Consider the following 72089-nt stretch of genomic DNA (forward strand, 5'->3'; position numbering starts at 1 on the left):
ATGGCGACCACCTTCGGCGACCTGCGAGATCAACTTGCCGTCTTCCAGTCTGAGTTCTATGATATAGGGGGCATGATGAGACAACACTTCCAGGGCGGTCCTAGTACCATCCCAAGGTATGGTTTACCCCCCACCCCTCCTCATCAGTAGTTTGTCTTTCCCTTCACCTTGTTTATTTTCCTTGATTTATGCATACATTGAGGACAATGTATGGTTTAGCTTGGGGGAGGATTTGCTTTTCACCATGTATATATTAGTTTTATTTCAGTTTTTGGGTAGTTTATTTCTTTCTAGTGTCGAATAATATGCCATTGCATGACTATGCTTCTATGATTATAATCACATATGTGTGCTTTTTGAAAAAAAAAAAAAAAGTTTTCGAAAACCCATTCATTGATGTGCTTGGAATTGAGCTAGGTAGTGGCCAGGATGGTCTCCCCGCTCTACTTATGTGAATAGTTTGTGTACCCGGTGAGAGTCTTGAGCCTTATTTGACTGATTTCACTCTACCTCAGTCATGTTTCTTCTTGTGTGATTAGATTGTCCTTCATATAATCGAATTCTTGGTCTTGCTTTTTGACTATTTGAGACTTTATGATGCATGTCGCGAAAAGATGATTGAAATTTCCTTGTAGAAATTAGAGCCTCCACATTCTAGGCCTTCATGTTTTTTCTTTTTCTTTTTATTTATTTTTATTTTACATTCACCCGTAGGTTGAACCAATTTGAGCCATATTAACCCCTTCTTCATACCCTACATTTAAAGCTTTAGAGCTATTTTTCTAGGTTTATTTTGAAGGTGTTTTACATTTGTTAAGCCCTATGAGTGTGAATGATGTTTAAAAAAAAATTGAAAAAAAGGAAAGAAAACAAGAGAAAGAGGGGATATTAGAAAAGGGAAGAAAGGAAAGAAAAGAAAAGTGGCCTTAAAGGCCTTTGAAAAAAATTGAGAGTTCTTCCATTTGTTTTTATTTATTAATTCCCTCCTCTTTGTGAAAAAAAAAGAAGAAAAAATGAGGCAAGGAAAGAATAAAAGGGCTATGTTTATATTGTATGAAGTTGGAGGAAATAAGGTTGGATTGAACCCGACATTTGAATGTGTAGTGGGATTAGGATTTGTTTTATTTTGAGCACCACATTCCCAAATTACGTCGTCCAACCCTTATTTACCGAGCTTACCTAATATGGATTTCATGATTTTCGTGTTTGCATCATTCACTAAGAGTGGAGAAAGTTGCATTGCAAGCCTAAAGAGGTCGGTTGTGTGAAGTTGATATGCATGCTATGCTTAGGTTGAGTGGCTTCATATTTCACCCCGAAAACACATGAGCGTTATTGTTTTTATTTTTCACAACCAAAGTGAGAACTATTCATATTTGTGTGAGTAGGTATGGGGAGATGTGTGGTAAGATTGGTTGTCAAGTCCAAGTATATGAGATGAATGGTGGTTTTTGTGCATGTTGACTCTTGATTTCGTTTTTTTATCGTGGTTTTGAACTTGATGGCACATTGTTATTGTTTGAGGAGTTGTCATTCTCCTCCCTTGTGATTCATGGTTAAATGCTTGAGGACAAGCATTAGTTTAGCTTGGGGGAGTTTGATAAGTCGTGTTTTGTGTATATTATTTGGTTGGTTTTTAGTTAGTTTTGTTAGTTTAGTTGAGTATTTGAGTCCGTTTTGGCGTATTTTGCTCTAGTTTGGATAATCCGATGCTTTTATGGGTAGTTTTGTTGTTTTTGATGATTTTCAGGAATAATGGAGCTAATTTGGATGAATTATAGATCCACGAAGTAAGTCAAAGCCCATGGAGTTTGGAGATTGAAGAAAAGTCAAGAAAATGGCATTTTAGAGGTAGGCACGGCCGTGCCTCCCCACTAGGCACGTCCGTGCCTATGGAGAGGCACGTCCGTGCCTCCTGAGATTCTTGTGCGCCAAGGCTTAACCGTTTTTCTTATCTTTTTAGGCTCATATAAATACTTTTTAGCCTTGTTTTTCTTGATTATTCATTAAGCCTTATTTTATTTTATTATTCTCTCCTTAAGAACTAGTTCTCCATTATTTTTCTAAGTTTTTGTAATTCAAGATTCAAGATTCAAGCTTTCTACTTTCAATTTTATTCAAGATTTGGTATTTATTTTTCATCCTTTGTTATTTAATTATGTTTTCATTATTTATTATTGTTTTTGTTTCTTTAATCATGTGTGAGTAGATTCCTTAATTCAAGATCTAGTGTAGCCCTATTATTATTGATGCATGAATTAAATCTTTAAATTCTTTAATAACTTTAACAATTGAATTGCTAAATTGATTGTGATTATGCCAATGCTAGGTTAGACGTAACTATAGTATTGCGATTATTCCATTGTTTTTATCACAGCGAGAGTTGGGTATAAACGGATTTGAGTAAATCAATTTAGGGTTTGATTCATAACACGAGAGTAGTTGGGTTTGATAATTGGGAAGTGAGAGTAATGTGTTTAATGTCTTTAATATGCATGATACCATGAGAATAGGATTGATTGTATGTTAGGGAAGCCATTGATACTCGAGAGAGATCCTTGGTAATTATTAGGGTTTACTTTTCCCAATTCATATGTTAAGGGTAGAATTACAATTGCATCAATAATAGTTGTGGTGAAACTAGATCTTGGATGTTTTTAATTGCTTGATTTAATCATCTTAATTAGTTTATTTTCGAATTTTTCCTATATTTTAGACCCTTAGTTATTGATTATAATTGATTCTTGCTTAGTAGAAATTCGAGTCTATTTAATTATTTTTGAACCTTAGTCTCTTGGGATCCGACCCTTACTTGCCAGTCTACATTAGTATTGGTCTGTTAGGTTATTTTTGATAGGTACGCGACACGCCTACCAACTTGGATAGCAAACTAACCAAACAAATGGCACCAAAAAATAGGAGGTGATTAAAAAAAAAAAACAAGAAGGAAATAGGCGGAATTATAATTCTTTTGAAGGGAAAAAAAGTATCGCTTTAGTAAGTATATAGATTTTAGTTCGGGAGATTTCAAGTATCGGGTTTGTTCGGGTCAAACACTTCGGGTCAACTTCATTTTCGGGTCAGGTCGGGTAGATTTCAAGCTTTGGGTCAATTTCAGATCGATGTTTTTTGGGTCGATTTCAGGTCATGGGTCGGCTCATTTGGGTCGGTCATCGGGTTTGGGTCAAAATTGTTAGGTTAGATTAATAGTGCAAAAAGTCAAAACGTTTAACTTATTTTAATACGAAGGGAGTGTTCAATATTATATTGGTATTATATAGCAGTGTATGCTTGTAATACGGTGGTACTAAATACAATCTCAATAGTACTTAAAAAAATTCCAATGGTATTTGTTGAAGCTTAAGAGTTTTGATGATGATGAATAAAAACAAACTTCAACTAATGTGATTTCTCTAAGTGTTGTAACTAGAAAAGGTAAAGTTGATTTTGGAAGTAAAAGAGTAACCTGACTATGAAGACCCAAGGAGACTCCACGGAAAGTTAAAGAAAGTAAAAGAAGAGTTCCTTAATGGAACTACTGAGTCCCCTAACAGGAACACCAAGAGAAGTTTTCTAACAGGAACTTGACAGCAAGTTGAGAAGATTGACTTGGTTTGCGTGAAGACACCAAGTTCCATAAGAACTTGGCCTATGAAGTTCCATCAAGGAGGTGGAGAGTGAAGGACAATAAGATCTTAATCCTGGTCTGCGTAAAGCCCAAGTATCCTTAACTTACAACAATTGACGAGACAATCCAGCTAATATATATAAGTTTATTTTAAGTTTATTTTTCTAAGGATTGTTGTAAATATGTTAGGAAAGTTTTTATGCATGAAATTTATTAAAGGCGTGACAAAGCTTGGCAAGCTTCATAAATGGAAAATTTATAAAGGATAAGTTTTATCTTATGAAAAGATTTTCTAAAGACTTTATTGTGTGAAAACCGGTTTTATAAAATATCATTCATTTCATAAATTATATCTTTGATAAGTTTTCTAAAAAGATTTTCTTTACAAATGATTTACTTAAAAACGTGTTTTATGAAAATGGTAGTTTTATAATTTCTATCTTTTTGAAAACCCTACTTTGATACGAATACTTCTTGTATATAAAGTAGAATTCATAATTTACACAACTTGTGAGTTTATGCGTGAAGATATGAAGAGAGCTCTAAAGTGTAAGTTTACCAAGTCTAAACTTTGTCATATTAGTTTCGGATCCCATGTGTAGCTTTCCTATCACATATTAGAGTCAAAGAGTTTGTATTGTTTTAGTTTGGGTGAGTGTTTAGCTTATTCCAAACAGATTATAGGCTTCTAGATTGAAGCTGAGAGAATGGACATTCAGGGAATGTCAAGTAGATTCTAAGTCCGGGACTTATATTTGGTAGGATAGGGTCCTATCGAGTAGCAAGTTCAGTCAGGAACTTGTGAGTAAAAGTCTGATTATAATAGGTTGTAACTAAGAGAGTTTGTCCTATTATAGTGGATTGTTTTGGTGTTTGAAATCCCTGGGAGGGTCAATGTTTTATTTCCCGTTGGGCCCTGGAAGGTTTCCTCGTAAATCTTGTGTGCTTTGCTAAGTTCCTTTTATATTCTGTGTTAATTTCGCAAAAATAGTCACTAGGAACTCACATAAAATTCACCCCCCTCTTGTAGTGTCTGTCTCAACTAATAGTATTTTATAATAAACTTCAAATTATACAATTAGAGTACGGTCCTTATCACTTTTTCCTTTGTTTTCACCTGGGCGTCCATAATTTGGATAAAAACTGAAATCCAATCCAATCCAATCCAATCCAAACCAAATTATTAATTCGGATCGGATTCAAACTCTAAATCGGATTGGATCAGATTGAAATTTTTTGAAAATTCGAATTTTCAGATTGGATCGGATTGACCTTGTTTAGATTCAAAAAACCGAATTAACCAAAGTATGAAATCATGCTTTTACAACTAAGGATTGTTTAAAATAATCATGTAAAATTATGTTTCAATAATTGTACTAATCATGTACAACTATGTTTTCTAGACTAAAATTTTTATAGTTTCATTTTTATTTTTATAATCACTTTAGGCCCTAAAAATTTGCAATGTATTTTAATTTGGATTTTTGGATCGGATCCAAATAACCGTATTATAATTTGGATTGGATCGGATTGGATTGATAAGAAATTCGGATTGAATTGGATTTGAAAATTAAAAATCGAATTTTATTTCAGATCGGATTGAATTTGGCCTAAATCCAAACCGAAAACCGAATACGTACCCCTAATTTTCACGTGATGACAATATGACTGAAAGTACGTGAAATCCACATCACCTTATTTTTTTTTCTTTTCTCTTTAATGTACTTTTAATATTTTAATATCCCACTTTTTTCAGTTACAATTTTGCCATGTTTTGTACTAGTCAATATATGACAAACTTGCATGAGTACTTCCTCTCATAACATAAGCCACAATATACCAACCTAACCAACCTAGAGGGAGTTTAAAGGCATAATAATTATGCACAAACAAATACATATCAGTGACAATTTTGTAAATAGTAACAAATTAAAAGTACTACTAAGAGGTAATTGATAAAGTACTACCTAAACATTTTTAGTAGTACCTTTGATGCTCCAACTAGTAGTATTGAACACCTGTCAATAGTATTATTGAGCAGTAACATTAGTAATACTGAGAGGTGAAAAAGTTTTTATGTAAAATTAGTTTTACATAACTGTTATGCATTATAACTTCCTCAGCTACCTATATATACCTATAGTAATACACCAAAAATGTTCCTTCAACTTCTAGGAAGTTTTGTTTGCTAGTTCGGGCTAGTTATTGGGTTGAATAGTAGGAGATTTCAATTTTGATAGGACGTCCTCTCACAAATTCTTACGTATAGCTGACTATATTGTGTGAATAGCCCACATATAAGAATCATGAACATTTGTAACTGAAAAGCTGGCATGTCCTCTTTCTGTTTAACTCTGATCTCAACTACTTCTCTCTCTCTCTCTTCTTTTTTATATCATTTGTAACTTTAAATTTTGCTCTTTTTTTTCTTCTTACTTTCCTAATGTTTTTCTATCTCTTCTATAGTTGATATTCCTTAGTTCTTTCTCTTAAATATTGTTTTCCTACTCCTTTTCTCTACTCTTCATTATTGATGCGTATTGATTGTGGAAAATCTTACTTATTTTAGAACTTTCAATCGTTATTAGTTTTATTTTATTATTTTGATTTTTTTTTTGGTTAGTTAGGTGGCCGAAATTAATTAATTAAGATATAATTGTCAGTATAATTCGGTTACTAGATTATAGATTAGTATTAAAGATCATATTTGTAAAACTTTATCTTTACAAGCTAGGATTAGTTTTTCGGTTTGCGTTGTATTAGTTTTTATTTTTTATTATTATTTTTTTAAGGATATTTGTATTAGTTTGTTATATACGACTTTTAGGTTAAATTATTTAGCTTATAAATACATGATGATGTTTAATGAAAAAGTATGATTGATTGATTTGGAATTTAATAAAGTTTTATGTAAGCTCATGCTTGTATATTCTTGGCCGTGTTAAGGTTTAAAACTCGTGTTTCTCAGTGTTTCTTATCAGAGACAATAATCAACTAAAATGAAAAATGGACTTGGAATCGCAATAGAATTAACTCAAAGATTTGAAAGAGTATTGTAGGCATCAATTGAATTGTGCCTACTTAAGCATGTTGTGAATATGCTTGGCAATCATAGAAAGTGAGATTTGATATTATAGGATTATGGACAAAAAGTAGGGATCCGCCAACAAGTCTTTTAATGAACTTATAAGCCGTTCATGGATCATTAAAGGCAACCACGAAAAAGGGACAAACTGGAAGGCAACCACGATTTGATCCATAAAGGTTACACCCCATTCATAGTCCATGAGATTAATAAATCCATATGGTTACGAACCACGGATAAAGGATTGGGGATGATGGTACAAAGTTAAGTCATAGAAGTCAACTTTGCCTGTATTAGACTTTACTCGATTCATATTGTGAAAAGTTTTCTTTGCGATTTAAAAGGCATACAAACAAAGTTCAATTTGGTCCAAACTAATATTACTAAGTTGGTTGAATATTTAATACACATAAAATTCTAAATATTGTGATCACTTATTAAGTCCACAAGAATAAAAGGGAACCTAAACTGGTTGTCCAAATTATCTTATTAGGGGTGATTTTCAATTACATATTCGTAATTAAAAAAGGGTGATAAAAATAGTACGGCATAAATATTGGAATCAACGTCATAATATTAATTAGTCAAAGCATCCAAATCATAATAATAAACCTAAACATGATACTAGCAAAATAAATAAGTTAAGAAATTAAATAAATTAATTACTTACATTGCGCACGCTCCTTTAAGTTGCTACATCATTAATAAATTGTTAATAACTTCAATTAAAAAAATATAAATTGAATTGAAATAATTAAATTAAATAAAATAAAGTTTAGATTTATCCAAACTCTTATATATTCAACCTTTTACGCCTAGGTTGATGAGTAAAACTCCAAGTATTGCAAACAGATATTAAATTGCTTGAAAACGATGATTAGAATAGGTATAATGATGATCAAAGGCTCAAATTGTATGTTTCAGCTCGTATTGTGCTGTCCTTTCTTTGAAAACCTAGAATTAGGGTCGTATTTATAGGCTAAAAGGCGGAAAAAGAGGTGTCGTGCAAATAGTATGTGTACCACAGGAAAATTTAATGTACCGTGGCGCTAGACATTTGTTAGATTTTACTCGTTTTTAAAAACTTCCATAACTTTTTATTCGTAACTTTGAATAAAGCATATAATATATCATTGGAAAGATCTTGAAGTATACTTTCCAACTCCGTTAGAATTAGGTCAAAATCTTTTGTCGATTTTAAGATATGGCCGTTTGAGTGCAAGGGTGTCAATTTTGGTTCTGTTACATGGATATTTTATAGGGGTTGAGTAACTTCAAATAACTGAATCTTATATGTGGTTTACTTTATTAGTAATTTTGCATGGTGTACTTATTATCTCCTTATTTATATGTATTTAACACCTAAAATTAAATAAAATTTTGGTATCAACAATTACATTTCAAGATTGTAAATCATTTTGCATGTTTAGAGTAAATATTTATGTTAGTAACTAATATATCTATTTCTGATTGTTTAAACACTTTGTTTTCCACATTGTTCACAAGCTGCACATTGACTATCGCTTTTGTGATATGTAATAGGATGCAACGTGGGAAAAGAAAATAAAGACAAAAGGTTAATGAAGAGTAGCAATAGCTTGAAAAACTGAAAAATCAAGAATCGCTGGAAGTATAGGGAACCACAAGAAAATTCGCTTAAATCCCCAACAAGCAGTGTGTTATGCAATCCTGTATGAGATTTGAACAATTCCTCAAGAGTTAAAAAATGAAATGCTCAAATCAGATTGCTCTGAAGCAATTGAAGCCATCAGGAACCCACAAGATCTCTCTTCTAACATAACAAAGATCGTAGAGCTAATTAAGTCACAACTTGTTTGGCAACCAATTATAAACAATGTAATAAAATGAATTTGTATGTAAATTTCAAAAGAAAATCAATGTTTATTCCCATGATCACTCAAGATAACCCTTAAATTGTTTAATTTTCTTTGTACTTTCCATTTCCACCTAATGCCAAGGAAACAAAATCTTGGGATGAAATTGTGTTTTACAGAAATTATACGTTTTCAAACTACATTACACTTAAAATTCATTTTTGCTACAGCAATTTATTATCGGCTATCAAACGGTCTGATAGAGACAATGTAATATGGACTACACCACATGCTTTAAAGTTCGATGACAATCAAGCAAGCCCACCTCATGGGCTCATGAGTCATGGCTACAACCTCTAAAGGGTGCAAATTGTACCTTGAAATCTTGTTTATATCCATCGACCTCTTTTTGGTTCGATTTTGATTCCATATTTAATGGACCATGTTCGTTGATGTATAAAAAGGTCCATGAAACATAAAACTAATTTGGGCTAAACTTCACAGCCCTAACATCTTACAAACACACACCAAAAAAAAAAAAAAAAAAAAAAAAAAAAAAACTCTAAAAAAGTTAAAAATCAATTAATTAAAAATCAACCAATCTAGGGTTTTGTTCTACTACATATAAAACTCTACTCATAGGATCTCTCTCCTTCTTCCTCGAAAGCCGTAATTCAAAATCTAATCTTACCTCCATCTCACTTTCTCTCTCCTAAACTTTCTTCGCAAATCAGTCAAGAATGGGAGTATACACCTTCGTTTGCAAGAAATCCGGCGATGGTTGGTCCGCCAAGCAACACTCCGGCGACCTTGAAGCCGCCGCTGGTTCCACCTTCGATCTTCAGAGGAAGCTCGTTCAAACCGCCCTTAGTTCCGGTGATTCCGGCGCTGTTCAATCCTCTTTCAATTACATCACTCCTTCCTCTGCTGTTGCTCAGGTTTGTCGGATTCTCATAATTTCTTAGATTTTGTGATTTAATTTAGGGTTTTGAATAGTTGCTTAAGAGTTGATTGTTTATGGTTGGATTTTTTGTTTTCTGGATTTATGTTGTTGGTTGGAGAATTGGAATCTGAGTTTATGTAAATTCGTAAATTTATTTATTTTTTGTTTGATTTGTGAAATTGAATTAGATTTGAATTTGAATTTGGGTAATTGGATTGATTCGAACCTGATTTGAATCTGATCCGAAGTTTGATGAAGATGTGAACTCGTAGTGACTTGAATTGGGTTTGGTATGAAAAGAATCTGATCTGAATTTGAACCGACTGAAATTAAGTAGCAAACACTAATTGGAAATATAATTTAGGGAACGTATAAATCTAAACGATCATAAATTGATCTGATAATGACTTTTCCATGTCTTAATCATAAATTGATCTGATAATGACTTGATCATGTCTTAATCAACGGAGTTGCTATATGACCTGAATTTGATTGTCCTGAAGACCTGGTTTGATCCGAATGATCATGATTATAATGGTGAGGGTTACTCGTTTGCTACGGCTTACAATTAGTTAAGGAGTGTCTAGTTTGATCGCTAGTCTAATGATCAACCTGATCATTCATTGTGATGACTTAACCTAGCAGTTTGTTGGAAAGAGAAATAGTTGACATTCTCCTATAAGTTTATAGGAGCTGCCCTGTATCGTAATTGAAGCTGTACGCATATCGGCATATGCATTGGTATATGAATGTGTTTATAGTGAGAGGTGTTTTGCTCGTCCAATTTATGAAAATTTATTACATGTTTTTGGTCCATATTGAAATTAACCGTTCCATAGTTTGGTGTCAAACATGGATGATTGAAGTCTTAGTATCATAGCTAAATAATGTAATGTAATTTTGAGTTTTTAAACAAGGTTAGTAAATGAGATTACTGAACGACATGATGTGACCCCTAATATATCTTGTGTTACTCTTGTTTAGAGTTGTGATTCAGCTGGGGCTGTTGTCTGACACTGCTCGATTCTTTTTTTGATTTGGTCCAGGTGATCATTGGTGGAGCTGTTGCTGCCGCAGTTGTCGGTGGAGGGGCAGCTGCAGCAGCTCCCTCAGGTGGAGCAGCTGCTGCAGAGGCACCTAAGGAAGAGAAGAAGCCAGAGAAGGAGGAAAGTGAGGATGAGGATATGGGTTTCTCACTCTTTGACTAGAGTGTTAAACTGTTAATTACATGTAACATCTCTATTTTGGCATGTCAGAATGTTATGAGGTGTTCCTAAGTACTAGAATTTTGTTTAGATGTTCAGTAATCAGTATACTAGATGAACGTATTTGCTGAGAGTTTTGTTTGGAACTGGTAATACAGTTATTGCCATGTCTTTTGATTGTATTGTCTAATTCTTTTGATGATAATAATATGTCATATTTATGTCTTTTGACGTCTCCATAGTACTACTACTTAGTAACTAAGATTAAGTCATAATTCATTAATAATTTTTCGTTCTAGCCTTGTAGGGTTTCTTTTACCTTTGATTATTACGATAAAACGGTGATTGATTTCAGGAGCTAATTTTGAGAAACATGGGGATCTGGCAATTAGGAATATAGGATTATTTAGAGTCTGCTATGTTCTCACTACATTGCACTAATTTAGTGTAGGGTAAAGGCTACTCATAAACTTGGTTTATGTGGGTCAGACATAAATCAATTATATGGCATAATGTAATCGATGTTTGCTTTGTTTAAATTTCAAATGAAATTTTAAATCAAATATCTATTTTCAAGGCTAATTCACTACACCCAAATTCCCAACCACCCATTCTCTCCTCTCATTTTTTTTGACTGAAATTTTTTTGTTTGGTTTTTCTCTCTTCTCTCTTCCAATGTTCTTAGAGTTATTCATGTTCTTGAATTCTATTTTTTTTTCTTTGAATTTTTATTATAATTTAATTTTCTTATATAATGTTTCACAAATCAAACTTTATTATCTATCTAACTAGTGAATAATTTTCCTCTAATTTTTTCTGATGAAATTTTATATAGTTTGATTTTTTTTTTCTCTATTCTCTCTTTTAATGTTCTTCATGTTCTTAAATTTTTTTTTACTTCTGATTTTTTCTATAATTTTTTATTTTTTTATTTTTTATTTTAATATAATGTTTCACGAATCAAACATAGTTTATCGATCTAATTAGTGAAAAATTCCCATCTCACTCTTTTTGGGTGAAATTTTTTGTGTCCAATTTTTTCTCTCCTCTAATGTTCTTCATATTATTCTATATTTTTTGTAAAAATTAGTTCTTCATCTTTTGCTTAATTTTTTTTTGGTTTTTTTTTTTCAGAAATTGATATGAATATACAATGTTTTGTTGTACATTTTTTTAAATTATTTGTTCTTTATCCTTGTTGTTTCATATCTGTTTTGTGATTTTTTTTTTTTGGTATAAATCTTATGAACAAAACTAAAAAAGAAAAATGTTAATTTTTCTTTTTCTAGATTATTCATATATTAGCTTCATTTTATTGATTTTAGGATTATTAAATTGGTTTGAAGACAAATTATGTTGTATTTACATCCCAACAATATAGCTTTTCAATCGAAACGTATTGTACTATGTGAATGGAAATATCGTTATTTCCAATGTTCTTCAATTTTCCCAGATTTTAAACATCAAAGTAAAAAATTTGTTCAAGTTAGATTATTGATCAGTAACAGAATATGGACACTGGATGCTTCATAATGGCAACACAATAAACTCCGTGAATTATCTAGGTGACAGATTAATAAGAAATTAATATTCAGTTTTAATTAGAACCAAAGATCAAGCTTTCCAATCCATAAAACGTTTGGAGTCAATTAAATGATGATCAAAATTGTGAAAACAAAGAAAAAAAATGAGCCAAATCTTAAAAATAAAACGATTTGTAATGATTGTAAGTTTGTTATTTATTTAGTAACAACAGTTATTTAAATAGTTTTCAATAACTATATTACAGTAACAACAATTATTTAAATAGTATTCAAATTCTATATTATAGTTTGTAAATAATGGTGGTGTATACTATAAAAATATAATGTATCAAGATGTTAACATAGTGAATATCCCGCTATTTTGTTGTTGATATGTTTTAAAAAATTTAATTATTTGCATTTTTAAATCTCAAGTTTCGAATATATTCTTTCAAGAAGTAAACAAAGTTTCAAAAATTTTAAGTTTTATTATTAATATGTTTAAAAACTTTTACTTATTTTGCATTTTTATTTTAATTTTTGATAAAACGATATATTTATTAGTAACCGATAACTATTATTTGTATTCCAATTTCATTTTATTTAACCTTCCACTATTTTATTTTAAACCTTCACTATTTTGTTTTGGCCCATCAACTCAAGTGCTATCATTAGTATTGTGTGTTTCAAGCAAACATTAAGTATTTCAATAATTATTACTTAATTTGTAAATGATTATTTTTGCATAATCTCACTTTCTGGTATAACAATTGATCGAGTGTTAGTATTTGTATATTACAATATTAATAATTGTTATGCCTTTTAATAATCAATTATTATCTAATATTATTAGTAAGGAGTGTAGTTTCACTTTTTGGTAAGACAATTGATCGAGATTTAGTACGTAATTGTATTGTTATTATTAAGGAGCATCATTTCATTTTTAAAAATAACAATTGATCGAGAGTTAGTATATCTACAATGTACTATATATACATTACAAGTTTAATAATTTTTGTGCCTTGGAATAATCGATTACCTAATATATATTAGGGAATAAGATCATATTAGTATTGCAAACAATAATGAATGAATAATTTATTGATTATAGTTATCTCCTTACACGATGAGAAAAAGGATAATAAAACGAAGATTAGTTATAGATCTTCTTAAATATAGTAAAAAAAAATAGTTTATTATAAATATGTAATTTGAAACTTTTGTTTCACACAACGCTATATTTATTAGTAACCGATAACTACGTTTTGTATTCCAAATGTTAATTATTTTTAACTCCCTACTATTTGATTTTAACCCTTCTCTATTTAATTTAATCCCTCAATTTAAGTTTTATCATTTGTATTGGGTGGTTGAAGCAAAAATTGAATGTTTCAAGAGTTACTCCTTTGTAAATATTTATTTTAGCAAATATCAATTTTTTGTAAAATAATTGATCAAGATGTAGTATTTGTATAATACAAGATTAATAATTTTATTATTATCTTATAATTAACAATTATCTAATGTTAATACCGAGGAGCATAATTTGACTTTAAAAAAATAACAATTGATCATAAGTTATTATTATAAATCCTCCGATCCGTTTAAAAATAATTTTCTCACGTGGAATCTTTTGTGTAAATAAAGGTAAGAAATTGAAAGAATTATGAAATAAAGTACATTTGAAATACAATGGAACCATCTATAGCAACCACTTATTATTATGGAGTAAAGTACATTTGGGCCTTTTTTTTTGAATTAGTACCACTGAAATTAGGAAAATATGGGAAAATAATGAGGATAAGTGAAGAATTAAAAATAGAAAGTGGGAAGATAATTTTGAAACACAAAAAATGAAAAGCGAAAAGATCATTTTGAAACGGAGGGAGTAAATTACAAGATTAATAATTGTCGTGTCATATAATAATAAATTAGCTAATATTAATATTAAGGAATGAGACCATACTAATAATGCTAACGAAGATGTAGAAACAATTTTTTTAATAAAACGAAGAGTAGTTAGAAATTAAATCTCCTTACAAAAAATAAACAAAGATTGGACAATTTTAAGATTTATTATTAATATATTTTTTAATTAATTTTCATATTTATGTATTTTTTTTGTCAAAATGATGTATGTATTAGTAACTGCTAACTATTTTTGTATTTTAACTGATAATTTTTTTAACCCTCCACTATTTATTTGTTTATTTTTTTTTATTTTATTTTATTTTATTTATTTTTGGTTGTTGAGGAAATCCACTACTTGATTTTAACCCTTCAATACTTTATTTTAGCCCTTCAACTCAAGTCTTGTCGTTAGTATTAGATGTTTGAAACAACATTGAGCATTTGAAGAGAGTTATTCTTACTTTGTAAATATTTATTTTTGCATAATCTTAATATTGGTAAAATAACCAACCCTACACTATTTAATTTTAACCCTTTTCAACTAGAATTCAAATCTTTGCTACTTGAATTTAAGTTTTGTTATAAAATTTAAGCTTTTATAATAATTTTTTGATTTGTAATTTAAGAATTATTATCAAATGATATATTATTCAATTTTTGTGAAAACCTCTCTCTTTATTAATGACTCTGACTAGGACATTCTAATTTCCAGTAACAAATTCTGTTTATTAGTATTATAATATAATTGTTTAGTAACACGATAGTGGGATTAGTATGCATTAAATGCATGTTTGGCACCTAACTTATATCTCTCGCTGAACCTTGCTTTGTGGTGCCAAAACCCAAATAGTTTTCCCTCCTAATTTTCCCTTTCCTTTTTTTGGCTAGCAATGATGTGGCGGCATCTTATTGGAAGTTTATGTCTACCCCACATAAACCAGGTTTATGTGTAGCATCTTTCTTTAGTGTAGTAAGGAGAAATTTGCATGTGAATTACTTATGGTAGAGTTTAATGTTTACTTCTAGGTTCAAGTGTTGGAGTAATCTATGCATTTTGTACCCAACATTTAACGTAATTTGTATCATGCCATAACCACCATCGTTCCAGCCGTACCTATGGTTCTTGGTATTGTAACAGCAAAAAAAAAGTCAATTCAATATAATCGAAATACAAGTATTAAGAAAAATACTACGTTGCCACACGACCAACCACTACGACATATCCAATCGCATTTGGTCGAATCTGGCACAAAAATCTCTCTCTCTCTCTCTCTCTTTTTTAACCTCGTGTTCCCCTACCCCCCTTTTAAATTGATATTGTAGTGGTCAAATTAAACCATAGGAGTTTTAGATCCATAACTCGTGTCCAATTTTGACCGCCATAATTTTTTTAGGTGTTTAGAGAGATAAAATCGATCCCAGTATAATTTGAAACCAAGAAAAAAGCTCTAATCATTGAGCTATCCTTCACTCCCAGCCATAAATTAAATTTATGTAAATTTTGTTGGTGGTGGGTTTGGAGAGGGTTAATTTCTTAGGTTGGTGAGGGTGCTAGTTTGATGAAAGTAGGGTAGGTGGGTGTTGTTTCCACGAAAGGTGGTGAGGGTGAACAGTGGCTTCGGAGAAGGCAATGAGGGTGGTGGTGGTTTTGGGAGGAGCGACGAGTGTAGTGGTGCTGTGGTGGTGATATTAGTAGCATTGTAGTGGTAGTGGTAGTGGTGATGGTGGCGATTTGTGATAAAGCAAGTAGATATGATGGACATGGTGTGTGGGGGAGGGGGGTTTGAAAAGTCTGCCCTAGTTTATCAGAATCAGATATATATATATATTAAATAAAACAAACCCTTCTTCCACCATCACATATTCATAATCACCACCATCATCACAGCAACCTCAACCACCCGAAACCCATCATAACTACCACCATCTCCCCATCTTCTTGTTGGTCTATTCGTCTTCGGGTCTTCCTCTTCTTCTTCTTCTTCCCCCGTTGTCCTCCTCCTTTTCTTCCTTCCTCAACAATAATGGCCTTAAGCCCTCAACACCGCTTCGCGGTGGAACAAAGTGAAACCCTAATAACTAAGAGTGTCAAGTAGGGCAATATTAATCCCTCAGGGGAAGCATCTTCTTCACGACAGAATTTTTAACCACTTGGTGATCAATGACGCTGCTGTGAAGTTGCGCTTGTGTGGAGGAAGAAAATGGGATAGATGTAATGGAGGAGGAAGAAGGGAGGAAGAAAGGGACGAAATTACAAAGTTGCTCCAAAATAAATAAGTGAAATGACTTATATATCCCCTTATATACCAATATCAGGCTAATGAACCTGTATTTTCTCGGGTTTGAAGCATTGAGGGGTTAAGGAGGAGTGTGGTTGAAGTTATAATTATGGAATGGGGTCATAGTTGGTTTAATAATTAAGGGTAGTATGGTAATCTTGTAAGAAAAGGTTTTTATTTTGAGTTAACTTTTGTAATATTTCTATTTTAAGAGAGTGTTTTACATGAAAGAAAACAAATGAAATATATTATTTATCTTTTAAAGAAAAGTGAAGGAGGACTGGGGGAGCAAGAGCGAAAGATGGCAAACATTACAACCTCCTCCCCATTGAGGGAACAAGAGCGAATAGTTAAATGAGCAACTGTGTTCCCCACCCTCTTAACATTACTTATTAAATCATATTTAAACACTGAAAAATGGGTAATAGAAAGAAGAATAGTAAAGAATGTTGCACTTATGTAATTTATAGCTAACCAATTGAAAAATGAGTACTCTGTATTGTTTTTGTATACAAAATGTGTATCGGTTTTATTATATAATACAAATAAGCTTTCCCAAAACTCAGTGCAATGTCATGTATAGTAACACATACATTTGTTTTGAAACAAAGGGATAATTCTAATATTCTTTTCATTTTCTGTAGTTAGTCCACATCTTATTAGATTTGTATTAATGTGTATATTTTCAATTATGTAATTTATATAATTTTGTTCATTTCCAGATTAAAGAAATTACCTTATTTGTGTTATTTCGTATTTGCATTTACCATATTGAACTAATTATGTAATGACATATTTTTTCACGAAAAAAAAGCATAAAAGGTATCAATGACATATACTTTCTCTATTTTTATATTACTTGCAACACACCACTTTGACGCACATTTTAAGGGAGATATTAGATTAGGTAATTAAACATAAAAATTAATTGACAAAATATTACCACCGATAAGAAAAAAATGATAAGTAATTACGGTTTAAATTCTATTGCTTATTAATTTGTATGTTTACTTAGTCTAATCACTTCCTCAAATAGTATGCCAAAAAGATGTGTTGTTAGTATAAAAAAACCGAGAAAGTTTTTTTTCAAGGAAAAAGATGTGTATTAATTATTCATGTGTAATTAGAAAAAGACTTGAATGATAAGCATCGAATTCAAAGCATACAAAGATAAAATACAATCATTCCAAGGACCATGTTTTGTTAAAAAAATCATTCCAAGGATCATGGAGATTTTATTTAAATTAAATGTTGTGCTCTACCAAAATTTTAAGTTTATATCTAGTCTTAATTGCAAACATCCAAATCCAAACCTTTTTTTATTCTTAAAAATTCGCCAATTTATTAAGGCTAATGCAATATATACAATCACTACGAGAGTTGCATATAAACATTAATACATTTAATTTCTTAAATGTTACCCCGTGCAATATAAATTTGGCAACTAATGACAAAAAAACACACGTGTATTGGTGTAATTAATGCTAAGTTATCATTGTTTTTTTCCCAATCTTATATATATGCACTCCTTATTAGAGCAACTCCAATGACAAGCTAATTGTTATATTTTATTAGCTTGTCATGCCACATAAGTTTTAGGCTAATTATCTTTCTCGTTAGTTTGAGTCCCAATGACTAGCTATTATTAGCTAAGTGTTTAAATTACTAATTTATTATTTTTATCTTAATTACTAATTTACTTTTAGCATTTTCTTTTGACAAGTATTTTTCAGCAAATTAGTTGGCCAAGCTAATTGCATATCTAGCTCCAATGGTCAAGCTAGTAGTTAGGGACTAATTAAAAATGCAGACGAGTCCCTAGTTAGCTGCAACCATTGGAGTTGCTCTTAAGCTTATAACTATATTTTTCATTTTTCATTTTTTTTTAAATTATTGGGTTACTAGTGGAGTTATTAATATATAACTAGCTTTTGGACCCGTTCTACGCGCGGGTTGTGTTTAAATTATTAGTTTTATATAAAACTTTACAAATCACTTGAATAAATTCATTTCATCATCTTTTAACATGTTATAACATTTTATAAATTAGTAGTAATAATTGTAGGAAAAGTGGCTTAAAATTGTAATATCAATTCTCTATTTGCATGATAGTTAATCAACAATTTGTGTAAAAAAATAAATAAATACCAAACCCTTGTTATAGTTTTACAAACATCAAATTTGAAGTTATGAAATCCCTCTTTACCAATTTATTTTATAGTGCACTTAATATCTTGAAAATAAAGGGCCTATGACATGCAAGCAATATGATCCTACGGAATTTACATAATATTTTTGCACGAAAATCTTCATTTTTCGTGTCAAATTCAAGCCTTCCTTTTTTCCCACCTCAATTTTTTCCATGTTAATCATCATCTTCATTGTTGTAGAATTTTTACATAGAATTTTGAGTGATATTTCTCTAATTATTAACTTTTTTGGAACTTAAGTGATGTGAAAAAAGCTTTTGTGGAAATTTGTATTTATATTAGGAAAGAGATTAGGCAAAATAAGGGGTCACTAAATTGAATGACGAATGTGAATAAATTGAATTGAAAGATGGTGGGAGAAGAAGAGAAGGTTTAAAAAATTCAATTTGTTGAATTAAAATAGAGGTTGAAAATATAGAGTTATTGAAAAATAAAGGGGGAGATGAAGAGAAGTTCATTGAAAATATAAGAAAAGGGGTTAAGGAAGGAGAATGATGAAAGGTAAAAGGGAAAGAGGACATGTGATGGCACTTTTATAGATGGGTGGAGTTCAGTGTTTAAATTCTTATCCCCATGACCTTATTTTTCAATCTTTATCCACTCCAGCCTCGTAGTTATAATATAAAAACATCAATGTTTTATCTCCCACTTAGGTATCCATACCTACCAAATCCTCATCTAGACCTGCCTGATCCTCGCCTTAAACCTGCATAAATATACTTATATGAACATTCTTTATTAACGAGAATATGTAACAATTAAAATTTCATTCACTAATAAAAAATATATAATAAACCAGGGAAACACAAGTTATATAAAAGAGTTGTGTACTTTTGATTTACTACGTTCTTAGTTTTAATTTTATTGGTTATGGCCTTATGTATGAATTTTGATTTAAATGTATGTAACCTCCAGGTAATTAAGGCATTAAACCTTGAGAAGTTGAGAGCACCTACAATAGTGACTAGTAGAGTAGTAGGTGTTGTCAACTACAAGTTGACCTCTAGCAATCACGTTACTGATCCTCTTTACATATCACATATGTGACCCTTTGTCGTGCCCTGGGAATAATTGATGTAGGCATTAGAGGAGTTTAAATGTATACTATTGCTTAATACAATTAATAGCAATAAAATTAGGTAATAAAAAACAAATCATGTTTTTTTAATTTTATTTAATTTTTTTTTTGAAACAAAACAAATCATGTTTATTAATTATACAAATTAGTACTTCGTATATTCTCTCTAATCTCTATTCCTATTTTATTCTTACATGCCAACATTATTTTATGGTCACTATTTAAAAATTTTGACCATAAAAACTTACTAGCTACCATAACATCAAAATCATATCATGTAGGATATTATTAAATCTGGTTTGAAATATATTTTTTTTTGTAGATTCTTTACCATTATCTTGCTGAATATATTAGGGGCCAAAGATGTACACGAGAAATTCTAAAATTCAAAACGTGAAGAATAAAAAGAGGAATTCTCTACCTATAATAATTTGAGTTATGCATGACTCTAATAACACGCATTGGTTTAAATTATACTTTAGATGGTATTATCATGATACCAAAATACTTATTCAGTAGTACCAACGAATGCAAAAATATTTTGTTGGTATCAATATAATCCCTTGTTGGTATTTAGAAGATACCATCTAAACATAATTTAATACCAACACCAATTTTTAAATGAGCTAGACCCACGGGCAAATTAAGAAAAAGCCCCCATTTGAGTATTCAAAGCCTCAAATTATTTGGGGCAGAGAATTTCCCGAATAAAAAGGAACCGAGGTAGTAATTGTACATTGGCACGTGTATCTGTCAAACTGTTGCGATTATTATGAACTGGGGGGAGTAATATTTACCAAATTTACCATAGTACCACATGATATAATTTGTTCGCCTAAACTACCAATCTAGTGTTTGTTTGTGTCATCTTATTTTAATTAACTTATTTTAGTAAGAATAAGTTTAGATTATTTCTAATAAAATAAAATAAAATAATAAGTTCGGATTATACAATGTAAAATAAAATAAAATACGTTCAGATAATAAATAAAATAAGCTGACATAAAATATGTTCAAACAAATCAAGTTCGAAATATTCAAATACATAAATTTAGACAAGATGCATTTAAATTTAATAATTTCAGACTAAATCAAATGAACCAAATAGAGCCTTACCATAATACAGAGTTCCATATGATATAACTTTGCTGGCATATACCAATCATGTACTCCCTTTATTTCAATGTAAATGCTCTATTTTGATTTGGCATAATAGTCAATACAAATTTTGCTTAATAATAGGACTTTTTGTCAAAAACTACCTAATAAAACCAAGATTTTGTGAGAAACTACCTAATAATATATATGTTGTAATAAACTACCTAATAAAGGTAAAATGTTGTAAAAAAACTACCTAAGAAAAGGTAAAATGTTGTAAAATACTATCTATACCGGATTTGCACCGTTGACCGACCTTAAAACACTCTCGAAACCACTGCTTTCATTCCCAAAACTAACAAAACTTGTTTGAAATCTCCTCCACCACGCCTAAACCACTTTTCAACCCCAAAACCACTACCTCTAACCCCAAAAACCACCATCCCGAAGCACTAATCTACCCTCACCAACTCGGAATATCCTCCAATCACCTCGAAAATAATCTTACCACCTTGAAAACTAACCCTCACGGTGGTTTTGGGGGTGTTTTAGGTGGATCAATGTCATAAAATTAAGTCAACGGTTGAAATTCGGTCAAAGGTAAAATCTTACAACATTTTACCTTTTATTAGGTAATTTTTTACAACATTTTTTTTATTAGGTAGTTTCTCACAAAATTTAGGTTTTATTAGGTAGTTTCTCACAAAAAGTCCTTAATAATATTTAATTGTCGGTAAGTAAAAATAATTAAAAGTTGATATTTGATAATATGCATTGAGATGATTCCAACAAATACCCATATGATCTTAAGTATAAGCCACTAACTTTGGTCTAAGAGAATTATGTAGATAGTGTAAAAAGTTAAATTGGAGCATTTATTTTGAAACAAATATAATGGAGTAATAAAACACCCAATAAAAATGTTTTTAATAGAAAGATTCAAATAAATAAATAAAAAAAAAAACCAAAACAAATGAGGAGCATGCCCTAGTTTATCTTTATGATAAACAATAAGTTTATCTAATGGTATTATTGTAAATGCGAAACAGTGAGATGAGTAATAAATATTATTTTTATTTGTTTTATCTTACATAGGTAAAGGTAAGTAAAGTAACGGAAGGTTGGCATTAACTTCATCTTCCTTCCTCGATCCCCAGATTCCCCACCCAAGCCACCTTTCATCGACACCACCATTTCCGACACCACAATCTCGTGTTATATAGTGTTAATTTCATTGAAGGAGCTCAAGTTTTCCTCCACCTTCATCTTCTTCATTTTCACCCACCATTCACCGACACTATCATTTCCGACGACACCGACACCTTCATATTCTTCGCCTTCACTAACATGTCCACCACTATTTTTGGCGGTTTTGCCGCCGAATTCACCGAAAACCCTAAGAAAAAGGAGAAATAAAAAGCATGGTCAACCCCAAAAGTTAGACGTAACGCGCCCCTCCATTAAAGTTTCCCTTGAGTTTGAATTTTTCCTTCGAAGCTTTTGACATTTCCATTAGTTGAAAGTCTTCGAATTCAGGATTTTCCAATAACGACATTCTACAAGCATAAAAGTGTTAAGTTCTTTTACAGTTGAAGTACAAAATTACCCATATTTAAATACATGAATAGACAATTATACCCTTAAAGATTTAGTTTATCATGAAGATAAACTTGTATTCTCCCAATTAATGGAGTAATAGCTACACCAATAAGGCTATTCCCAAAGGCCATATGCGTGACAATGGGTCCGTGGGCACTAAATGTGAAACATTAATTGAAAGAAGCTGTTAAGTACTTGTGAGTTGTGATTGTTGTGAGAATTGATAAGTGTCATTAAATTTGAACAATATCCACTCTCACACCTACTATATCTCTCTACTTGACAATCACTAAGACCGTTGAGGAAGGTATCAACCATATTTATTTCTAGCTACTATTATTCAAATCACCCTAAGAATTCTTAAAAGAGTAAAAGACCCTAGGCTCCTTAGATTATCGGTAGATTGTTAGATTCCCTTCACCACCATCTCGGCCGTCGCCACTTGTGTGTCGTATTTGTATTACAATATTTTGAAAAAAATAAAAAGAGGAGACTCGTTTGAGGTAAGAGATAAGAAAAATTCTTTTAATGAGTTGTATACTCGTATTATAATATTTAACAAAGAATAAAAATAAGGGAATTGAATTAATCATTTAAGGTGCGAGCTGAGATAAGAAAAGTTCTTTTAACGAGTTGCATTAAATATTGCTTCTAAGTTATAAACTCCACATTTTCAACCATGTGAGAGGATTATAGATGTGACTCCATCAAGATTATAGATGTGACTCATGTAGGTGATTGGCCATATGCCCATACGTAATGAACGAAATTATTTTCCATGCAATAGGCCATATGTAATAAATGATACTCCATATTATTATTCTTAGAATTTTTTTCTTTTATCGAAGCTTCTATTATTTAGCAATAAAATTAATTGTGAATATGTAGATAATAATGACTAATGAGGATAATTTAACATGCTAAGGTTTGATATCTGATTAATAGTTTGTTAGTAATTTCATTTGATTTATAGACGTTACTCCCATCATCTCATAATATATAACAGTACATAGTACAACATTAATTTCAAATTAAGCAATTTATTACTCCTGTCAACATTAATTTCAAAACTACTACTAGGACAAAAAAAAAGTTTACTCCATATTGTTTATAAACAAGACATCAATAAATGTTCAATTGTTCAGTATATATTACAGAGTATCATAATTTATTCATATGGAATAAAAGTAAATACAGGCACAAATTATTATTTTCAAGGATGAAAAATACATGTAGGCATACATTTTAAGGAAAAAAATAGGGTAATTTGATTAAAAAAATTATAGCATTAATCTCTTAAAAAAAAATTATAATTGAAATATAAAAATTTAAACATGAATAATAATTTTGAACATTTGTACAAACAAAAACTATATTATGAGAAGAAAGAATTACAATTTATTAACTTCAACCATATACAGAATATTTTTCAGCTAACATGCATGTAGGTTAGCCTCATTAATTGCCTTGGATTTTGACATAGCTAGTGAATTTTTTTTATTTTTATTTATTTATTTATTTTTTTCATTTCAAACATAGCTAGTGATTTTGGAAAGAATAACTTACCAATTTAATGATCTACTAGTAGAACTTTTACTTTCAAGGAGCAGAGCTAACATGAACTTTTTATGTGTTTTTTTAATTTAATTTTAGAAAGTTGAGCTAGCTTGGACTTTGACTTCAATCAATCAAATGCATTGATTAAAATATTCATTGGCATGTCAAATAATAAAAATTTAATTACATCTCTGTAATAAAAAAAAAATCAAAATTCACGTTATTATTAGTACAAGAAGCAACTATTACAAAAATTAAATATATCTGTAATAAAGATTAAGAGTATATCTATATTTCAGCTTACGAGTATTAAACAGCCTACGTATTATATTACTATATATGAACCCAAACTTACACTATAATAGTAACCCCAACTTTAATTTTAATTGTGAAATTAAACTAATAACAAATCGACACAATGTCGTATATTTGATCGTATATAAATATATAATTATAATTACTCCCCATTTACCATGACTTAAGTGGGTACCTATCAAAACAATCGTACCAAGGATTGTTGTGATCATAATTTGAATCTTGTAACGCTTTCCATACCAAACTTCCAACTTTAAATCCTGTCCCAAATGCAATCATCCAAACTTTATCCCCTCTTTTGATCCTTTTCTTGGCCTCAAAATAAGCCAACTCGTAAAACACTAGGCTACTCGACGTGTTCCCAAACCGATGTAGGGTCATCCTCGCCGGCTCAGTCACCACGTTGGGTAACTTTAATACCTTCCCTACTTGCTCAATTACCGCCTTGCCGCCCGTGTGGATGCAAATGTGATCGAATGCGGTTGTGAAGTCGGGCACTATTGGTTTTGACTCGCCTTGAGTCAACACCGAGAGTGCCACCGATTTCACGTACTGAACGAGTTGACTTACTGGGAGGACTCTTGGTGCAAGGGTGGTTAAGTGGGCCCGTAAGTTTTGACCCGCCACTCGAATTAAATCTTTGGTGAGTGAAACTCCCGTGTTGCCCTTTGTGTCTTCCTCTTGGAATGCTGCCTTGTAGGAGCTATCGTCGGCCCCGTGGTGGGTCCGAAGCGAGTGATCGAGTAGGAACTTGGCGTTGCGGCGGCGATTTGGATCGTTTGTAACTATCGCCGCCGCGCAGCCAACTCGAAAAATGCAATTAGTCACCAACATTGACCTATCCTCCCCATAATACCAATTAAGACCAATATTTTCCGTGACTACGACAAGGGCATTTTTGACATTTTGCCCCGTGCCTCTTAAAATATGGGCAGCCATATCGATAGAAAGAATCCCACTCCCACACCCCATCCCACTAAGATTGTATTCTTTTACAGTAGGGTCCATATTATAATGATTAATCAATAACGAGGTCAAAGAAGGTTCGGGTGAAAAACTACCACAAGTAACAATAACAATGTCAATATCCTTACAAGGATCAATCCCGGTCGTCGATAAAAGAATATCGACGGCCGAGAACATACCCTCCTTAGCCTCTAACAATGCAGAGTCTAAGGTCCCCTTATTAAGCCCTTGAAACATAAAAGGAGGGCCATAAGTCTCCTCTCCTAAACCCGACTTCATGTAAATAGAACGCATAAACTCAAAACTCTTATCGGAAAAACAATTAGTTTTTTTCACAAAATACTCGGCTACATCAAAATTACACTTCCGTTCCACGGGAGGTTTATAACAAGAATAATCGAGGAGAAGGATGGGGTACGGCTTAAAGAAAAAGTAGTAAATAGCGTAGAATAAAATTAAAGGAAAAAACACGGAGAAAATAGAGAACGGAGGAATGTAGGATAACAATATTAGAGCTAAAAATGAGGCTTGAAGAAATATTTGAGTGTATGTCAAGGATAATATCTTCATTTTTGTTTTCTTATTATATGTTATAACTATAAGAAAATATGAGTGAAAAAAATGGAAGAATTTGTAGAGAATTTATATAATTGTAAAGAGAGAATTTGAGTGTATAAATTGAGAAGCATGCAAAGAGGTTGGGTAGACGTGCAATAACTACGTCTTGATTATTCGGTTTTTTTACAGTTGGAAAAATATGTACGGCGATTAATGGCTGGCTTCAGTGCGTATCTATATATGCCGACCTTTTCGCTATTTTTGGTGCAAATCTTTAATTTTCTATGCACATGAAATCAAATGGGTTCAACCTTTTAAAAGTAAATATGGAAATTTGGAAACATTTAAGTAATTTTCTTTGAGAGAAGGGTTTACTAAATTTGAAATTTTATTCATGCCATTTGTAAAGATAATTTGTTGTTATAAATATATGCTTACTTGTCATTTTATGAAGTTGTTCTCTTTTTTGGAAATTTGCATAAAAAGAAATACTTGTATGAATTAAGTTGAGTGAGTGGTTGTGGACCTTGTGGTTACTTTTCTAGTAGATAACTAGAGCTAGAATCTTACTATAATTAGCCCTATAGTGGACGAAGTTAGCCGGTTAGGGCTTAAGAGCTTAAGGTAATTATATTTATTCCATCTGTTTTTAAATAAATGCAAGCAATGATGAAGTATCACTTGTGAGCGATTTAATCGATCATGAGTTACAGGATTAGGATATGCAACGAATTGAACACGCATTTAATGAAGTTGATGTTCACAGCATCCTAGCTATTTCCTTGAGCTTAAAAACCGGCCCTGACTCTGTTGCGTGGGCTTTCTCCATGGATGGCTACTATTCTGTAAAAACCGCATATATGCTAGCTAGGGAAGTCATGTAATCTCGATCTTTTCCACAAAGCATGGGTTGATATCTGGAATTTGGAAGTTACATTGAAAGTCCGTCATTTCTTGTAGCGCATCTGTACCGGAATTTTACCTGTGCGTGCCTATCTCAAATCCAGGCACATGACCAACTGTTCAGACTGTGGTGCATGGGTTGTCTAGAAACGTTGCAAAATGCTTTATTTTTTTTTACTATCCTTCTGTTCGTGAGTTATGGTTGGAATGCGATTGCACAGAAATTAAATTTTGGCCTTCTGGTATATGTCCTTGGAACTAATAGAATCCTGGTGCAGACTGGAGAAGAAGAAATTCTGCAGGGGTGCTATTTTGTTATAGAATTTGTGGACTAGGAGGAACGACATGGTGTTCAATGGCAAAGACACCTACCACCTAGTGATCATAGATCGTGTGTATCGACTTGCTATTTGTTTCGGGGTTTTTTTTGATGTGTCCTGCGGGAGAGTTACAATTCCTAGTATGTGCCACCGACGCCTGTACCTGCAAAACCACGAAGACTCCGGTTGGTGGGAGCTCCGCCTCCGACGATCTAGTCAGTAACGTACAGGAGGTAATAAGTGCAGAAATAGTAAATACTCCTCGCTAATACAGGAAGATTCTGCAATTAATATTGCTCGGGATTGGTGTTTGTATTTATGAATGCCCAATAAATGAGGTCTGACCCACTATTTATAGTGGGGAGACAAGTACCCCATCTAGGGTTCAAAGGACACGTGTCAATAGGGGATTGACGCCCTGTTGACCTATGGCTGGCTGCCATGTGTCGCAGGGCCATTGGGCCACGTGTCTAGGGTAATGTTTACCTTAAACATTTTCCCCTCTTAGGCGCTGACGTGGCAGTGCCACGTGGCACCTGAGACACACACACTTCTTCCTTTTTTTTTTTTTGAATTTGAATTCGAATCTTGGAAGTTCAAAGGGCAGAAGGTGAAAATGCGCGAGGGTTCACCTTCTGAGGATTGCCTATAAATAGCAAAACTCCTCTCTCATGTTCACATTTACAACCTTGAACAATTTTCAAAGATTTTTAGAGTAGGCGGTATTGAGAGCAGACTTCCTCTGAATTCTACCGAGTGCACATCCGGTATTTTCTGTCTTTTTTAGAGAATCTTCTACCGTCTGCGTGTATTGTGAACAACATCTCAAATTTGCAGCTGCTACTTCAGAGAACACATCCGGCTACGAGGACGCCTGAGTCTTTGCAAGCCATTTGAAGTTTTTCCAGCCTGGTTAAGCGGTTTTCTCCTCTTCTCAATTAACTTAGGTACCGCCTCTATTCTCTCTAGCTCTTCCATGTATTTACGTTTGTGCTTCTTTCTTGCTTTTTTCTTTATTAGTTCAATAAGTAGATGGACTCTTTATACCCACACCCGGAATATAGTTTTGAGACCAACCGGTCCCTCAGCACGGCTGAGTCTAGGGCTGGGGATGCCGCCTCTAGGTTTTAGAATCTTTCTTGTTCATCTCCCAATCCGACCATCTCCGTGTCTGTGCAGGACACAATGGCCAGAACAAAGAAGACGGTTATGGATCCCAATTATAGAGGCGGAAGCTCAGAAGAGTTGCCGCCTGAGGAGAGGATCCCAGATGAGATAACAAGGGGATCTCCCAGAGGCACCCCAAGCGATGGAATTCTAAGGTCCTATAGTGGAGGTGGTGAGGAAGCCACCTCTGTTTCTGGAGCTGAGGACCAAGAACCCTCAGCAAGAAATGAGAACACCACTTCAAGTTCGGGCTTTGAGTCCGGCTCTGATGAGGGTGACCGCAAAAGCAGCTATCTCATGACGTCTGTGGATAGCGAGGAGGAGGAGAGGCCTTTATGGAACACCAAAGGCGATCCTCTCATGATCTCCGTCTCTGCAAAAGACAGGGCTAGCATGTAGAGAAACCTAGCCGACTTCGTACTCAAGCGGCCCTTAGGAGAAGGGTATAAATTAGTCGTCCCGCCTGAGATGGGGACCATTGCCTGGAAGGACAACGAGCGCAATGCAGATGACTTTTTTGGCAACTATGAGGCGTCTTTTTTAGCGAGGCTCCGCTTCCCCCTTCACAACACAATAAAGGCCATACTCAGGGGTTATGGCCTAGGCGTCTGGCAACTTACCCCCAATTCTTGGGTAAACATTTTGGGGTATATTGCCGCCTGCGAAATGCAGAACCTGAACCCTGGCTGGGAGGCTTTCGCTCACATGCACTATCTGAGTCGGAGTCCAGGCGGTTGGAGGGCCTAGTACCTGATGATGCTTGACAAGTCGTCAAAGTGGTCCAATTGGAAAAACCACTTCTACTTGGTCAAAGCCCCGACCAATGAAGAGAATCGAGAGCTCCGGAGATACAACCGGAAGCCTGAGCTGCTTGGGCAAAAATGTAAAATGCCCACAATACCGGATGGGGACTATGAAGTGATCATAGAGTCCGGATTTTTCGAGCTCACCACTTTCACCATCTCAATCAGAGAAGTTATCAGCGTACCCAAGAATTAGGTACCTAAACATGAGTTCCTAAGGGACGAGGCGTTCTTGTCCGCTTGCGGGCTAAGCACCATGTTCAAAGATAAATGTAGGTTGAGAGCCTCAGCCGACAAATTTGTACCGGATGTATAATTTTTCTTTGCTCAAATGTTTTTTGGAACTTTTCTAACCAAGCGTCTCTTGTTGTTTTGCAGCTGAGGCCAAAGGTATGTTGCCATCATACAAGACGCCTGCCAAGAAGGCCTCGGATATCCGCAAGGAGAACGCGGAGAAGAAAGCTGCCCAGGCGGCTAAAAAATTAAGTCTGCCTGACCTTATTGCGTATTGCTTGTTTTCTCTTTTATTCCCAGCTGTTTCAGATCTATCCATCTGACCTCTTTTTGCCTCGTTTCAGGATGGGAGCAAGGTTACTCACTCTCTTTCCAAACAACACCGGCCAAAGCCGGATGGGGAGGAGCCTGCTCCTAAAATTCAAAAGACCTCACACAACGATCGGCTGACTGTCGGCGGCAAATCAGTGAAGAACACCGGGATGGGGCTCGACCTTTCCCATAGAAGGACGGATGCCCCTCCCTCCCTGCATACAACAGGCGGTACATCCGCCGGAAAAGGCCCACATGGCCCTCAAGAGACCCAAGGTACGGATGACCCATTCAATCTTACTCTGCTTGGCCTGCCCATGCGGGTCAAGTCTTACTCCCAACTCCAGCCGGATGACTCGTCATCCAGCCGGCACTTTATTGGAGGGGCGTTTGCTTCTTTCTCACCGTCTATTTCTGGTGCACTTTATTGGAGGGGCGTTTGCTTCAATCTCCTCGTTGGCCGGACGTGACACAATACGCTCGGGCCATGTTGAAAGCCGTCCCTAGGGACGAGAAGGAAGCGATCCCTGGGATCAACGCCTTCAATGCTGACCGTGTGATGGTCAGCCTGGCTGAGGTATTCTTCTACATCCGCCTCTTTTTTACACTGATCTCATGGTTATCCGGTATTTTCTAACACTGACTGTGTCTTCGCAGTCTTTGCTGCGCGTAGAGGGGCTGAAGAAGGCCTATGTACGCAAGTAAGAGGAGGTAAAAAGAGCCAAACCAGACGCCAATGACGCCCATAATGTAGCTCAGTATTCAATGATTGTGCATGACTTAGAAACTAAATATATAATCATGCAACAGGCGGACCAGGTCAAGACCCTTCAAAAGGCCCTCAATGAGTCCAAGGTTAAGATGGAAAATCTTCAAGCGTTGCTGGATAATGCCGTATGTCATGAGAAATGGGGTTTCACCGGTTGCCCCCTTTTCGGTTGTTCTGATGGCCCAAAGGACGTGAGGTAACTCATCCGCCCAAAGGCCGCCAGCTCTCTCAACTTTCTTTTTTATGCCATTTGAGATGAGTTTGTTGAAGGCTTCAACTTGGCCATTTGCCTGGGGCTGGCCAACGGATGCAAAATGATTTGAGATCCCTTGATCTCCCAGCCAACTCTTGTGAACAGGTGTTTCAAACTGAGGGCCATTGTCAAAGACCATGGACATGGGAACCCCAAACCGGGTGATTATGTTTCTTCAGATGAATGAAGTCACATCTTTAGTCTTTATCCCTTTGACCGCCTCTGCTTCGACCCATTTGGTGAAGTAATCCACAGCAACCAGGATGTAACGACGACCGACTGACGTAGGCGTATATGGTCCCAGAATGTCCATGCCCCACTTTGTAAAGGGAACAAGACTATGAATGGTTGTTAGATCTGTGGCCGGACAGTGTATCAACCGGCCAAACCGCTGACATCTGTCACACCTCTTCACCAAATTCATGGCGTCTGCCTCAAGAGTGGGACAAAAATAGCCATGCCGCCTGACTCTCTTAGTTAAGGATCTGCCGCCTATATGTGGTGCACAAAAACTCGCATGCAGATCCTCTAAGACTTCTCTCCCCCTCTCTAGGGTAGCACATTTCATAAACGGCTATAGGTACCCCTTTCGGAGGAGTTCCCCTTGATGCATCACAAAGCTAAAGGCTCATTTTTTAAGAGCAGCCGCTTCTGAAGGGACATCCGGAAAAATGCCGTCTGTCAGATAAGCCCGGATGGGGTCCATCTAGGTAGAGCTTCGGTCAAGAACTCCAATGGGGTCATGCTCAATACTTCTTTTTTTCATGACCTCCCAAAAGACTGACCTAGGCGCATCACAGGAGGCGGATGAAGCCAACTTGGAGAGCTCATCCGCCTGATTATTCTCGGACCGTGGCACTTGGCGTAAATTGAATTCGTCAAGGGTTGCTGCCTCTTCTCTGACCGCCTGTAGATATTTGATCATATCCGGATGGGTAGCTTCATAGTCCCCATGGAATTGGCTAACGATCAATTGAGAATCAGAGCAGGCATCAACTTTCCTGGCCCCTGCCGCCTTGCACATGCGGATACCAGCCAGCAGGGCCTCGTATGCCGCCTCATTGTTTGAGACTTGGAACTTAAACCGTAGTGCATATTCATATTTATCCACTTCTAGAGAATGACAGATTACGCCTGCACCACAGCCGTTCATAGTGGAGCAGATTACGCCTGTAATTTTTCCGAATTAGCCTCTATGCCTCTTTGATCAATCAGGAATCCGAGAAACTTCCCAGACTCAACACCAAAGACACACTTCTTGGGGTTAAGCATGACCTTGTGCCGCCTGAGGGTGGTGAAGGTTTCTCGGAGGTCAGCCAGGTGATCCGTCTGTAGCTTGACTATCATGTCATCAATATACGCCTGTACATTCCTTCCGATTTGATTGATGAAAACTGTGTTTATCATTCGTTGGAAAGTAGAAGGCGCATTTTTCAACCCAAATGGCATCATCGTGTAACAATATAACCCCTGATCAGTGACGAATGTCATCTTCTCTTGATCTTTTTTCCACAGGGGTATTTGATGGAAACCTTAGTAGGCATCCATGAAACTCATCAGAGCATGAGCGGATATAGAGTCGACTAAGCTGTCGATCTTTGGAAGTGGATAGCTATCCTTCGGACATGCCCTGTTCAGATCTGTGTAGTCTATACACATCCGCCAGGTGTCATTCGACTTTTTAATAAGGACAACGTTTGCTACCCAATCCGGGTAGTAGCATTGCCGGAAAAACCCAGCATCTAGTAATTTTTTGACCTCGGCGGCAGCCGCCTGAGATCTTTCCTCTCCGTGATTCCTCTTCTTTTGCCTAACCGGCTTCTTTTTGGGATCAACGGCGAGTCTGTGGATAGCCAGATCCGGGCTGACGCCTGACATCTCTTCCACTTCAAAGGTAAAGATGTCTTTGAAATCTCTCAGCAGTTGGAGCAAGTCTGCCCCCAATTTCTCAAAAACAATCGTCCCAACCTTGACGGTTTTGTCGGGCCGGCTATCGTTTAGGACGACATCAATGCTCTCACCAGCCGGCTGGGGTTGGATATCATCCGACCGTTCGCTGGTCAGTGATTGCTATAGTTTTTCTTTTTTGATGGGTGCCAATTGGTCTGCCTTTCTCTTCTTACCAGCTGCCCTTGGATCCGGCACTGCGTGCTCGCAGTTATCCAGTTCTATGGGCTCTTCGCCATGACCAGCTGAAGCCATAGTTGGTTTGACGTCTGAGAGGTAGCACTCTCTAGCCGTCTTTTTGTCCCCATTCAGGGCACCAACTGTCCCATCATCCTTCTGAAATTTGATCAGCATGAGAGACGGGATGATGACAGCCTTTGACTCGTTGAGGGTGGGGCGACCAAAAATCATATTATAGGCGGTCAGCTCCTCAACAACAAGGAACTTGACGACCATGTGCCACCCTTGCCCCTTCTCACCCAGCCGGATGGGTAGGTCAATCCTTCCCACCGGATGCACTACTCCTCCCCCATAACTGACTAAGGGGTGAGAAGCCTCCTGCATGTTGCTGGGCTTGTACTTGAGCTTTGTCAAGCACTGATAGCTTATCAGGTCAAACGAGCTCCCGGTATCAATTAAGATGGTTCACGAGCTTTTTTTTAGCACCGGGCAACTCGTTGGTTGACAACCTTGCATTCGATGACAATAGGGTCATCGTGAGGCCGCCTAACCTGGCCTTGGTCCTTTTCTGAAATAATGTAATCCCCCATATTTTCTTAATAAATAATAATTATATATATTTTTATGTATATGACTATTTTAATAATTTTATATTTATACAATAAATTTATATCTATGCAAAAATATTTTTGGGAAGATTTCACAAAATAAAAACAAGAATTTTTAAACCCATACTTCCATTTCAATTAAGTAAACTTACCCCTTATTTCCCCTCATTCACATTTTAATTAAGGTAAGGTGCTCCTTATTTCCCCTTCTTAAAAACCCTCCTAAAATCCTACTGCTTTCCCTACTCCTTCTCCCTTACTTCCCTGCCTCATTCACGAAACACACACATAAAAAAAAAACATTCGCTGCTCCTCTGCTACGCTGCTGCTGCCTCAGCCAGAACCCACCACCGCGGCGCCACCGGCGACCCTCGCCGCTGCCCTCAGCGCTGCTGCCACCGCCGGTTTCCTCTACTTCCCCCTCTCTTCTACCTTCCTTTCTTTTCTTGTTTAAATTGCTTCAAAGCTTTAATTTTTTTTTATATGAATTCATCAATGATTTATAATTATCATGGTTTAATTATGTTATGAGTTATAAAGATTGTAAATTTATGAATTTTACTTTACTCGAATTATAAAACTAAAATTCAAATTTTATTTATGCGAGAATTGGGGTTTTAAGTGTTGAATTTTCATGATTTGTGGGTTTAGAACGTGAAGATTGAATTACCCAATTATAATTCGTGCAAATTATGTTTAAATTCAAATTTCTAGATTAAACCGAAATTTCAGATTTGAATTATGTACGTTTTAGGGTTTGAAATCGTGATTTTTGTAAGTTTTAGGGCTTAAACCACGAATAATTGATTTAACTAATTACCTTGTATTTAAATGTGGTTCTACCCTTAATTTTTGATGAGTATAGTAATTTTCAGATTTTTAATCTTAACTTTAAATAGCTTTAAGTCATGGTTTTATGATGGGTTTTCAAGTTCTCAACATACTAACGTACTATATAATGATTGTTTCAAGTGAAAATGTTTGCGAGATTGTTTTACATGCTTAAAACGAATTTTCAGATTTATTACATCACTTTAAAGTTGCTGAAATTTTTGCTATAAGCCATATTTTTGTGATTTAAGCATATAAACTCATAGTTCAAGTACTAAATTATTAACTTTGGCTATTGGGAATAATTTAAGAACATTATTTCAATGATTTAAAGGATTTTAAAATAGTTTAGTATTGCTGTAAATTATGTTGCTTGGGTATTAATTGAGCTATTGTTGTTTTGTTTAGGAGAGGACTTCGTAGAAGGTGACTTCTAGTCTTAAGGTGGCCAACCAATTTGTGTACTCAAGGTACGTATAAGAATACGAGAAACCTTGATTTTAGGAGCATGTTTAGGGACTTGGAAAAACCTAGAATCAAGCTGGGGAACTTGTGGATTGGTTGAAATTGTTTGGTTGGTAATGAGTTGATTGATGATAAATGTGATGATTGGTTTAATTTATGTATGAGAAAATTTGCATTGATTTTTCCTTATGAGCATTATTTATGCAATACTTTACAAGGAGAGCTTAGAAGCAAAACTACAAGTATACATATGGAATGAATCATTTTAATTACTTATTCATTTGTATTGAAATGGAATGAGTAAAGGAAGAGTTAAAGTCTTATAAGACAAGATTGTGGATATGAGGTACCTTATGTATTTAAGGTGTTTATACACCGAGGAAGTTAAAGGATTCAATAATGAATGTTGTTTGTCACTAATAAATTAAGAATTTAATTGGAAACTTGAATGATTTGAATGATTGATGTATGATTGGTTGTGTTGTTTGCATATGAGTCATCACCAAATCTAAACTGGTAAATCACGTAAAGTGCAAGAAGGATGAGCAATAAAACTCTGGATTTGTGCACATCTAGAGTAATGACAAACAGGGGTTGGGGTTCACGGGGTATTAGCCGTGCACTTTTCAGAGGCCGTCTGATCTACGAGTCTCTTGTTTTAAATTCTTTTAAAATTATAATGAGTTAGATGAGATCTCATACTAGCTATGGCCACGGAGTCGCGCCCGTCTGCCATTGGATGTTTATTAATGTCTTCCGAAAGGAGGCATAGGGTTTTCTTATTTATTGTTCCGGAATGGAGCACAGGGGGACAACCCGATCTATTGCTTAATCCAATTAAATTAATGAAGTGATCAATATTATTTGGAGAAACTTTGTAATAAGTAACAATTGAATCATGTGTTCGAGTCAATGATTATATTGTGAGTGTATGAAATGCTTCTTAGTATCATGCTAGAACTCTTTACTATATTTCGTAACTTGTATGTACTCAGCGTTGCTGATTGCGTGCTTTTGTGTGTTTCTTTGGTCATGGCCTTCGCCTTCAATGACCTTGTAATGATCCAATTATTACGCTTGTAATATTGGGGAGCAGATTCATCACAGGTTTTTGCATAAACTGTCTTGCATCAGGGTGATGGGATTTGAGTAGAGCGTTGGTTAATTACTTAGCTTATTTCACTTCATAGACTGAGTTCATTTTGACTATAATTTTACTTACTTCCTATTTTATATGGATTTTGAATAAGGGCCTTTATGGTTCCAACTTGTAAGTCTAAAGCCTGATTTTGGTTTTTAGTTTCAAAACTTATATCCTTTTCTTTTTTTAAAAAAAAAACTAAGTAAGTTTTCCGTTGTGATTTCTGAAACTAGCCTTAATGTTTGAACACGTGGCGGTAGCACTCCAATAATTCTCTTACAGGTTTTACAGGTTATACAGGTCTTATAGGTTATACAGGTTATTACAGGTTTATGCAGGTTTTCTTTTAAAGAGAATTATTGGGGTGTTACAAATAAGGACCTCAGCAAAGGTGTCTTTCGACGCCTGGCCCTCATCTACTGAGCTGACCAGCTTCCTGATATTGTCCTTGGCGCCCCGGATGGTAGGGCCTGCACCCGCAAAACTGCCTGCTATAGTGAAGACTGTCTCTTCATCTGTTTCAGAGTTAGCAGCCGTTGGTTTGGACGGGTGTCCCTTGTTTGTTTTAGGGGTACCCTTGGACTTGGGTAAGTAGGACTTCAGAGCCCCCTCCTCGGCCAGATGGTCCAACAGCCGCCTGAGGCTATAGCAACCGTTGGTGTCATGGCCAACATCCTCATGGTATCGACAATATTTTCTCTTATCCCGGCTGCTGACAGTGCTTTTCATTGCTGCCGGTTTTTCGAGAGACAACCGGTCTTTGATCTCCATGAGGATGGAGGAGCAGTCCTTGGTGAACTCGTACTTTGGGACGTACGGTTCTGATTTTCTTCTGTTCTTCTGGGCTGGTTGGTCAGATCGGTCTGCCGCCCAGACTTCTTTTCTTTTCCTGTCTTCTTTCTTTGCCGGCTGGGATGGCCGGCTCTCTCTTCGTTCGGACTTTTAGGGTCCGACGTATGCCTCACGGCACAGTGTTCTGTCGCCTGTATATAGGCTTCATCTTCCATTAATGCCTCTTGGAGGGTGGCAACCCTCTTTCTGACCTGGTCGAACTTGATGGTCGACCCGTCTTTTAGACCCTTGAAGAAGTCTGTGTAGGCAACATCGTCAGACAGTCCTTGTATCTGGATTCTCATCAGATTGAACCGCCTGACGTACAATAGTAGAAAAAAAGAAATAGGCAACCCCCCTATGGCAACGATTCATGAAAACCGTTGCCAACTTAAGTGAGCGCTATTTAAAAAAAAAAAAAAAAAATTGGTTACATTTGGCAACGGTTAACCGTTGCCAATTTATGAAATTTTTTTTTAAAAAAAAGGGGTAGATTTGGCAACGGTTAACTGTTGCCAATTTAAAAAAAACAAAACCCGGGTTTTTGAATACATACTAAGCTACTGTGCAAATGTTCTCCTTTCACCTCTGTTTTTGCTTTCACCTCCAAAAACACGCGCCTTCCCTCTCCCCAAACCATTCCTCCATTGAAGCTTCCATTGAAGGGTCCATTGAAGCTTTTGCCTCCTCACGCATGCAGTGGGTCTGGGTTTGTTCTTTTGCCTCCCTCACGCACGCACTCAGCTCTTCTCTTCTGCCTTCCTCCATATATGCTTGCATTATTGAAGTATGTAGCAGCTCCTCCATTGTTATAGCGCTCCTCATTGCTAGGTAAGTCGTAATAGCGCTCCTCCATTGTTATGGTTTTTGAGGAATTGGTCTTTAGTTAATATTGACAAGTTTCTTGTAATTGTTAGGGTTTGTCAATAATTTCTACTTAACTCCTCCATTTATACGCGCAAGGCTCAACTCCCCCTCCATTGAACACATAAGGCTCCCCCTCCACAAATGTAAGGCCTTTTTTAGTTGTTATTGTTGCTGTTTATAAGCTGAGTACAAGCTACATTTACCTATATTTCTAAATTGTTATGAGAACTTTATTTATCATCACTAATAAAGTTGAGAATTTTATTTTGTTTATAGGATAATTTAGTCCTTTTTATTTAAGAGAACAAAGTTGAGAGTTTTGGGGTTTAGGGTTTAGGGTTTAGGGTTTAGGGTTTAGGGTTAAGGGTTTAGGGTTTAGGGTTTGAATATACTTTTCTTTATGAGTTTCTTCTCACTATATATATGTGTGTTTCAGGCTAAGAAATGGGTGTCAAGGGCTTCTAGGGTAAGATCATCAGTTTGGAGAGTGGGCGGAAAACATCCTGGTATCTTACACTGACTTTCCTTGTTCTTGCTCACTAATATCATTCTTATCTTTTCCCTTAATCTGGTTTTCTATTTGTGTTCTATATAGGTTACACTGAAAAAGATTATCAGGAATTTTTGGGCGAAGCATAGACCTTGGCATTGACCTTCTATTTGAGAGTGTTGAGCCTTTATAGGTACTCAGGTATATATATATAACTTTATGTGCTTTAAATAAGTTCTTGGTTGCACATTTTTGTGGAGATGGTGTGTGATAAAACTTTAGTGCATCTTCGATCATGATGTGTGATTAATCCATTGTTTTTTAATTGATTGTATGTTTCATCATATGCCTAGATACCCGTTCAAGGCTTTCTCATTAGGAGAAAGTCTTGAATAGTCCTCGGTTGGGACTGTTTTTGAACGTTTACTCTCACTTAGGTGGTGAATGTATGTCAGTTTTTTCGATTTTAAGGAACATCTTGGCTTAGCATTTCCTCGATCACCATGTTCTCTAGGTACATATGTGGGTAAGTAATTACCTACGTCGTGTACTTGGAGAACTGGGGGGAAATGCTGCCGGATTTTCCTTAAAATTGGAAATCTGATATACATTCACTAGTGAGAGTAAACGTTCAAGGATGGGTTAGGTTGGAGTGATAAGGACCCTTTGGAAGCATATATGCATTTTTGTATCTATATGAATGTTATATGCATGTTGTGTGTTTGAATTTTATTTGTATATATAATAGATGTAGCAATTATACATTATTCGTAATATGTTGCCATGTTTAGAGACAATTTACTTAATGGAGAAGGATCGTGGATGGATGTATGGTAGACGTGATACATTAGAATTCTTTAATGGGGTTCAAGAGTTTTACGAGACGGCTTCATCTTATCAGCGCAGAATGGGTTTCGAGTGCCTCTATTGTCCTTGTGTTGATTGTAATAATGTGAAGGTGGTCAATAGTGTTGATATCATAAGAGATCATGTAGTTTGTCGTGGGTTTAGGGTTAAATATTATGTGTGGATTTGGCATGGTGAAGAAGGAGAGTACAGTGGGGATGTTATTGGGTATGATGTGCATGATGATAGAAGCAATGATATCCGTGTGGACGAGGAATACAAGAATGATGAACATATTGTTGATGATGGTGCTGAGGAGGGATTTAAGGGATGATCATGTGGATGAGGTTGAGGATGAAGGTGTGGATGAGATGATGCATGGTTTTGAAGGTGACGTGTTTGAGTCATTATCGGAGGCTTCTAAAAAGCCTTTGTATCCTGGGTGCAAAAAATACTCCAAACTACCAGCCGTGCTAACTCTTTTTAACATTAAGTCGAAGCATGGGTGGACGGACAGTAGTTTTACTTCCTTGTTGAGCGTGTTAAGTGAGATGTTGCCCGATGGGAATGAAATTCCTAAGTCTTACTATTACGCTAAGAAGCTCATGTGTCCATTTGGTTTGGAGTATAAGAAGATACATGCATGTCCTAATGATTGTATTCTTTACCGAAATGAATATGAACAATTGGAGGAGTGTCCAAGATGCAAGAAGTCGCGCTACAAGCGCAAGAGTTGCAATGCTGGTACGAAGGGACCTCCTGCTAAGGTGTTGTGGTATCTTCCCATAATTCCAAGGTTTAAGCGTCTGTTCTCTTTACCAAAAGACGCTAGAAACTTGAGGTGGCATGTAGAGGGAAGAAAGAAAAACAAAATGCTGAAGCACCCAGCCGGCTCCTCGCAATGGAAGAACCTTGATATGAAGTTTGGGGAATTTGGTGATGAAGTCAGAAATTCAAGGCTTGGTTTGTGCATGGACGGGATGAATCCATTTGGTACTCTTAGTACCCAGCACAACACATGGCCGATACTTTTAGTGATCTACAATTTGCCTCCTTGGTTGTGCATGAAACGGAAATATGTAATGCTTTCACTCTTGATATCGGGGCCAAGGCAACCTGGAAACGACATAGATGTGTATCTTGCGCCCTTGGTTGATGATTTGAGAAAGATGTGGGACGAAGGGGTTTCCGTTTTTGATGCTCATAAGAATGAGATGTTCACATTGCGTGCAGCTCTTATGTGGACCGTTAATGATTTTCCTGCATATGGAAACTTGTCTGGGTATAAGAATAAAGGGAAAAAGGCATGTCCCATTTGTATTGATGATACGCCAAGCAGACGCCTTGATCATTCTTTCAAACAGGTGTATTTAAGGACAAGAAGGTTGCTCAGGCGCGATCACCCGTACTGTCGGCAGAAAAAGGCTTTCGATGGGACAGTGGAAGAGGGGACTGCTCCTAGGCCACAGAATGGTGAGGTGGTTTACGCTCGGGTTAAGGGTATACGAACAGTATTTGGGAAATCTGAAAAAGCGGCGGAATCAATTGCTCTCTTTAAAAAAGAATCAATCTTTTGGTTGCTCCCGTACTGGAAAGAACATGACGTTAGACAATGTCTTGATGTAATGCATATAGAGAAGAATGTGTGTGACGCTCTTGTGGGAACGCTGATGAATATTCAAAACAAGACAAAGGACGGAAAGGGTGCACGTTTAGATTTGGAAAAGATGGGGGTGCGTCCAGAATTGTGGGTTCAGCAAAGGGTTAGTAAGGGAAAGGAACAGGAAAAGGAAAAAGAAATGGGTTCGAAAAAGGGAAAGGGGAAGAGCAAGGGAAAGGGAAAGGCCGCGGATGCGTCGAAGAAGCAAAATGAGGGAAAAAACAAAGAGGGGAAGGCCTATTTACCTCCGGCTTGCTACACATTGTCAAGGGTAGAAAAACGGATGTTTTGTGAATGTCTGTATGGCATTAAGGTTCCATCAGGGTACGCATCTAACATGAAAAGATTTGTATCCTTAAATGGAGAATTGAAGCTGACAAGTATGAAATCCCATGATTGTCATGTTCTGATGCAAGTTTTTCTACCAATTGCAATACGTGGTATTTTGCCAAAGCACGTGAGGGAAGCTATTACAAGCCTCTGTTCCTTTTTCAATACAATACGTAGCAAAGTGCTTGATCCTTGTACACTTGATGCTTTACAGGCGGATGTGGTTGTGACTTTGTGCAAATTTGAGATGTACTTCTTGCCCTCGTTTTTCGACATAATGGTGCATTTGATTCTTCATTTGGTGCGTGAGATTAAGTTGTGCGGTTCAGTGTACCTGAGGTGGTGCTATCCTTTTGAAAGACACATGGGTACATTGCAAGATAAAGTTAGGAATCGGGCTCACCCGGAAGGAAGTATGATTCAAGGGACCGTGGCCGAGGAGATTGGTAATTTTGTGGCCGACTATATAGCCGTTGCTGAACCTATTGGTATTCCTACTTCTCGACATGAAGGTAGACTTGATGGTCATGGCACAATCGGGTCAAAACGAATGTCACCTAATCGAGAGAAGTTCTTACAAGCACACCTTTATGTGTTGCACCATGTTGCAGATATTCACCCATATTTAGACGAGCACATGGCTAGTTTGCGTGATGAGTTTCCGTCGAAAGGTGAAAGGGCACTGATGCAGTTGCACAATAAGAAGTTTGTGAGTTGGTTTCGTGATCGAGTGATGGGTGGAACGGATGAGAGTGTCACAACTACAGTAAGGTGGCTTGCTTATGGTCATAGGGATGATGTTCGCTCATTTGAGGGATATGACATAAATGGGTACACATTTTGGACTGGGCGTAATCATCCTCGACCCAAAACAGTGGTGTAACGGTTGTGGCATCGTCAAGGGAGTTTGCAAGTGCTAAGGATAAATCACCCGTTGATGCAGAGTAGTCATACTACGGTCGAATTCAAGAAATATGGGAGCTTGATTATTGTGACTTCACGATTGCTCTTTTCCGGTGTAAGTGGGTTGATAATATCATGTGTAACGTCAAATTTGATGACTTTACTCTTGTAGATCTTGGCAACCTGAATGATAGTGCGGAACCATTCATCCTTGCATCTCAAGCTAAGCAGGTGTTATACGTATCTGACTCTGCCGACTCAAAATGGTCTATTATGCTAGCCGACAAAAGAAGAATCCTTGGCGTTGGAGATGTCGAGGATGAGGAAGAATATGATGCCTTTGATGACTCGGCACCTTTCACTGTTCCTAGACCTGCTGTGCCAAATGAGATAGACGACCAAGCCAATTACATGAGATCAGACCACGATGAAGGAATATTAGATTGAGGTACTGTATATTTTCTGTTAGTTTGAATTGCAGGCGTAGAAAGAATTAAAAAATCACATTTTAGGTGAAAATGAATTAAATTGTTGAATTACTTGCCCATTTTTCTTATATTCTTTTAAATGAATAAAGTAACTTGAATCACCATTTTCTATGTTTATTTATTATAATTCAGCAATTTATATATGATTATAAGTTTACCTTACAATTCAGCAGCTAATAACGTGTTATGTTTGTAATGACAGGTTTTAACATCTAATGACGGACCATCAATACCGTGTTCGAGTTGAGGATGTTGAATCTAATGATGATGATTCATCTAATGATGGGGACCAGCTGTATGATGTGAACAAGGAACCTGATTTGGGTGAGCCTGAAGATTAGGCGCAAGATGTATTGAAGAGAATGATAGATGAGTTTGAAATTGCAGCTGAGCAAGCGCCTCCAATTGATAATGCCATTATGGAGCCGTTTCGTGAGGATCAAAGTGGAGGGGGGCGCAGGCACCAGCGAAGAAAAAGCAGAGGGGTCCGACGACAGCTTTCAAGAAACCTGTCGGTCCTATGGTCTTGGAGTATGACAGGGTAGGGCAACCCTCGGGTAAATGGCGTCGTCAGTATGCTGGTCAAGTTGGGATTTGTGCGCGCAAAATCCCCATTACGCTTCGTATGAGCGACGTACCTACATGCTTGATTGACACGTTTTGGAATGATACCAGGGTAAGTTTTATGGAATCCACATTATTTATAAACAATTTCAATTTATTGTTATGTTATGGGCAAACTAATAATGTTTGTTATTTGTGCTTGCAGAGTCTATTTAACATTCAAATGAGTACGCCAAGCGAAGGGTGTTTGAATCCTTACTTGCGGCAAGATTCAGAAGCTTCAAGTGTAACTTAGTTCGTCGGTTTATCACAAAGAAACTTGTGAGGAATCCAAAGAACAAGAAAGGAGGTGGCAGGGATGATGATGTCATCGATGAAGAGAAACTCCCATGGAAAATATGGCCTAGCATATCGAAGGATGATTGGGAAGCTTTCGTTCTTAAAAAATGTAAAAAAGAAGAAATTGTAAGTTTAAAGAACTCTGATGAAAATTGTGTTGTAATTTATCGTCTTTTTTATTAGAAATGAAACTAACATGTCTTTTTATGTAGGAAATGAGGGAGCAGAATTCCAAGAATGCATTGCAAAAGCAATACCACCATCATATGGGAGAAATGACGTATGATGAATGGAGGGATACGTGGGTGAGTGAAGGAGTATACCCCACTACGCTTCTAGGGTCCTCCACAGCGCCGTCTGACTCCACGACCAGTACTTTGGTGAGTCGTGCTGGGGATTTCTTTTGCTCTATGCATTCGCGGGACAAGAAAACCGGAAAATGGTCCATCAAGGCTCCGGAAACCAAAGAAATGACAGATAAGCTAGTAAGCAACTATGAACTAGTGAACTACATTATTCATTTGCATGTATATCACTTTATATAAACACTTACTTCATGTTGCCATTTTTTTTTGCTACAGCTTGAGTACACTGGAGAGCTTTTTAAGGGAAGCTCGTCCCGACGGTAAAGAAGGACCCCTTCACCTTGGCTATGGGAAAGCCCTACCATCCGGGACGGGTATTAGGTGCTGGGGGGAGCTTGCTAGGATGGGAGAAGGTAATGGGTCCCGAATATACCAAATCTGGAAGATCCCGAGCAAGTGTGAACTCGCCACAGAACTTCGATGCCACAGTGGCATCAATTAAAGAACAAGTGCGCAATGAGATGCGCGAAGAGTTCAATGCATGGGTGAAGCAAATGAATTTGCCGACCTTGCCCTTTTCCTCGACAACACCGGCCGACTCAAGTAGCCACCCACGAAGAGAAGGAGAACAAGAGATAAATGCACGCGAGGAGGTACATGATTAGAATTCAACTCTATAAGTTTTGATATGTTGAGTTACGTGGGTACGGTTCTAATTAATGTTTCACTATCAATACACTATTGCAGATTGGTACTCCTTCACATGCGAACTCAAGGGGGCTTGATACTCCGACACCTCATCACTTTCCTATTCTACAGGTGATTTTTTACTTACTTGTTTGGATAATGATATTGGTTTTTGGATTGTGTTGTGAAATGGTTAAGTTGGCTGTGAAATGGTCAAGTTCGCTGTGTTGTGTTGTTGGTGTTGCTTTGTTGATGTGATGTGTTGTTGTTGTTTGATCTTCCTTCTCCTCCTCCTTCTCCTTCTCCTCCTCCTTCTTTTTCTCCTTCTCCTTCTCCTTCTCCTTCTCCTCCTCCTCCTCCTCCTCCTCCTCCTCCTCCTCCTCCTCCTCCTCCTCCTCCTCCTCCTCCTCCTCCTCCTCCTCCTCCTTCTCCTTCTCTTTCTCCTTCTCCTTCTCTTTCTCCTTCTCCTTCTCTTTCTCCTTCTCCTTCTCCTTCTCCTTCTCCTTCTCCTTGGGAAGCCGAGAAGGTAGGCTGCAGGTGCACTGTAGCAGCTGTGCAGCACTGCAGCAGCCTCGCAGCAGCTGTGCAGCCTGCAGCTGCTGCCCTTCCCGCTCGGGTTTTTTTTTTTTTTTTTTTGCACTCGTTTTGGTTTTTTTTTTTTTTTTTTTTTTAACTAGCACCTAATATACTTAGTTATGAATATATATGGCTTGAAACAACATAAAAAAAGCAAATTTACAAGTTTTAGGTTCATTTAGAGTATTTATGGTTCAAAATGGGCAAAATGACTTCTAACTTACCCATTTTCCATGATTTTAGCTCAATGCTTGAATTAAATGCTATATTACCCCTAAGATACTTAGTTATGAATATTAATGGCTTGAAACAACATAAAAAATGCAAATTTACAAGTTTTAGGTTCATTTAGAGTATTTATGGTTCAAAATGGGCAAAATGACTTCTAACTTGCCCATTTTTCATGATTTTAGCTCAATGATTGAATTAAATCCTATATTACCCCTAAGATACTTAGTTATGAATATTTATATGAAGTATCTTCCTAATTGGTGCAGGAAGAGACCCGTTGTGAACTTCTTCACCCGGGCGAATCATATGATGGACCTTTGAATGTTGTTGCCTATGGTAGTGCACAACCGTCCGAACAAGGTCCGAGGACATCTTAATACCTGTGCCCGTGGAGGAGGATGAGTTCACTACACTCTGGGCAGCAAAAGGTAGTTTTGTGCAATGGCCATCTGCTTGGATACGGTTGACGAACCAGGTAAATAAGATTTAGATTTCACGCTTTAATCTTTTATTCCCAAGAGTTGGATGGAAATCTTTTCTAACCATTTGTGTGATTTGTCTTATTAGCCATCGAGGAAAAGCCAAACTCCAAAGAAGAGGGTGGAGGGGCCAAAGCAAAGGAGTGAACATGGCTCGGTAAGTGGAAAAGCGTCGATGAAGAGTCCTTCTCGAGGTTTAGCTACGCAAGCTACTCCATTAGTTGAAGACACGGTGCTTCAATCGCTATCTCAGGAGTTAGCTTATTTGCACAACCGTGTTTGCGTGTTGCCTAATGACAGCCCCATCCAAATTCAACTTCCTAAGGAAATGTTTCACTACGATGATGATGCAACGGCATGGCTATTCAAAGAAGATGTGAAGGAATTTCTAAGTGGTGCAATGCTTAACATTTCCCTCATTCAAATATCCATGAGGTAATTCAACTGGTACTCAATTTATGTTATTCAATTTAGTGGTGTTTGGTCGTTTGGTTTTCGATTAACATTGTGTTATCATGCATGCAGAGCACTCCAGGAGCAAATATGGGAGCTTGAATCTCCTTGTCAAGTTGGGTGGTTGTGCCCTGAGCAGATGTCCACTGCTAGAATCTTAGGCAACTCCGCTGACATGTTGTACTATGCTGAACGGGGTATCAGGCAATCAGTGAGTGCGGGAGACAAGTTTATATTCGTCCCATACTATGAGGAGTACGTCTGATTATGCTAGTCAAGTTCATTTGTTTTCCCAGTTTATTTGTTGTAATAGGCTAACTATTGATTTGTTTGTCTCGTGTGTAGTTATCATTGGACCCTACTTGTGATTTGTGTTTCCAGTAACACAATCTTCTACTTTGATTCTGCTCGGTTACCTCAAGTAAGAAAGCGCCTCGTGAGGTCCATACTGCAAAAGTAAGCATCTAGTTTGTTTCACTTCTTGTTATTCATTTTCATATCTTAACTCATATGTATTGATTATAATAGTCAAATTTGAACTTATTACTTTGATTTTTTGTAGTACCATGAAGAAGATAAATCCTCGATCTCCTCGAGGTCCTACATGGAAAGCACCCAAGGTAATTCTCCCATGATGTTGTGATTTTCTTACTTTACAATGCTTAAGATGTTGCTTATTTGCTATGTATTTTGATTCATGTGCTTTGTTCCTCATGCTAGTGCGCACAACAGGAAAACGGAGTTGATTGTGGCCTATACGTGATGAGATTCATGTATGACATAGTGATGAGTCATTGTACAGACACACGTCAGCTTGAAGAGGTATGCCATTTTGGTTGAAATTGCGTCCCAAAACCACTTACTTGCTCTTTTCTTGTAATCTCAAGCATTAGGAACCTATAACTAAGTGATTATGACATGTTTTAACTAGTTATGAGTTCAATAGACAAGAAATATAGAAATTAGGCATCCTAGTAGCCAAAATGGCCTTACTTGAGCCATTTTGGTTGAAATTGCGTCCCAAAACCTCTTACTTGGTCTTTTCTTGTAATCTCAAGCATTAGTCACCTATAACTAAGTGATAATGACATGTTTTAACTAGTTATGAGTTCAATAGACAAGAATTATAGAAAATAGGCATCCTAGTAGCCAAAATGGCCTTACTTGAGCCATTTTGGTTGAAATTGCGTCCCAAAACCTCTTACTTGCTCTTTTCTTGTAATCTCAAGCATTAGTCACCTATAACTAAGTGATAGTGACATGTTTTAACTAGTTAAGAGTTCAATAGACAAGAAATATAGAAAATAGGCATCCTAGTAGCCAAAATGGCCTTACTTGAGCCATTTTGGTTGAAATTGCGTCCCAAAACCTCTTACTTGCTCTTTTCTTGTAATCTCAAGAATTAGTCACCTATAACTAAGTGATAGTGACATGTTTTAACTAGTTAAGAGTTCAATAGACAAGAAATATAGAAAATAGGCATCCTAGTAGCCAAAATGGCCTTACTTGAGCCATTTTGGTTGAAATTGCGTCCCAAAACCTCTTACTTGCTCTTTTCTTGTAATCTCAAGCATTAGTCACCTATAACTAAGTGATAATGACATGTTTTAACTAGTTATGAGTTCAATAGACAAGAATTATAGAAAATAGGCATCATAGTAGCCAAAATAGCCTTACTTGAGCCATTTTGGTTGAAATTGCGTCCCAAAACCTCTTACTTGTTCTTTTCTTGTAATCTCAAGCATTAGTCACATTTAACTAAGTGATAATGACATGTTTTAACTAGTTATGAGTTCAATAGACAAGAATTATAGAGTCACATTTAACTAAGTGATAATGACATGTAATTCGGGAGATGTTGGCGACCTACATCACATTTAATTTGTAAATATCGTTTACTAGCTAGCTACTTCATCAATCCTAGCCTTAGCTTACTAATTATGTACTATACATGAAACATTTTTCTAATTTATATCATCTCTTGATATTGTTATTATTAATTATTTATGTTTTGTTATTAATAATACTAATTATTGTTACTATTATCATAATAATTATTATTATTACTATTATAATATTAATAATTATTATTATTAATATTAATATTATAATAATAATAATTATTATTATTATTGTTAATATTAATATTATAATATTAATAATATTGCAGCAAAAAAAAAGGTCAATATTAGTGCAGCCAAAAAAAAAAATACAGGTCAATGGCAACGGTTAACCGTTGCCAATACTTAAAAAAAAAAAAAGCGCGCCATTGTATTTGGCAACGGTTAATCGTTGCCAACTCAAGCAATTGGCAACGGTTAACCGTTGCCAATTATTTTTTAAAACAAAAAAAGGGCGCCATGGTCAATGGCAACGGTTAACCGTTGCCAATTGCTTGAGTTGGCAACGGTTTTGAAACCGTTGCCAATTATTTTGGGATTTGGCAACCCTCAAATACGCAACGGTTCAAAACCGTTGCCTTTGACGGGGTTTGAACCGTTGCCAATTTGCTCTTTTCTCGCAGTGGTAGGACCTAAGCCCTTCCTTATCTCCCTGCTGTATTGCTCCAAGATCGAGGCTTGTTTTCTTGGCAGGGATATTCATTGAGAAATTTGACGTAAACAAGTACGCCAAAGTTCTGAAGTTATTGATGCATTCGGCTGGCAGGTTGCCAAACCATCGTTGGGCTATGCCCTTCAATGTAGCCGGGAAGCACCGGCACCAGGCGGCATCATCCAACCCTTGTAAGTACATGAGGTTGGTATACGCCATTAGGTGATCCTTTGGGTTGGTGGTACCGTCATAGGCACCGACCAACACGTTTTTCACCTTGGCCGGCTGTGCCGCCTTGGTGATTTCCCTGGAGAATGTCGTTGGCTGTTCCCCAAGGTTAAGCAGCCGGAGCTGCCAGTCCATAGGTTGGGCCGGCTGTGCCGCCTGATCCCCAAAGAGGGCCAGCTGCATGTATGGAGATCCATACGGCATGTACGGTGACCTGTACAGTACCGGCTGGATAATTTTGGGACCAGAGCGTGCGGTCGGCCCGCACGACTGAGTTCCTGTGCTTGATTCTGAATGCTTTATGGAAGCATTTCGGAAGCTGTCTGGGTAGGTTGACGTTGAAGCCGACGCGAAAAGCTTCATACTTCTCTTTTCCTGGATAAGAAACCGGGCATCAGAGTAAGTCTTCTTGGATCCATCCGGTTGTACTTGCCGGATTGGCTTCCGTTGCCCTATCTTAGGGAAACGAAGCTTTGAGACGTCAATCGTGGACCCATCCGCCACCTTTTGTTTTGGGTGAGGGGTAGGCACACGGTCCTTGAGCTGCTTCTTCCCGGAGGAAGGTTTCTTTGCCGTCTGACCCTTTTGAGGGCCATTGGACTTGTTTAGAAGGCTCTTAATCTCGCCCTTAAACTTGTCATGAATTTCATGAGTTCGTCTCTCGTGACGGGAGCAGTACCTTCTGCCGCCTGGGTTGTCCCAGTCGGTCTGCCGTTTGGGCTGCCTGGAGCAGCCTGACTTTCACCCCGCTCCTTTATTTCTTTGGAGCGGATGTGTTTTGTTATGAAGGACTCGTCTGGGGCCACATAAGTGTCGATGTCGTAATTGTCACCACTTTCTCGGTCTGTATGGACCTCAGGCTCGACCGTAGGTCGTTTGCCTTCGTTCATTGGTACAGTTTTAGAAACCATCTAGAAAGTACTCTCCCCACAGACGACGCCAAATGTTTCGGGGTTTTTTGATGTGTCTTGCGAGAGAGTTACAATTCCTAGTATGTGCCACCGACGCCTATACCTGCAAAACCATGAAGACTCCGGTTGGTGGGAGCTCCGCCTCCGACGATCTAGTCAGTAACGTACAGGAGGTAATAAGTGCGGAAATAGTAAATACTCCTCACTAATACAGGAAGATTCTGCAATTAATATTGCTCGGGATTGGTGTTTGTATCTATGAATGCCCAATAAATGAGGTCTGACCCACTATTTATAGTGGGGAGACAAGTACCCCATCTAGGGTTCAAAGGACATGTGTCAACAGGGGATTGACGCCCTGTTGACCTATGGCTGGCTGCCATGTGTCGCAGGGCCATTGGGCCACGTGTCTAGGGTAATTTTTACCTTAAACAATACTGATTGTGGTATCTACGCGCACAAGATCTAAGGAGGAATTAAAAAAGGTACCTGCAGCAGCCCAAAGAAATTGATTGCTCCATCTGAGGAAACTATAAAACTTAATTATGATGGCTCGCTGAATGTAGATGGGTGGGTGGGACTAGGAGTCAATGCGAGTTGAGAGATTGGAAGGGTGAGGTGTTATTCGCTGCTACTCGTCGCACTAGAGCTCATTGGCCCCCAATCGTGGCGGAGAGCAAAGCAGCTGCTATGGCGATCAGACTAGCCAAACACTTTGGCTTGACCGGCATTATTTTGGAAGCAAATTGCCAAGTCCTCATCACCAGGTTATCAAAAGCCTCGGCTTACTTCACTGATCTTGATGCAATTTTAAATGATATATTGTCTTCTTGTGTTTATTTTAATTCTGTTTTATAGTGCCATCATGTGAAACGAGATGGAATGTTGTTTGATTTAGCTCGTTTATTGCCGTAATGCCCAAGGACTCCCATGCCTATTCGGATCATTGGTCAACTACTTTCTTTCTTTAAGGTGTTGAACAAGTATGGGAGAACCATTGCCCTTGTGAGGTTTCTCCTTATGTTTTGATGGATAAGTTATTAATATAAGGCACCCATTGCGTGGTTTCAAAAAAAAGTGCATGCAATATAATACGAAGTACACTGATAAAATTTATGTGTGTGACTAATTCATCTAAAAGGTTAGGCTGATAATTTTCAGTACTTTATCATCAATAATAACCAATTCATTTTCACTCAGCATACTAAATGGTTTCCTCATCCTAATTTATATATCTCGTTTCTTTTTGCACAAGATTTCATACAAGTGAAGCAGAAGCGAAGAAAGGTTAAAAAAAATAGCAGAAGCGAAGAAAAATATGGATCAAATGGTGAGTGCGAGACCCAATGCAACTTAGATCAAGAAAAAGCAATGATAAACAATTTTTGAAAAAAAAAATGAGGCAAGTAAATTAGAACAACCTAATTGCCAAAAAGGAACAAGTAAATTATGACGAATGAATTAAGTTATTATGTAATACAAGTATATACTCCGCAGACCGCAACTAATATAAACTTAAATGTCTCAGGTACCAGAAAACTGTATGTCTTTGTGTTGCACCAAGTCTATACCTTAGCGACAAACAACTACACAAGCTAAGCTACATACCATGAATTCCATGTGTTAAAAGTAATGTTGTCATGTATATATGCTGAAGTACTTATTAAAAGTAGGGATTGATATGGCATTGCCATACCCATTTGGCAATTTCTACCTAAATTTTCTGTATGCCCATCATTTTCTAACAATAATATAATGTACAAATTGGTGGATACAAACCCTAATACCCATATATGCACCATTCCAATCTGGAAGACACTAACTACGAAATTACCATTTGAAAATCAAATATATATTCATTCGTCCCATATATCCTATTCGAATACCCATTACCTATTTAATTTTTTACATCCACCCATATATGTTTGCCAATTGCCACCATTCATATTGCAAATGAGGCGGTTCTTAATTTCAAATGCGCACCTCAATAATTATGGTGATTTATCGTTGACCCTCGTTGACTAACATCTTAATAAGGCATTTGATACTTACGCTATGTAAGGCAACACATGTCAGACACCTTAAAATCTTAAAAGCTACTCCCTCTATTCTCGAATAATTGATATAGTTAAACTTGACACACATGTTATGCACTAGTTTGACTTTAGATATACTTCGTATATAATTAAATGTTAGTAAAAATTATTAAAAAGTTGATATTACGAAACTTTATATTAATACCTACATAACAAAATATTTCATGTGACAATTTTTTTTATTTTTTTTTTATTTTTTTATGTTACTAAAAAATGATGGTCAAGTTAGCATATACAAAATATATAGTGAAAAATAAAAAATAAAAAATCAAAAGTGTCAATTATTTAGGAACAGGGAAAGTAAAACTAATGAAAATTAAGTCATCTTAAATAATTAGAATTATTTATGACAATGACAATAGCGACTACATTCTTTAATTAAGACTTTTAAGAAGCTAACTAGTGAGTTTCTTTGGTGATGCCCCGAGTAACTTTTGTAATATTTGTCTAGATAGAAATTTTTTGGTGCAATAACGTTATAAGTAATTCTTTGATATTTTCAACAAACCCCATTATAATATAGGAATGAAAAAATATATAGCTTATATTAATATAATTTTTACGACAAATTAGAATAAGAGAAGAAGTTTATAATATTCGTTTGTTATTATTAGAAATGTGTTGGAAGTCTAACTACTTATCTAAATCTTGTAAAGAAATATTTTAAGACTTTATTGAAAAATTAAACATTGATGTTACATTGGAATAATGATCAAGCTTTTACATTTCATTTCAAAGGTCGCATGTTTGATACCTTGTAACAGAAGGGTGTCACATGGCATATAAACGTTCTTAGGATATCATTTTAATATATTAGTATCAATAGATTTGAATACCACCATCTTAAAATATGGTGTTGGCTTTTTATATTTATTACTTGTCTAATCTATTTTTAGATTAAATTAAAATTGTTATTTAAAGAATTTTAGTAATTAGTTACTTAAAATATAAGTTCTACCAAAAATTTGATGTGATTAAACTTTGTTTGGACAAGAAACAAGGAAGGAAAGGAGGGGGGGGGGGGGGGGGATAGAAGAGGAAGGGAAGAGAGAAGAAAGGGAGGGGGAGGTGAGCTCCATTTACTCTCCAAATCTCTTCGATTTTGGAGAGATTATGTTTATTAAAGAGAGAGGAAAAATGGATCCCTCCCTCTCCTTTCCCTTCCTTTCCCCAATCCTTTACCCAAACAAGAGAGTTTGTCCCCCCTCCCTTTCTCTTCCTTTCATTTCCTTCTATCCAAACAAAGTATAAGGGTCTGTTTTGTTCACTTTATTTTCATTTATTTTAGATCTAAAAGTTCAGATAAGTTCCGTTAAGTTAAGATAAGTTCAATTCAGGAAAAATAAGTTTAGTTCAGGAAAAATAAGTTCTGATAAGAATTATCCAAGTTCAAATTACAACTAAAATAAGTTTTAATAAGTTTAGATAAGTTCAAATAAGTTCAGATAAGTTCAACTAAGTTCAGATAAGTTCAACTAAGTTCAGATAGGTGAATATCAGATGAATAAAACACACCCTAATAAATTACCTTATTAATTCCAACACCTGGCCTTATAAGTTTTAGCTACTAACATATTAATATTCTTTAAAGCATATCACTGTCAATTTATAATTTGTAACTAAGTGTGTGGCAGGCGTTGCTCTAGGCATTACTTTGAGTATTTATTTTATCTTAATTGAAGAGCTTAAAACACTTGTTGATTTTTTTTTTATTTTTTTATTTTTATTGTCAGTAAATATTATAATAATGCAATGACAATAATAAATTATTTTGTATAATTTGTATATGTTTATAATAATACAATGTTAACGTGATTTATTTGTAACTAAGATGGTAAAAAATGTAGTCTTTATTCATTGAGGTTTCATGTTCAAATCTCTTTATATATGCATTTATAATCAACCATACCATGAAACAAAGATTGTCGAGTGATGATTTGTGTAATACTAGTGCGAGAATGGGGTACACGTGGCAAATCAACATTTGTAGAAACGCTTTTTAATATTCAAAAAAAAAAAAATAATTGTGTGTGCCCAAGCGTTGTACCAGGTTGTTACTTTAAAACATAATGTTAGTAAAAAAAAAAAAAAAAAAAAGAGGTTTAATTTAAAGAAAGTAACTTTCTATTGTCTATAATTTCTATTTATTCATTTTTTCCAAATTACATAATTATTTTTTATCCTTTTTTTGTGCTTATTCAAAGATATATTTATTTATGTGTATATAGATCGAGAACCTAAATTACTATATGCTAAGATGGTAAGAATTGTGATTTTATATCCATGAAGTTCAGTGTTCAAAACTTGAGGAATGTTTTTTTTCTCATCAATAATGACATGTAATAATTTGTTGCAATGCCAGTGGTGACGTTTGCGCAATGCTAGCTAAATTATGACATGCCATAATGCAAATGCTGATTTACGTGGCACATAAAAGTTTTTTAGGAACGCTTTTACATATATAAAGTATAGATTTTTTTTTTGGTGTTCCACCCAATTCACCTTTTGGGTTAATCCGAATTCGAGGCTCAGTTTTAGGTGGTTAAGTTCCAATCCCCTCCCAATTGTTGTTGCGGGGGATCGAACAAGTGGTCATCCCTACCAAGTGCAGTCCGATCACCATTGCACCAACAGCTAGTTATATAAAATATAGATAATAATAAATGTATAGTGTTTAACTCGAGCGATGCTCCGGGTTGATACTTTGAATATATTATTGTATTATAATACTAATGTATTAGATAGGGGAAATTTAACTAATCACTTTTTTGTAATGTATGGAAACATCTTAAATATCCTTATTTATTTAAGTTTGAATTCATTTGATAGCCGAAATCAATTACGGTAGAACTTAACAAACAACGCACACCCACCTATTCTAAATTAACTATATTAAAAAAATAAAAAATTAAATGGGTAATAATATATGTAGCTAGGGTTGTTAGTGAGCAAGCCGAGCCTGATCGTGAACTGTTCGAGCTCGGCTCGGCAGGGCTCCGCTCGAGTTCGGATTCGGCTCGAGACTAAACGATACGATACACGAGCCATGCTAAGCTCGGCTCAAATAGCTCGCGAGCGACTCGAATTATTATTTTTAAACAAGTTAATAAACACAATAACAGCAGCCCACTATTATACTTGGGTAGTTGGGTAAGTTATGTGAGATAGATTATGTATTTGTAGGCCTAAATTAGCCTAATTTCAAAATTGCGCTTATAACAAGCCTGATTTCGAACTCGAGCCAATAATGAGCTCGAGCCGAGCTGAGCTCCACTTTTGAGCACTCGAGCTCAAGCCAAGCTCAATTTTCAAGGCTCTACGAGCCTCGAACCTGAACTCACGAGCTCGAGCCAAGCCTACCAGTATTCGAGCTCGGCTCGGCTCATTAATAGCCCTATATGTAGCCTTTGGGGCTATAAATAAACATGTAATATATTTCTTTATGTGGTATTAGTTTAGGAATATGCGGCAAAATCACGCGCAAATTAGTATAATTAATGAATAAATTTCATTTTCATTAAAAAATGAATAAATTTCATTAAAATTCCTCTTTTTAACTTCTTATACATAGCCCTTAGAGAGCAAAGACGGCTAGATCTTTTTAATTTGTTGATGATTCCAAGATCAAGTCTTGACATATGCATTTTCTTACATTGACATTGCAAGCATTCAATCCTTATCCTTACCTTATAAAAAGTTTGAGAAAGCTCTAATGAATAGTGCATGGACATTTATATATATCTAAAAATTGTTCTTTTACATATATGCCCCCATTTGAATTCAAAAACCTTAAAATTGTCTCTTGAATCCCCCTAAATTGATTAATTATTTGTGTTATTTCAATATTTAAAGCATCTTTTAGTCTCTCCATTTTTTTTTCTATTTAGTATATAAACACTATTTAATACAAAATATTCTAAATTACTTTTAATATATGTGGAGTACAAAAATTACGGAGTATATAATTGTATGATGATTTGTTTAATATATTCAATTCTTCTCAATAAGTACTTAAAAATTACAGAGAATATAATTGTGTGATGACTTGTTTAATCTATTCAATTCATCTCAACAAGTACTTAAAAATTAATTAGACAATTATATATGGATATTTTTTTTCAGTTCACTAGCTAAATCAAAGTAGATTTACTAAAGTTTCGAACATTTATACAAATAGCTATAATAAAATATCATGTAAATATGTATAAGGCATAAAGACCACCAGTTAATTCTCTACCTTCAAACTTAAGGGCTAGATAGCCATACTGGGCGCGATGTAAGAATCCCTAGTAAATTAAAAAGTGCAGAGTATTAACATGTAAAATTATATTAGGTGTTTGTAGTGTAATTAACTAAGGTATGGGGTATTTATGTTAAGATATACATAAATATCATAAAGATATTTACATATATCTTAACAATTTATATTTCTAAAATAGATGTATGTGTGGCAATATTTAAAATACTTAAGTAACATTGCAATATTTTATAGGAGCGGAGGAAATGCACAAGAAAAAATGCACTAATTGTCAATTGCCAAACAACATTTATAGTTAAAATACTCCTAAATACTTTATTCACAGATTTTAAAAGTAAAAGATATACAGAATACATCATGAATATAGTGTTCTATTGTTTCACTTCAATAGCTTTAGCATATGAGTAAGATTCATGCGAGTTTTTTTCAATCTTATTTGGAAAAAGATAACTGATATTAAAGTGTTGATTTGACTTTTTTTTTTTTTAAGGATGATTTGACTTGATTTGAGTAATTCTGTTTTGGTCTGATCTTAATAACTGATTATACTAAACTCCAACTACAGTTGTAAGCTACCATCTCTGATTCTCTATTGCACACTGTTTGTTAAGTTTGCTGTTTTGAGCGTTTTCTTTTGAGAAATTTCAATTATTTCTTAGATTAAAATAATATTCATTACACATTTTTTCTCATACCTACTTATTACAATGCATGTAACTATTCCATTCATAAAAATATTTTACCTATTCTCAAAGAAGCTATTCCTATTTAGTGATTTACCATTTACTTTGTAAAACACCAAACGTAACCAACGTCGTGGAACGAGAGGGAGTAATACATAAGAAAAAAAGTTATAAAGTAAGGATTCTTATTATAAAGTAAGGATTCTTATTACAATAAACAAGGTCTTGTTAGATTCGTTCTATTCAGTTTTTACAAATAATTCTAATTTTTATATATTTACAGAAAACCTATTAAAAATATTTTGTATCTGGCAATCAACAAACACAAATAAGGTCTGGCGGTCTGGATTGAAAAATTCTAGTTTGATGACTTTATTAAAAAAAAAATTCCTTCATCCCAGATTTTTTATTTTATTTGACTTTTCACGGTTTGCAAGACACATCTTAAAATATTTCTTTTCCTCCATTTTTATACGTGTAAAAATTATTAAAACTAAATATTAATATAATATACAACTAGACGAATCCAAAAAGATCACACATGATTATATGTATTATTTTATTTATCTTTTATAGATTTAATAGGAGTCTATAGTCAAAGAAAAATCTTTTGCATGCCCGGATGTATAGTAATATTACTGTACATCGAATCCCCTCACGTGCCACTCTAAGATAAGGCAACAAGCTAATTCCTCCTAAAAAAGAAAAGGAAAAACAAAACTTATCAAATATGCTACACAAAGATCGAACACTACCAACCCCAATTTTTATCAAGTACCCCTAAAAACTAATTATAGAGATGAGCATCAATATTCAGATGGAGCAAAAATTCCAATGGAGAAACATGGAGGAGAAAGAGTGAGAAATTACTAAAACCTCAAAGATATGAGACAACCATTCCCTTAAATTCACACAAATATAATATTGAATAGAGAGAAAATGAGAAATTGCTTGAATTATCATGCTTTGTAATGTGATTTGTTCTTTTTTCTTGTGCTGCTTCAATGGAATTTGGAGGAGAGAAAGTGAGAAAGTAGGGAGGACTCGAAGGACAAAAAAAGTTACTCCATAATAGATACAAAGTTACCTCATTATATACATAAAGTTACCCCATCATATATATAAAATTACCCTTAATATTACCAAAGTCACCCTTAACATTACAAAAGTTACCCCTAAAATTACAAAAATTACCTTTTAAAATTACAAAAGTCACCCAAAATTTATTCTTATATTCACAAAAGTTACTCTTAAAACCACATAAGTTACCTATAAGGCCATATTCTTGCAAAAGCTACCTATAATCTTGCAAAAATTACCCATAATCTAAGAAAAGTTTACCCATAAAATGTAGAAAAATCGAAAATGTAATATAAAAATAAAAAATTACATCACAAATTCAGAAAATACAACTTCTATTCTTTCATTTAAAACTTGAATAGTGGGAGCAATTGTCTTCTTCTTCATAAGATTAACATTCACCATTTTAATCAAAAGCTGAAAAAAAAAAAAACATACGGGATGTTTGGTAGGAGGGATGGGATTAAGTGGGATAAGAAGGTGGAACTAATAGATGGGATAAAGATAAAAATAATGTATTCCATTGTTTGGGAATGAGTTGGGATTAGATTGGAATAATTAATAAAAATATAAAATTATCCTTACTATCTTTTTTTCACTATTTTCTTCTTTCTCTTTCGTTAAGGGTAGAAATGTCTTTTATCCATTAAATTTAATCCTCATCCTTTATACCACCCCCTAGTTATTAATTTGGAGGGATAACTCCCTTTTTTATCGGAGGGATAACTCCCTTTTTTATCCCCTTCCTAATTTTCATCTCTCTAGACAAATAAAAGACTCGTTAAATCCCTCATCTTTTATCCTATCCCCCCTCTTCTATACCACTAAACAAACACCCTCTAATAGAATAAACAAAAACATTAATTTAAAAAAAAAATGAACAAAGTAACAAATCTCAAATTTGGTTTTAGAAAAACCCAAAAACTTGAAATAACAAATTTAAAGTTGGAAATCAAGATGATACGGAGTATTGCAACTGGAAGACAAAGAATGCTTGAATCACCAAAGAAAATGGAAGAAAGAAATAGTTCAGCAATGGAGAGGAGAGAGAAAAAATTTAGGAGGGGATGAGAGAGAGACAGGAGAAAGAAAATGGAAATGTTTTCAAAAGCTGATGTATTGTTACATCGAGTAAAAAAATAAGATGATGTACTGAGTATTACTCACACGTGTCAGCCCAAACTCAGACACCCACACTTGCTTAATATCAGCCAATTTACTGTGAGTTTATTGTAAACCGGATGTGTTTTAAAGTTTGTCATAGAAAAAGATTTCAAAGTTTAACCCATTTATGCAATGAGGCAAAAAAAAAAAAAAAAAAAAAAAAGATGGAAGGACTAGTACTCCATATGCGCTTTAAAAAGTGAAAAAAAACATAACCTTGTTACCTTTTTTTTTTTTTTTTTTTTTTGTGATAAAAGCAAAAGAAAACTGGCCAAATTACATTAAGTTAAGAAGATTAAACCGGCAGTGTCTTGTAATATTGTTTGCCCGTTGTACCTGTTCTCTGGGGACCTTTAATATAGCACATCTCTGGAATAAGGCCCCTACTTCCCTTAGTTCCTTATGTATCCAAGTTATCGAAACTTCCTTACCATTCATATCCTGTAAGTTGTTCACCAAAGAGGTAGAGTCAGTTAAGATAAGGATACCTTGTCTGCCTTTCTCCCGAGCCCATTTCAAAGCTTCTAGGCAAGCCCACCCCTCGCATTGGATTACCGACGCTGCTACTCCATGTTTCCCGCCTTCCTCAAGATCATAGCCTTAGGTATTGGTTTGAACGGCCCAACCTATCCCTGCTCTGGCAGTGTTCTTATCCCATGATCCGTCAACTTCGACCACGAAATCTTCAAAGCCAGTCTTATCCCTTCCCAGTTGGGCATAATTGAATCCTGGGGGAATATTCGGGATGCCACGACCCATCTCTTCTGGCTCAACAACTATAATTGCTCGATTTAGGAAAATCTCGTGGTCACACATTGCTAGATCTATTAATTCCTTCACTAGGATCGTGCTCCCTCCAACTCTATTGAAGCATCTTTCATTCCTAGCTTTCCACGGTCCCTAGAGGGTTGCAATAAACGGAACATTACGAGTTCCGTGTATACCATCCTCGCTATAAAAGAGCAGGATATAGTACTAAATACACTCTTTCAAAGAGGTGGACCCGGTAGGATCAAGGCATATGTTTAAGGAGCCATTCTCCCAAACCTCCTTTGCCTGAGCACAAAATCTGAAGAGGTGTAGACCATCCTCATCGCTAGTCTTGCAGTGATCACACACTGTATCAACTTGAATACCCCTACGAGCCAGATTTACCTTGACTGCAATGCTGTCATGGAAGAGTTTCCATAAAAAGATCTTCCACTTTGGTTGGATATCCATTCTCCATACTAACTTAATAAATTTCTGATCCCTTGTCAGAAAAGTCAGTCCATCCAGACCAAACTCCTTTATCAAGTAGTAGTACCCTGTTTTTACTGTATACTTCCCTGACGGGTGGAATTTCCAATAGACAAAGTCATCCTCATTAGTGGTCGATAACTCCATAGAAAGAATCGACTTTGCCCAACTCCACTCAAAACAATCCCTAACTTTCCCCGCATTCCAGGTGTTGGAGTCCCTATCTATGAAATCACTAACTTTCCAATTTGACGCATTTCTTAACAATTGGCCAGACTTTGCTAAGGGTATTTCCCCATTTACCCACGGCATACTAATAGCCTTACTGCTATTCCCGTCCCCTACTTTCCAGCCATAACCATCCTTGAAAGTGCGGGATACCTTTTGAAGGCCTGACTTTCCCATTGATGGGTTACCTCTCCATAAATAGGGACTGACACTATTACAAATGCCACACCCATGGAAGTTGTTATGAACTTTATATAGGAGAAGCTGAGGATTAAGGTGCATCCTAGTCGCTTGTTTGAACAAGAGCGCGTCATTGAAATTAAAGGAGGCTCTGATTCCTAAACCTCCCATGCTTTTGGGGAGCTGGACTACTCCTTTATTCACCCAATGCACACCTTTATAGCCATTGTTGGCCCACCAAAACCGAGTAATCATCGAATCTAGCCTGTTAGTTATACTCTGTGGGAGTTTCTGACACTTCATAACATGAGCTGGCATGCTTACCAGAACAGTATTGATGAGGATCAGTTTAGCCGATTGAGAAACGTGTAGAGAGGCCCATGACAAGATTTTATCTTCCACCCTGTCCACTAAGAAGTGAAATTGTGGACTCTTCTTCCCCTGAATGTCGATCGGGACTCCCAAATGGATCCCCATATTGTCAGTTTCAGGCCTTGACAGGGCCTGTTTCGTTTACATTTTCTTATCATTATCGAGCCCTGGGGAAAATTTGATTACCAACTTGTTAAGATTTAATTGTTGACTAGAGGCGTTGCCAAACCTAAGGAGTATGTCAGAAATGCAATTGCAAGCCTCCTTATTTGCCTTAAAAAATAACATTGCATCATCTGCGAAGAACAAATGAGATATCGATGGCGAATTCCTAGACACCTTCAAACCTTGGAATTGGTTGATGTCTTCAGCCAGAGTCATCATCCTATAAAGGATGTCCATACAGACAATGAAAAGATAAGGGGATAGAGGGTCCCCTTGTCTCAAACCGCATTTCGGAACGAAGTGCCTAGAAACTTTCCTGTTAATGACAGTTTTAAAACTCACCGTCGTAAAGCACTGGGAGAGCATCTTGATCCAGTGATTGGAGAACCCATAAGCCTGCAAAACCTTCATGAGGAAGAGCCAGTCCACCCTATCATATGCTTTGGACATATCAATTTTGGCTGCTGTGAAATTCGAACCTTTCCTCAAATAAATCAGGTGCATAAGCTCATGACTCAGGAGGATATTATCCTCCATGTATCTTTCAGTGATGAAAGCGTGTTGGTTCTCAGAAATAATGCTTGGAAGGACTAATTTTAACCTATTGGCCAAGAACTTTGAAATACACTTGTAGATTGTATTGCACATACTTATAGGTCTAAACTGATTCGCAGTCTCCGGAGCCTTCACCTTCGGAATCAAGACTAGGAGAGTTTGATTCCATTCCTTAAGCATGTGTCCTTTCCTCAAAAATTGCTTAACATTATCCACCACCAGTTGCCCTACCTCATTCTAGTAGTTCTTGAAGAAGTCTACTATGAATCCATCCGGACCAGGGGATTTTGAGCTTGGTAACTCAAACATAGCCTTTTTGATTTCACCATCCGAGAAATCTTTATCAAGCCACCTTTGATCGTCTTCCGAGAGCATCGGAATGTCAAGCTGCCGAAGCAGCAGGTCAACATCTTCCCTTCTCCTGAGAGGACCGGGTTATAGGTCTCCTTGATGGATTCCAAAAGCACCTCCTCCTCCTCATTTGAGCCCTCTACCCAGGAACCATTGTCCTTTCTAAGCGTTAGGATTTCATTCTTAGCTTGTCTTTGCTTTACCTTCCTGTACATCATCGACGTTGGGCAGACCCCTTGTTTAATCCAGTTTTCTTTCATCCTTCGCTTCCAAAAATTGAAACACATTGTACTCTCCGGAACCAGAAGATTAATGCGCTGTATATAATTTTCTCCCTCCTGAAGGGAATTGATGTCCATCCCCGTACGGTGAAGATCTTTGGTCAGTTTTCTCCAATTGATCCCCTAAACCTTGTTACTTCTAATCATTAGAAAATTGGATTTCGTTATAAGTTTTTTTTTTTTTTTTTTTTTTTTTTAAATAACACATGATAATGTTTACTTCCTTTTTTTTCTTCATGTTGTTGTTCTCATTTGTCTCACAAAAATGATTCAAAGTGAGAAGAACAATATGAAGGAGGGAGTATCATATACAACGTACAAATTTAGTCGCTCAAATTTCCCCTCGTGAGGGGGGTTTCCTAATGTTATTTCCTTTTTTTTTACCTATATTAAGAAAGGCTAAACTATATTAAAAAAAAGGTCTTATTAAATTTTAGATGAAGATCTTATTAAAATTTAGATTTTTTTAAAGGGGAAAGGTAAACATAAAAGTTAGGATAGTTTTCTCTCAGATAAATAAATAAATAAAAATTTACTATCTATAAACAGATCGATATCTTGGTGAGCTTGTATAAATTGGCCCAGAGAATCAACATAATCTACTGCTCTATTACTTTTTTTTTAATGAAAAGGGGGAATATTATAAATTACTTGAAAATCATTCTGCTACAAAAGCTAAGTAGAGAAATAATAATCTCTCCAAAGAACAACCCAACACCAGTAAAAGGGAGTCTTGATCCACCAAGATCAACTAAGTCTATTACAAAATCAAAACAATTATAGTTTTCAGTAGGCAAGATCCTAGCATAAATAGCTCCAGAAGTGAAGTCAGTCCTTGTTTTGAGCACGTTCATCCTCATAAACATCTTTGGCGCAAACAGGAGGCACTTCATGGTCTCTCTCAGGTTCCACCATGTCCATTGCAAGCCTAGATAAGCAATGGGCTACTTCATTAGCCTCTCTAGGGACGTAGTTAAAGCTAAAGGTGCATCCTTGGCTTAGCAAGGCTCCAATGTTAGTTCGTGCGTTCCATGTTTACCCAAATCTTCAAGCGTACTTTTTAGTGAAAGATAATCAGCTTCCACCATTACCTTCTCAGTTTGAGCATTAATTGCTATTTGCATTCCTCCCTTGATCGCTAGAAGTTTTGCTTCCGCCGAGTTTCTGGCTTTAATCTTCCAAGATTTCCAAAAAGCCAGACACCTCTATTGTCACGAACGACAACTCCTGCCTCTGCCTTGTCAGTCTTCTTCCAAGCCCCATCGACATTAATTTTCACCTCCTATGCTCTTGGATTTTTCCAAAAAGTGTCGCCGCTTCTAATAGCTGGAGCTTTTCCTTTTCCATGTAAAGCATTGAAAGTATTTGCTATGTCAACCATGAACCTGTTAAACAAGGCATTAGGATGAAAGACAGCTAGGTTGAAGACAGAGTGGTTGCGGGCTCTCCAAGATTCCATAAAGCCACTGTGAACCTTGTCTTCCAGCTATCTTTCAAGCTAAGGTTATAGTTTAACTAATCGTTCCACTCTAAGGAGTAAAATTCATGAACATTAGGGTAACAATCTCCTTGAAATTTGTTAAGCACCATCTTCAAGAAGTCCTTAGAATGGTTGTAATTTCGAAACATATGAAGGGGAGATTCATTGTCTAAACTGCATCTGGTATAAATAGGGTCCAAGTTCAAGAGTTTAGCACCAAGGATAGAGGTTGTGGGAAGAATTTGATGGCTAACATTCCATAGCAGCATTTTGTATTTGTAAAGGGCAGAAATATGCCATAACTTTTTCCAGTTTATGGGAGGAAAATAAGGGTGACTAGCGAAGTTGGAGCAAAGTTGATAAGCGCTAGAAATAGTGAATTGACCGGAGATTTCCTTCCCCCAACAGATTGTATCATTGAGTGAGGCAATTGTAGGGAGGGGAATGGCTTCAATAAGAGTGCAAAGATGGGGAGGAAAAATGTGCTTGATCTTATATATGGGTCTCCCACTTACCATTTCTAATGATGTTACTTACTCTCCAATTTGCAATCCTATCAGGAATAGGGGTGTCAATGGCAAGGTATATAGGGCATTCTCCCACCCAATGATGGTACCATAAGCAAATGTCATCCCCATTACCAACCCTATAAGAAATACCCTTCAATAGAAGCTCTTTGCCCTTAGAGATATCCCTCCAAAGAGGGGAATCGGAAGGATTAGCCAAGCCATTGAGGAAGGAAGAATTTTTGAAGTACCTAGCTTTAAGAATTTTAACCCAAAGCTTGTTTGGGTCATTGATAATTCTCCAACCTAATTTGGCCATAAAAGCTAGATTCCAATTTTTTAAGTTATGAATCCCGAGGCCTCCCATTCCAAGAGGCAAACAAATCTTTTCCTAACTACATTTAGGAAGAAAACGAGACCGGTCAACTTTATTCCAAAGAAATTTCCTACAACTTTTCTCAAGATCATCAAGAATAGAATGAGAAATGAGAGTAGTTTGCATAGAATAAAGAGGATAGGAATCAAGAACGGATTTGATCAAAATATTTCTTCCGGCCATGTTTAAGAGTTTAGCTTGCCATCCCCTAATTTGATCTTTGGTCTTAGTGATAAGATCCATGTAATCTGATTTTTTTTTTTTAATTTATTAGGGCTAATGGTCACTCCCAAGAATTTGCCAAAGGAAAGGGCCCCCTTTATATTAGAAGCATTTAGAATGGCCACCTTAAGAGGAAAACACATTTTCGGGGGAAAAACGTCGTCAAACCCTAAGCTTTTATACACCGTATTATCATGATTGTCTGATGCCTTGGTTTCCAGCAGAATAAAAATTTCAGGTCGATGCATATAAATTACCTCCCTAGCATGGGAAATAAATTCTTTGCTAGCAGCCCCTCTCACATCCCATACATAAAATAATCTTCATATCTAATGATGGTAAGGTGAGGCAGGGAAAATTCCCAATTGCAAAGCTCTCTCATTCATTGATGGAAGAATTTCCGTCCATTCCTTCTATATCTTCAGCTTCCCAAGAGCCCGTATGTCTTCTATCGATAGTGGATGTGCTTCCATGTTTATCTTCGACACCCAATTCCCCGACGATACATAATTGATTTTCAATGAGAATCCGACTATCTCCTTCAGGGATAATAGAGCTACTAGTAGATTTGTGGGTGCCATTATGTTAGTAGATTTATGTTTTCTAACAGCAAGGGGTAAGTTGGAGGGTTTTTTGGAGGAGGAACGAGTGGTAGGAACATTGTTCCATAGTCGGAGGGAACTTGCGGAATGTGATGATTTATCACTACTCTGATATTTGCATTCAGCGTTTTCAGATTCTCTAATGGGGGTGGGTGGAGGGTTAATAGCAGCCATAGAGTGGGTGTCGGGAAGGTGGAAAAAAGGTGTTGTGTTTGTGATGGAGGTGAGACCCGGCAAAGCGAGGATGGTTGTAAGGCTCTGTTCAGCGGAATTTGTGGAAGATATCGGCGTGAACAACGATTGAATGGGCTGTGGTAGTATTTTTATTCCTTTTCGAGGTATTTTCTTCTTTTTCATCCACTGTTGAATATTTTTATCTTTTTGTTGGCAGCTCACTTGTTCCTTGTGATATTTGTTTTTTCTTTCATTTGGAAAATGCCTCTTTTCCAGAAGTAACCCTTGCATATTTTTCTTTCTAGGTGTCGCTAATATCCATGGGCCATAACCCTCATTTTCTAATTGCTTCTTTTCAATTGGGCTCCCTAGATTCTCTTTTGTTTTATTCTGGGCTATAGGTAGAGGATTAGGGTTGCATGTTGCATGGATAACCTTCTCTTTCTCCTTTTCTTTATCGTGCATGCACATGGCAATGTCAGGATTTTCTATAGATTTGTTAATCTGCATACCTTGCTCAAGCCTCCACTTACAATGTTCCCTAACTTGCCTTATTCTCCCACATACTCAATTTTATGCCAAGCTTTACCCACCCATACCTTGGATACCAATGGCTTATTGAGTTCAATCTCAACATAGACTCTAGAGCATACCTGCATATATTGACTTTGTCTGTGGCATAATCAACTTTGCTTGGCTTCCTTACCATCTCTGCTATTCTTTAGAGAGCATATTTCTCATAATATTCGACTGGAAGTTCCGGGAATCTAATCCATACGTGGAAAGAATATGTTCAAGGTCTGAAATTCGGCCTCCATCTAGCCAACATTAGATAATGGTCTAATATAAACCATGGACCACCGAATAATGCCTTCTCCAAATTGTCTTGCATGCTAAATCGGAAAAGATACACACCATTTTCCATTTCAATGGTTTCTATATTACTTTTGGATTCCATTCTATCGATCCTCTGCATCATGAACTCAGCCCTTACTTTCAACCCCAAACATTTCCCTATAAGAGTTAATGCCTAAGGCTTTCTTAACTTTGCTATTTTTTCTTTTGGGAACTTAACTGCATGCTCGTGAGTAGGATGAGTATCCTCATCATCATCCCATTCTTGTGAGTTCAATACTATCTTCCTGGCTTCAGCAAACCATTTGGAGGATTTCATAGCTGCTTCCCTAAACGAGATGGTTGTTTGAGCTTCTGATTGAGCTTATCCTCATAACAAACCTATTAATTAGGTCCAACTCTTCAATGGCTAACAAAAAACTACTCTAACCATAAACAGAGAACAAAATCACTAGGAATAACTAGAGGACTTTACAAAACAATGGAGCAACTTGCTCTCAGCAAGAAGCGAGCTCCCGGAGCCCTATTCACCAGGATGAACAGGTTAATCTCCGATGGTTACACTTCTAGAGAGAGAAAGTCAGAATCCTTTATGAAGATGTCGTTACTGCTCTATTACTCTCTCTATAAATATGGTGCAAATTAACTGATGTGGATATTAAAATTTAGATATTAATGTAGATGAGTAGCAGATACATTCATGAACTATTCACAAACAAGCTCATTAAAGACTTGTTTGTTAAGTACATGAGACGAGCATTATTTCATATCAAGTTCAACTCGTTAATGTTTGTGAAAACTTTATATGATTTCATTCATAAGTTTGTTTGTCTATGTTTGTGAAAATTTTATATGATTTCATTCATAAGTTTGTTTGTCTATTCGTCATAACTTGCTTATAAGCTCATTCAAAGTCAGAACTAAAATCTAACATCTTAAAAAATCTCAATATCCTATTGTATATTTTATAAGAAATTAAATTTAAAAGATAACTTAAGGCTTGTTTATGTATGACTATCAACCTCAATTTAAGCTCGTTCATGCTCCAACACAAACTCAAACTCAAAATAAATTTATTTATGGTGAAAACAATATAGTCTAAGTAGGCCGGGTGGATTGAGTGGGGTTATATGGTGGCAATCACATCCTCAAAACCATATCCGTCTCACTGTCTAAGATTACGTCAATGCAAGGCTAATAATTATTTATTGTGCCTTTTTTATATCCGTTTATAAGCCCTACTACTTGGCATAAGTACTCGTAATCTTACATTGCCCGCCCCCAATAATGGGTGGGTACGATGTAACATCCACCACTTTTAATTTGCTTCAACCTCTTGTCACCCCTAGTCCCTACAGTCGAGTTCCAAGTTGCAGTCAATTATGCAAGTGGAAATTTAACAAACGGGCAATGTATCATGTATGTAAAGGTGTGAAAGTTGAATCGACCTGAAAAAAACCATCCGTTTCGAATTGTAATCGATTCGATTTGGTCCGAGAAATTCAAGATACAAACCCGATCTGTAACCGAACTGAACTCAACCCGAATCCAAATTTGACCCGGTTTGAACTTCATCCGGCACCGATTTGACCCGACTTGAACTCAAACTGATCTGGTTTGACCTGATCGGAACTCAATCCGAACCGAAATTGACCGACAAACACCCAATTCAATCCAATTTGTTTTTTATGCGAACTAATATTAACCCGACTTGATTTTGACTTGACATGATTTCAAACCAACTATATTTTAAGCCTAACCTATATTTAGATTTTTTTTTTTTACTTAAACATATATTAATTACACAATATGGAAAAATGACACATGAATGATTTGATATCGACCAAAAAAAAAAAAAACCTCAATAATTACTCTAGTTTTTAAAATGTACTTATTTGAATATTAAATTTGGTCAACCCAACTAAAATTCAGCCAAATATGAAAAATATCCAAATGAGACTTAACCGATCACTGAATCAACCTTAGTTTTCACACCAAACTTAACAGAACCGAAATCAACCGAATCAGAACCAACCCGATTCAAAGTCATCTGACCTGAAATTAACCCGATCAAACCCGTTTTGAACCCGATCTGATTTTTATCCGAATCGAATATGAACCGATCTGAAGTTGACCCGGCTCAAACCCAATCTAAACCCGAATTTGACCCAAACTGAAAGTGACCCGATCCGACCTGAAACATGTTAAAAGGATAATTTTGAACCAAATACATCTGACATCTCTACCCGTTATAAAACAACCCGACCTGAACAAACCCAATCTGTTATAAAACAACCCAAACTTCATTAAATTATTCGAATTGACATCTCTGCATGTATGTATGTACGTAGTAACGTTTTTGCGGCAAATCAATGGAACGTTCAACTAGAAATTAGAAACATTTAGTAAACTCTTAGAATTACCAATCCTTGTATAAGAAAGAAAAATATATACTCTGTTACTTACCACAGTTATCAATCCGAGTATCAGTTATTTTTAACCAATCAAGACTTAATTAGACTAATGAAAATATTTGCATCTCTGGTGCTCTATACAATATTCTCACTTCTAAGAGGGCTTGACTAATTAAAGATGTCAAAACCCAAGTGGACTAAGCCAATTCGAAAAATACTTAATTTAGATTTCGAGTATGATGATTTAGAATAACTTAAGTTTAAAATAGACCTGATCTCACGTACGTAGTATGTAAAGTTCTGATTTAGTAGAGCATTTTTATTTGTCAAAATTGTGTCTACTCCGTAATAAATAAATAAAAAGTACTACGTATCAAAAAAAATTGTATCTACTCCGTAATACTCCCTCTGTCCCATAATACATGACATAGTCAATATTGCACACATGTCATGCACTAGTTTGACTTTATTTTTATATAATTAAATAATAATGAAAATTATTTTAAAAATTATATTATGATACTTTATTAATACCTATCTAACAACATATTTTGTTATAAAATATATTTTATTATGTTAGTAAAAAATTATTATCAAAGCTAATACATAAATAGCAACAACGTCTCATGTATTATGGGACGGAGGAGGTGACTGTGAGTGTATGATGATTTGGGTGTTTATTTCTAACACTATCGTGTCGTGATACACTATGAATAACACAGAAAGAAGGTGCATTAATAAGATCGACATTGAGTTGAAGTGTTCAAACTGATTTGAATCTTATCTTTAGCAGAAACAAATTATATGAAATCAATAATCATTTAAAAGTATAGAATTTCTGGTAGGAGTGTAGCAATTTCAAATCACATAAATATTCCACGTCACTTGTCTATTTTTTTTTTGGGTGCAAGCACGTCACTTGTCTATAAGTTGAAGCTAATTATTTAACAGAAATTTATATATATAGTTACATACTCCTTAACCAATCAGAATAGTTGAATGTAATTAATGTCGTATGTGTTAAATAATTATAAATTAATGGTGGATTTTGCAAAAACGACTGGCGATATAAGATGTGCAAATCAGCTCATAACTAAAACAAGGGAAATTTATTTATTTTGATTATATTTATGACAACAACCAACAACTTATACTGCTGCTTTACCATAATGGTTTAATCGCATAGTTGGCTTGTTTGCTATGTATGACAAATTGTAGTGTTAATACGAGCATCAATTAATCATTTTCGAGAAAATAATATTGCGTGTGGGTTCTGCCCTTGTCCACTTGTTTGAATATTGCAAAGAAAAACTCGTATATTAAGCTTAGGTCAAAATCAAACAATTAGATTGAATCAGAAAAAATAAGTTTATATCAAATTAAAACTGGAAAAAGTAAATATAACAGCAAAGTTGAGACGAATAGTTATTCCATATTGCAAATAAAAAGAAAACCACCAACAAATTGGGGTGCTCTGCCAAGTGGCTATTCTTGAGACATAATCTTTTAGGGGCCAAAAAAATTCTATAACATAAAATGTAAGTCTAAAACACAGGAGTTGAATAAAGAAAGCATACAAATATCACTTGTAAATTTTATGTGAATACATACCTGGACGCAGTCGGAATTAATGAGGGAAAGCAAGCGCGATACCTAGTACGAGCCAACAGATTTCTTCGTCCAACCATACAATTAATTTCCCTACCTCAATACCTATATATATCTTGTCAAAAAAAAAAAAAAAACCTATATATAGACATATAATAGTAGTAGATAGTACTTAGCGAATATAACAAATTTTACAACCATTATAGCAAGAAGGACCGCGTGTACGATCCCCAAAACAACAATTGTGAGGAGATTGGAACCTAACTACCCATATATAATTGTACCCCGATTTCGGATTAACCTAAAGAGTGAACAGTGAATCGAGTGGGAACACCCAAAAATAAATTTGACCAAAAAAACACAAGTGTCACAATCTTAATTTTTGGCCAATAAATAAATAATTAAGGCTTGTCATTCTTTCAATAAATTATTTTGTTTTTTTGGTGCAAGTCATTCTTTCAATAATTAAAAACCATCAATAATTGACTTTATAAATGTCTTAAAAAATTTCATATCAATATATATAGTCACCAAACAAACAAAAATTGAGTTGATAAACAGATCTAATATGAGTTTTTTTTATAAAGGGGAAATATTTCGTGAGCAATAATTGGAGCACCAAGTAAAATTGTCCAATCACAAAGTATTTTCATCCAAATATATTAAATGATATTGTAGATGTTTTTTTTAATAAATAACTACGTTAAAATCCGTGCAATGCACGGTTTTACTTAACTTGAATTACAATGTTAATTTAATAATATTTTTTTTAAAAAAAAACATCTATATTTTCAATTAAAACAAAAATTAATTTTTTTTTTTCAATAAAAAAAATTAACTTGAATTTATTTTGTATATTAATGTCAAAAGTTATTATTAAACATTTAAACAAATGTACTACATAAAAGAAATTTAATTAATTTGGGGTTTTATTTAAGAATTAAAATTTAAGTTAATTTCTACCTGTGCAATGTACTTATATACCCCATCCGTTCCTATTTTGTTGGCGTACTTTGACCAAAACAATGTTTTAAATAAATTTAATTGACTTATTTTTTTGTGAATAATCAAGTTTGTTTTTTTTTGTTTATATATATATATATATAGATATTATTATAAATAAATCAACAAATCTAATATCATATCATATCATATCATATCATCATATCACTAATAAATAAAGCCGGTCTCGCAACCAGGCTATGAGACAGCAACACTTGGCTTTTTAGTTTTTCGCCAAGTGTCGCGCTACGTAAGAGATAAATAGGTATTATTGTGACACATATGATGTTAAGTAAGCGATTTTTGGATAGATTTTTTAAGATAAAATTGTTGCATAGAGTTTTATTACCGATAAAATTCTAATTTTTCATATATAAAAAATAATCATAAATTTTAATAAATATCCTATAACTTAATTTTACTTCCATAAAAAAAGTTTTTTAAAATAAGATCCGTTTACAATATATTTAATCATAAACTATTATACGTAGCTGGTCAAACCGTGTCACCAACTATTACAAGATCAGAGTTAATCAGTGTTATAAATAGGGGATACTTAATCAGTGTTAGAGGTTACTCAGTTAGTATTACAGGGGTTACTCGATCAGTTTTATAAGGGTTACTTTGTCCGGCCAAATGGTGTAGTTAGCCGTATACAAAATGCATTGTTATTTAATTTATTTAAAAATTATTAGAGAATAAGTAAAATAAGTTTTAATCGTTAAAAATAATTT

General features: G+C 35.6%; 2 protein-coding genes across 2 annotated transcripts; one reads left to right on the forward strand and one right to left on the reverse strand.

Moving 5' to 3' along the window:
• The first annotated feature begins 9167 nt into the window (after positions 1-9167).
• LOC110735650 (60S acidic ribosomal protein P3-like) lies at positions 9168-10927 on the forward strand. The gene is made up of 2 exons (XM_021915837.1): positions 9168-9486; positions 10538-10927. Exons 1-2 carry the CDS (start codon positions 9289-9291, stop codon positions 10697-10699), a joined length of 360 nt encoding a protein of 119 aa, XP_021771529.1. The 5' UTR covers positions 9168-9288; the 3' UTR covers positions 10700-10927.
• Positions 10928-23848: 12921 nt separating this feature from the next.
• Positions 23849-25844, reverse strand: LOC110735553 (3-ketoacyl-CoA synthase 4-like). Its single transcript, XM_021915745.1, has one exon. The coding sequence runs from the start codon at positions 25800-25802 to the stop codon at positions 24420-24422; it is 1383 nt and encodes a 460-aa protein (XP_021771437.1). The 5' UTR covers positions 25803-25844; the 3' UTR covers positions 23849-24419.
• Positions 25845-72089: the final 46245 nt, after the last annotated feature.

The sequence above is a fragment of the Chenopodium quinoa genome, unplaced genomic scaffold (genome assembly GCF_001683475.1).
Source record: "Chenopodium quinoa cultivar QQ74 unplaced genomic scaffold, ASM168347v1, whole genome shotgun sequence".
Lineage (NCBI taxonomy): Eukaryota > Viridiplantae > Streptophyta > Magnoliopsida > Caryophyllales > Amaranthaceae > Chenopodium > Chenopodium quinoa.

Bases quoted from the DNA above. Each gene is read 5' to 3' on its own strand.
- LOC110735553 (XM_021915745.1), bottom strand. From the start codon at position 25,802: ATGAAGATATTATCCTTGACATACACTCAAATATTTCTTCAAGCCTCA.
- LOC110735650 (XM_021915837.1), top strand. From the start codon at position 9,289: ATGGGAGTATACACCTTCGTTTGCAAGAAATCCGGCGATGGTTGGTCC. The intron at 9,487-10,537 runs GTTTGTCGGATT...GATTTGGTCCAG, and splicing joins CTTCCTCTGCTGTTGCTCAG to GTGATCATTGGTGGAGCTGT.